The following is a 72,089-nucleotide window of genomic DNA, read 5'->3' as shown; positions in this document are numbered from 1 at the left end:
ACAAACCCAGAAGAAGCTAAGAAGAGCAGACATAACAGCACAAAGATCTTGGTCATTGTATTTTCCTATATATGAAGCAATTAAGGAAATTGATGGTGCTTATTATTAATGGGGTTAATGGAGGAGGGATAGCAAGAGAGAACTTTTAAGCTAAGAGAGAAAAACAGTTTGCAATGTCAATGCAAAAGTTTAAGGTGTTTTGTTGCTTGTGGCTTGCAGTTTATATTAAGAGGGTGGCTCTGACACATTGTATTAGGACCTTCTTATTCTTAGTTGTCATATCCTGCGGTGCTCCAAAGTCAATGAATTTATTATAACGCGGGTCATGAGTTACATAAAATATTAATACTTGCATATTCTTATTTTAATTAAATAGTATATATCTTTGAATGATTGACTAAAGGATAAGAGGCACACACCGTCAATGATGTTCAACTTGAAAATAATTGTTTTTAATAAAAAAAATACATGTGATTTATGTCAAAAAATATATTCATTATTTAGAATTTAATAAACATTCGTAGTCAATGAAAAAAAAATTTACACCATCAATCAATCAATTAGAAATAATAATTGACATGATTTTAAGATAAATAATATAAAAATTAACAAATTTAATATATATAATTGTTTGAATTTTTTTATTAACGATTATATGTATTTTCTATAGACTGTAATTATATTCGAGTTAAATAAGATTATTATAAATAATAAATTTTTCTTTTGAAATATTTAACACAATTTGATATTTAAATCTTTCCATCTAAGACTACATATCAATACAATTTTATATAAGTTGATTTATGTAATATAATACATATAATAATTTGTGATAATATAAGAGAATAAAAAAACTTTAGACTGTATTATTTATTTATTTTCTATTGACTTATCGGTGACATTATAGAGATGCTAAAACACTTGGGTAATTAATTAAGATTTTCTGCTATTTAAAAAAAAAATAAGAAACAGAGAAGCAAATTCATTACGAAAGCTTGTGGTCCGGATAAACATTTATTTATTTATTTATCGGTGACTTATCGGTGACTTATCGGTGACTGTATTATTTATTTATTTATTTATTTTATGAATTAACATTTATTTATTATACATCAGTAAAAAAAATTATTATATGATGTTCAATGAAAATTATTATTATTATTATAAATATTATGAATTTACATTAATAGTGTATTATATTAATAATATGATTATGAATATACAACTACATTGACTAAATTATATGTTTGATCTTTTATATTTTAGTTTTTGTTTAATTTGTACTTTTATATTTTAAAAGTTTTAATTTATGTTTATAAAGTGAGTAAAAATGATTATTTTAAAATAATGATGGTTTTTAATTTTGGGATGTGATTTCTAATCTTTTTTTTGACTAATTTGAGATGTAAAAATTATTCTATTAAAATTATTTATATGAAAACTATAAAATCCAACTAAAGTATTGATTAAAAAAAGAGTGAAACATGGTGAAAATCGCGTGAAAATAAGTGTTATGAGCAACTAAAAAATAATTTAATATAAGATTTTTTTTATTTTTCAGTTTTTGAAGGGCTGGAACTGGATTCCATAGTTGATAATATTGGTGATGCAACAGGAAACACAGCTAAGAATATTTGTGAGGCATTTCCTCAGTTAAAATACATAGTTTTGAACCTTCCACAAGTTATTGCAGGGTTAACTGGAGCAACAATTTGAGTTTTGTTAGGTGGAACATGTTTAAATCTGTCCTTCAAGCTGATGCAGTTTTACTCAAGGTATGCACAAAAATTTGAATTGTGATAACTTGCTTTCTCTAGCTTCTAATACATGTTTAAATCTCATTTATTAAGGCAAATAAATCATTACTGAAGTTATTATTGACCCTTTATACTCTATTTATTGTCGGATTTTTTTAGTGGGTATATTACACAATTGGGGCGATGAAGATTGCATAAAGATACTAAAAAATTGTAAAGAAGCTATTTCAGGGAAAGTGACCATCATAGATTATAGATTAGTGATAAATAAAAAACAAGATGAGCATGAAATAACTGAACTGAAGCTTTTATTTGATATAGTTATGATGACCTATCTCAATGGAAAAGATAGGAGTGAAAAAGATTGGAAGCGGCTTTTTATGGAAGCAAGGCTTCCAGCGTTACAAGATATTCCCTGCATTTGGTTTTAGGTCTTTGATTGAGTTTTATCCCTTTTTTTTTACACATTTCATATTCCTAAATTACCCTTCAATATATATAATTATTTTCATTTCCTTCTCAAACCTTCACAATGTCACTGTGGTTGTTATTACTTTCTTCAACTGCTTTTTTTATTTAAAAAATAAAAAACAAACAACATTATATAAAAATACAGAGGTACTAATTCAACTAGTTTCTACTAATAAACTTGTTGAGAGACATACTATATGCACGACACAATGAGCATAATATGTTTGAAGAAGTGAAATTCCTCAGCAATAACATGGTACATGGTTACTTCCAGAATTTCGGTTCCTCAAGAGGAAATGATGGGTGCTTCCACACTGTTTGACCAGTTTTAAGGCCATGAGGTAATATATCCAGATAAATGAGAAATTTTAGTTTTTTTTTTTTAAAGGGAGAAAGTTTAGTTGTGCATTGTTCAACACACTCTTTTAACATATTATTTGTAGTAGACATTAATGTTTTAAACTAGAATAAATTACACCGACACTTTCTGAAATTTCGTCAGTTTTTTTTTCCATACTCCTTTTATATTCTTAGATTGACTTCCCTTAATTGTTTAAAAAAATATTAGACTGGCACCCCTTGATTGTTTGAAAAACATCACAATGTGCACCCTACAAGAGAGGTTGCTATAAACATTAAAAACAAGTTGTGTGCAATCTCAAAAAACTTCAAGGGTTAGAGTGTAATTTATCCTATAATCAGCAATTTAATGTATCTGCTCTTTGCAAAACTCAGCTGAGAGCTAACTGTCATGCATAGCTTCATTGATCTTTTGAGCAAACCAAAATGAACATTACACGGCTTTCACCTTCCTTCAACTTAGCTGTGTTGGAGTGTTACAACTTACAAAAACGAAGCGAAATGACAAGATTGTGGTGGCCATGTCAAGAGTGACATGATTGATTTTTAGGTATCACATTTTGTCCTAACTTGCATTTTATGTTTTATGAGAAAAAAGGTATACTCCAATAGTGTAAAAACTTATACATAGTTATCCAATTATAACCTACCATATATGATAAGTTTGTTGACTTTTAAAATAATTATCTTAATATAATTCAAGCAGTGATTTGTGATTGGATGACAGTATAAAACTGTTTTACACTTTCAGTGTATATGCTTTATATCCTATTTTGACATCCTATGAAATTGTCGAACCTTTGACAAGGTAGTTTTTGAGTGTACAGCTGGCCTATTTCAGTTGAGCTGAATTGCTCCTAAACATTGTCCTAATTGAAAAACAACAAGAGACACTAATGATGAGAATTGATTTCTGAAATCCAATGGTTGATGTAATCAACATTGGAAGGAGGTGTGCTAGTCTTGCGAATAGAAAATGGCCATTGAGGTTGGAGAAGCATTGAGTTTCCACCCTGAGAACTTGAAGATGAAGATGATGATCTGTTGAAGTAGCCTGTTAAGCATTCTTTCTCATTCTTGTTCAAGGAATTGGAAGAAGCAAGTTGAGGATGCTCCCCAAGTTTCAAGCTCAATCCTGAACCTAAAACCTCTCCATCACCCTTGTTCTCACTGCTTGATCCTTGTCCCCTTATAGATGAAACTGCAGCAGCTATCGCTGACCGAAAACTCGTGTCTGTGCTGATTGCTTTGGTTAGTGTTTCTGCCAAAGCCTCCCTGAATGGAGTTTGGTTCTTGAAGTAATGTTGGTAGAAATGTTCTTGAAATTGGTTTCCTATATTGAATGGCTTGATGTGAGTTTTGTCAATAGGAATAGTGCCATTGTTAGGAATTCCCTTGCCCCAAAAGGATAGTGGAATGTTGGACTCTGGGGACCAAAAGTTTAGACTTAATGGAGGGAATCTTGGGGTTGAAGCAAAGTTTGATGGTAAACAATTCCCTTGATTTAATGAATAGGATGGAGTAGAAGTAAGGTCTAGAGTGATTGTTGGGAGTAAATGTGAGGAAGGGGTTGGTAACAAGACTTGGTTTGCTCTTGGTTGGTCTAAAAGACTGAAATTGACACCACTGAACAGTGTAGGAGAATTTGCATGATAGGCAAAACTGTGATCTGTAGGCTGAGATGTTGAAGAGCCTGACAACAACATGGAAACAGCAGCAGAAGTGGTGGAAGCCATGGCTGTGGCTGAAGCTGGAATTGGGTGGTTGTGAGTTCCTTCATATGTGGTGATTAAGATGGACATGTCATCAGCACATCTTTGCACCTGTGTGGTCATGCATTGAGTTTGAGTATTCTAACCCTGCTGTATATCTTAATCAATTTTTTAAATATTGTATACAATTAACTTAAAGCTCTATTTGGATAAACTTTACCCTTTAATACTTACAAGAGAAGAAAATACGAAGTAAGAATAAATTCAGCTTCTCTCTTATCATAAAAACTCTGTTGTGATAATATTCTTCATAAGTACTTATAAAACAAGAAAATAAGAAGCGAATTTCTCACATAATCTAAATTAACTTACGTACTTAATTTTTGTAGAAGCTCTCTTTATTTAACTTCTCCAAAAGCTAATGTGCATAAGTTGATTTTAACTTATAGAGAAGCTTAGTATATTTTACCTTTTTTATTTGTAAGTACTTAAACCAGACCAGTCAACTTATACTTGCTTTTGGAAAAGTTAGATGAGACAACTTCTATAAAAGTTAAATACACAAGTTGATTGTAGCTTATAGGAAAAACTCAGTTCACTTATCTTCTTGTTTTATTGTCCTATAAGTACTTAGGGAGAAGTTTATCCAAACAGGGACCTAAAGGTGTAACGTCGATGCTTACCTGTTTCCTAACCGGGCATGCTGGAGCAAGTGTGCAACGATAGTATGCTCTTGGACATGGATTTCCTTTTGCTATCTTCTGTCCATATTTCCTCCACTGGCATCCATCATGCATCTGTTTGAAGGGCATAACATTTGTTATTCCACAATTAAAAAAGACTACAGGAACTAAAGAGATTTGAGACTACTAATTTTGAGAAAAACCTCCTTGAAAAGACTAGAATGGAGGTGGCATGATATATAAGTAGTGGCAATAGAATTTTTCATAAACACTTACAACGGGACTATCACATCTTGCTCTGACACAAACTCTAGCCCTCTTGGCTGGGGGTGTTATCTCTGAAATTTCATCACCTCCATCTTTGGTCCTTACTAATTTATTTGTTGAATCTTCTTCCTTTTCTTCTGAGGTGTTCATATCAGATACCTGTTCCTTTGAAGACACACCTTTGCAGTCTAAACCAAGGGTAAGGCTGGCTTCCAAATCTTCATTTTCTTTATGTTTGCTAGAGTTACAGATTATTCCATCCTTTTTATGCTCCCATGGACTTGTTCCAAGACAAAGTGACACAAGCTTAGGTTCCTCCACTTCATCAAGGGAAACAGCTGAATCTTCCACACCTTTGTTTGAAGTTTCTCTATGAAGGATGTCAAAGAAACGAAGTTGAAGAGAATGGTAATTCTTTCCTACTCTTTCTATCATCATCTTCAATCTTTCATTCTCCTCCTTCACCTTACTCATCTCAGCTTTAGCAGATTCAAGTTTATCTTCCTATATTTAAAAAAAAATAGCATAAAATTATTGGTCACCTACAAATTTTCAAAGACAACAATAGGCTTGAAATTAGAAGAAAAACTTTCTTCTTAATTCTTATTTGTGTGTCAGATTGTAATAATTTTATGCCAAAGCCAAACTACAGAGTAGTTCCCATAAGTATTAACACAACAGTAGTAAAGTATTTAACATATTCAAAATATTATTATGTGATTTCTAATCAAATTCACTAATATGCTAGAGATATAAGGTGGGTTGAATGGATAAGGAAGAAGGAAAGGGGGAAAAAGGTTACAGGTTTAATTCTCTTTCCTAACAAAATTAACAAACTAACAACTAACATTTACACATAAAAAAATAAATCACTAATCTGCTACTTTTCCTATTGTTTGCATTAACTCGACAGCATTCTTTGTATATTTATCAGCAAATTATATAAATAAAGGTTTAAATGGACCTAATTATACCAATACTTATAAACATGGTAATAAAGGGAAGAAAGATGCTAAGGCAACTTGAGAAGTAGCAAACTGAAAGAACGATTAATTTGAAGTGGAAAAGTCAGTTAATTACTCCTGTGGTTTAAGTTGGTACAGAAGTAAAAAGATGTTCATGAGAAACCAAGGTCAAAATCAATGATGAGAAGCAAAATAAAGTTTCAAAAGAAGAAAGAATTTGAGCTACAAAGAATTCGCATATACCTTACTACCCTTTTCAATACACAAGTCCTCTTCTGAGCAAATGGAAGTATCTCTCTTATCATCTATCTCTTGACCACAAAGACTAGACAATTTTAACATGGCCTCCATCACTATTCTCCACTAGACCTACTTCAATCTCAAACAATTCCATAGTCCATATATATATATATATGGTACTATGTAGTAAGTACTAATAACATAACATATACCCTTTTATACAAACCAAACAACTCTCTGCTAGACTTGCAATAAACAATTTCAAATACCAGTGCTAATTCACCTCTTATTACGCAGCCCCTCCTAAAATGTCAACACTCAACACCAATGCTAATCTCATTGTTGGGATTTTTTTATTGCAATGATTAAATTAATTTTATAATATGGTCTTAGAAATCCATGTCATGAATAGGAAGCTGAATTTGGACACACAATTTGGGTAATATATCGTACATGGTACTACTGTCAAAGTTGTCATATGTAACCGATTGGCCCTGGCAACCAGTGAGCTCTCCTCTTGAGTCTTTGTCAATAGTGTAAGCCTTGTTTCATTTTCAACCACGCGGTCCATACTTTGGTTGTACATGATATCACTGCTGAGTGTTGTCCACTCCCATTGAATTGCTTTCCATGAATGCATTGCCATGTATTACTTTTGAAAAAAAAATTGTCATTACAACAATACAAAATATTTATGGGCTTTGTAAATGACTAATCTCTTCCCTAAAATTTAGGTTTCTCAACCATGTTTTTTCCATTCACAAAACTCGAACTCTCAAGACTTTGTTTAAACAATTCAAACCCAGATATAATTGGACCAACATGTTACTTTTGAATTAGCTAGAATGCAATAAGAGTGTAAAAGTTTTTTATACTATCATTGTTATATAAATTGTTATTTATAGTAAGATTATTAACTTTTCTATAAAAAAATTCAAGTATATCCATACAATATAAAGATTTTTTTTACAAGTATACAACCATTTTGATCTTTAGGGTGTAATTTCCTGTCACTTAATTAAGTCCCTAAATGTATCAAAATGGTTTCTCACTGTGTAATTTGTCTGTCACTGAAAGACTTTCATTAAAGCTAAGCTCGTTTTTATGTGGCACCTTATCTATCTCCTTGGCAGTTGACAATGCACATGTGGATAACATAAGACAATCCAATGAATATGTGATAGCTAATGATGTATATTTATTGTCATTTTGGTCTCTAAATGAAGTATATTTCCTTGGCAATTGACAATGCACATGTGGATAACATAAGACAATCCAATGAATATGTGATAACTAATGATGTATATTTATTGTCATTTTAGTCTCTAAATGAAGTGTTTCATGTATATCATCTGTCATAGACACACCATCCATGTGTGCACCATCAAGTGCCACGTAGGCACAATCGCACATGCATTAACTTTAACAAAAGATGAATGACAAGGTTTTTAGTTTAATTTCAATATTATTGATTTAAAGAAAATTTACATAATTAAACAATTAAGTAGCAATCTATATATAAAATTTTAAAAGAGTTATCACAAGGTTTAATTTGAATTACATACTAATACTAATAGTTTAAAAAAAAGTACACCACCAACTTAGAAGATCCTATAAGTCGGCATTTCGACGACTCATCCTACAACACTTTACACATACGATAACTCTTCACTTAACATTTTTATTAGTCAAAATCCTCTGTAGATGGTCATTTCTGAAACATTGACAACTAATTTGGCTTCTTTGGGGATTATTGTCTCTTCCCACAAATCAACACAAAACTTTATAGCATGTTTTGTCTTCACTCACAAGTTTCCTTGTAAATTTCGTAGAAGGTCACTCATCATATAATTGTTAAAAGCTAAACATATTTAACTGTAAAGTTCTTAAGTGATAAACTACCAAAAATTAGAAATGTTAAAATGGGTGGTACCAATTAATTTCTTTGAGTCATTTTCAATTTATAATCTTATACCTACACAATCTTTAGACTCATTCATGTGTATGTTCATCTTGGATGTTACATGTCCATCAGTCTATACTTCATTCATCCTTGAATAACATTGAAAACATCTTAAATATGATTTTTAAGTAACTATTACTCAATTTTCAATTAGAGTTTAATTATATGTTACCAATGTAAATGTTGATCAATTTGAAATTATGTATATTTTTAAAGTAATTATTATAAAAAATAATAATATTATTATATATGATAAATAAAAAATATATGACAATTTATAATTAGATAATAATATAAAAAAATTACTAAATTAGTATATTTTAATTAAACTCCATTACATGGCCAAGTTTTTCAATAATGCCGAGAGCGTAAAAAATATTTATATTGTTAGTATATATTAATTATAGTCTGGTTTTTTGAACAAATTTTTTTAACGTCACAATATTTTATACTTTACTAAACTTATTTGTATTTTCTTTTTTTCTCTCACATCTCACTATAAATAAAAACCCTATGGCGTCACTAGAAAGCTGTCAAAAACAACCCTTTTCCTAGTTTTTACTACAAAAGCATGTTTTCAATACCTGTCTCCTCATAAACCAAAATGCGTTATCATATTACGTCAAGAATTAAGTTAATTTTCTTAGAGTACTACATTTCAAAATCCGTTCAATTTATTCCCACGGTTATCAAATTATTTGTTCAACTGTGACGTTATCAAATTGGAATTTTTTGTCATCTAGGTGTACTTTATCATTAATAGACGTGTCACAGATTTAAAATCATTTAACAAATTAACATAGAAGATCCCCATAAAGATAACACTGGATGTTGTTATTATTGAATTGGAAGACTAAATTCAATGTATAAATTTGTGGGGTGGGGTGGGGGAGTTATAGCCTATAATGAACATGAAGTTAAATCATATAATTCCTTAAATTGTAAATATCTACCACGTAAATTTTGATCATTAATTCATTTTTGTCTTTCACTTTGCAAAATATCATTCACGTTAATTTTTATAGGCTTAATTACTTAATTGGTTTCTATATTTATATTATTTTTATCTTTTAGTCTTTATACTTATAAAACCTATTCATTTTAGTTCCTGCACATATACACTTTTGATATCCGTTTTTCGTTTTTTACGGAGAGTAAACAAGTTACAATATTTTTATTTTTATCTCTTCAATCAATCTTATACAAATTATTCCCATTGTTATTTTTTTATTAGAATTGTTATTTGTTTTAACTATAAATGAATCTTTGTAGAAGGAAACATAGAATTTGTTGTCACAAAACTAGTTTTTACAAAGTAGATTATCATTTTTTTAGGACAGTCCTTTAACATATAGAGCATTATCAATGGTAGATAGAGGACACTAATTACTAACTTTATCTATTCCACCGATTATGTCTTACTGTGGTAGTTTCTAAAGACAATTAATATTCCTCTCTCAAGAAGTTAATTATAAGGTCTAGGAACATAGCCATGCCCTCTCAAAAAAAAGGAACATAGCCATGTGTCTTGAGAAGGAACTGTCCAAATACCATTTGGAATTTATTACATTCTCTTTACTTTGTAATCAAAGTACATATTTTATTTTCATATGATAAAAAAATTATTAATATTATTATTTTTTACTACAGATTTAATATTATAATTTAAAAGACTTTGTATATATTACTAAATAGAAATAAAAAAAATTTCAATTTAAAATATGTTAAACAAAGTTTATTAAAAGATAATTTCTTTAATTAATATAGTATAATAATTATATAATTAAGTTTAGTTAACATGTTTATATGATGATAATAGATTAAAAAACGTCAAATAAAATTAAATTGATCAGTAAAAGATTAATTTGATTTTGATATTATATTTAATCTGAATGAAAACCACACAGCAAAGACTTTTAGTTAAGAGAATTAGTACAATAAAGAATTATTAGTTTTTTTTATCATGAACATACAGTGTTATATTTTTCTTATTTATCATCATTAAAACTTAAGCTCCAAATTGTTTTAACTCTAACATAAAACAATTATAAATAGGGGGTCTATTTCAATTCTTACGCATAGAAAAAAAAAAAAAAAAACAATTGTAAGTTTTCAACCGTTATGATTAATTGCAAAGCGAGTTAATTAGTGAATTCCCACTTTAACGTTGGCCTTCTAAGTGTCACAACTCACATACGTTTGCAAACCGTAGATTCCGATTAAACGAGCTAGGTCTTCTAGTCTTTGGTCAATATATGTAACAGATAAGATATTTAAAATATGTATATGTTAGGTTAACTCAATATTTTTAAATTTTATGTGCCTTTAACCTGCCCCAAAATGTTTGTCTTGGGATCTCACTTCTGAGTACACTGTATATTACCCTTTAGATCCAGGCATATTAATAATACAAAAATGATTGCGTATATATAATTTTTATTAACATTACGTTTACATCACTTTTGAACTAGTATACATCTTATTTTTCGATTCAACTTTATATAAGCCATGTGTAAAAATAGCATAAATTTTTTTGTTAAAAGTATCATCACAACCTCATCCCTTTGAAAACTTTCCTATTTAAAACCTCTTTCCGAAATCACTGTTGAATTATAATACACAATTACACTCACCTGTTGGTGTCACTACGTACGGTGATTAATTAATTAATCAATGGTGCGTATGAGAACATGCATATATAATTATCGACTCCAAAGACCTATCTTCGTATCACTAGCCATAAAGTAATTCAAGGGCTTTTTGGCTTGAAGAGATTAAAATATTAGATACCATTCTTAACTTTCTAATTCGTTACCTACCTTAATAATTTACCATAGGCTGACCCTTTGGCTTTGGATGAATTTTATCTGGCAAATTTTGGACAATGGTAAAAGTCATATATATATATATATGAAGCCCTAAATACACCTTAAACATATAAATTAATAAAGCTAGGCGTTTGTTGGGGCCCTGAGAATTTTTTAGATTGGAGGTCAAATATTCACTTACTCAGTCATCAACTATTTTACTCTTTCCCTTATGCAAAACTATCAAGTTTTATAAAAACAGTCTTACTCAAAACTTCAAGCAAATATTACTGGTCAAATGGTCAATTAATTATTAGGGAATATCTTACACCTTTCCCTTGGTCAAAAAATAATTATTATCTCTATAGATTTATATAACCATATATATATATATATATATATATATATATATATATATGTCCTAAGATTTTTCGTATACTTTAATAAATATATTGTTGTATGCCTTACCTAATCAATTAGCTCAAATATGATTATCATAAAACAACAATCTATTTGAGAAAATCTTTTTATGGCGGTCCAATTGCGTCAGTCTATAGAGACCTCAAGATTTAACTTGCATTCTTAATTGGCTAACCAGCGACTTCTATTTCAAGATGAGTTTATTTTAGCGAAATAGGTCAATGGTTTGGATTAGCTTTTGAATTGAATGAGTAGTTGAAAACGTGATTTGAGTTTTATGCATGACCTCATTAAACATTTATTATCTACAGTGATGTGTGTCCTGTTGGAAAGTCACAAACTTTTATGTTTTTTTTTCTTTTCTTTTTGGGTAAACAAACTTACATCTTTGTTCAATAACGAAGACAACGCCCATTATATATAGCGTGATATAAGAGCGTTGATTTGCATGAGTTTCAAGGTTTAAAATTTATTTATTAGTATTGTTTCACTGTAAAATTCAATCCATTGTGGCAGGAGTTTCAGTTCAATTCACGTGAATTTTGCTTTAGTCATTTGGGATTAAGGTGCAAATAAACTACAAATCTTTAGCAAGAACTTTTGCCTAGCAATCTTAAGGCTCAGTTTGGAAAAGAAAAAAAAAAGCTTAAATATTTATTGGAGAAAAAAATAATGTTTTTTGAAGTTTTTACTGTAGGTTTTTGGAAAAGTTATAATGAGAGAGTCTTGACATATTAACTTATGATTGAAATAATTTAACTAATTGATAAATTTTATTCCAATTTATCTTTTTATTTTCTTTCAATTTCCGATGAATATATACTTCTTATGAAGTTTGTTCAAATGAGAGTATGTTTGATTGATGTATAGCTATACCAAATATTATGTGTTAAGTATTTCTTGTACTCAAGCAATCAGTATATGTTACGAACAAAAACTAGAAATAGTCACACAGGCACTAGCATTCGAGGCCTAGGGCTACCTCCATAAGCAAGAAGGAAAAAAGAGAATATTTCATTAATCTTATCTGCTTTATTACAATGACTATTAATTATTTATAGACAACAATTGAGGTGTTATAACACTCAATTCTCTCAATAACAGAATTCTAGCACGATTCTACCCAAATAACAAAATGCAGTGATAAATGGAACAAAGGGAATAATTGAAAGTGATGACAGACAACATTTCTGGTACGACCACTACCCTCATGCCAGCTCAGCATTCTTGCCTCTTCTTCCTGTAAGTCCTTCTTCCTAACATTCTCTGTCCCACCAAAAACACATTGTCCTCAAGGTGTTGGGACTTCAAACCATGGCTTCAAAATCCGAACCAGACCCAAATTAAAATGGGTGAAGGAATGAGTGAATGAAGGTTAGTGTTGCAGAAGTAGAGCCATTTTACAGTGTCGATAGTACCGTAAAAGGTGAGGAGGAAGGAGTGGTCGAGCTCCTTGTCCCTGACCTTGGCGGCGAACGTGACTAAGGGAAATGAGCGGAGGTCCGAGGGGAGGATGCGATGGATGGGATACTCCTTGCGGATTTGGGAAATGCCCAGCGGCGGCCGGAGGACGCGTGGGGCTTGTTGTTAGCAAGGAGGGGCAGGACAACAAAGGTAAGCGAAGCCGGCAAGGGTGTGGGATGTTGTTGCATGATTGTGGGGCATAGAGGTGGAATCGGCATGGGAGGCGAAGTTGATATGATGGCGGCTGGTATCGGTGCCTGCGTAGGGACGGAAGATGGAAAATATGGAGTGTGATTGCGAAGGCTTGGTCGCTGAAGAAGGTCGTCGATTATGGTGGCCATGGTGTTGACGGCAACAGCGAGTTTGAGTTTATTGGGGGTGAGTTCCATAATGACTGCTTCGATGCAATCCATAGCGGAGTCCACAACATCTACGTGGAAATTGCTTTCCATTTTCGGGGGTAAGATGGGAGATGGTAGTGAAAGAGTTCCCTCGATACCAAACAAGCCTAGCAAACGTTTAAGGGTGCTCACAAAATCAATCCCATGGAAGGCAATCATTGGAGCTCAATGAAAGCACCAAATTGTTACAAACAAAAACCAAAAACAGTCACAAAGGCACTCGCATTCGAGGCCTAGTGCTATCTCCATAAGCAAGAAGGAAAGAAGAGAGTATTTCATTAATCTTGTCTGCCTTATTACAATGACTATTAACTATTTATAGGCAACAATTGAGGTGTTATGACACTCAATTCTCCCAATAACAAAATTCTAGCAGGATTCTACCCAAATAACAAAATGCAGGGGTAAAGGGAACAAAGGGAATAATTGAAAGTGATGGCAGACAGCATTTCTAGTACAACCACTACTCTCATGTCAGCTCAGTACTCTTGCCTCTTTTTCCTGTAAGTCCTTCTTCCTAATCGTATATATTCGTTTACTTATAAGATAAACACGACATACACGACACACCTAACATTAATGTAATGTGTATGTGAATTATAAAAAGTATGGGATGATTTTTTTAGACGGATTTTAAGTTAGATCATTGTTACAAGTGATTTATCATGTATTATATTTTATAGTCTTTGTATTAATCTTTAGTGCGCAATCTCACCAAATTATTTATTTTTCCTTCCACCCCTCCTCTATGTTGTTCACCATATTCTTTTAAGATTCAAAAATAAAACCAAAAAATAATTATAAAAACAATGTTTTCAAATACAACTTACCTTCACTTCTCATGTAATCAGTTTTTATTAATTATTTTGTATTTTGGTTTTTCTTATATTATTTTCAATGCAAAAAATTACTTAATTAAAATTAATAAGGAATAATGCATGAAATTTTAAAAGTTGAATACTAAATTGTGGAAATTTTAAAAGTAGAGTATAGAATTAGTGTACAATTTAATTTCCTTGAAACACAAACAGCCATGTGCACCACCATATATATCACTATCCATAAGCTTCATCATTATTCTATGTCAACACTACCTACCATGACAACAATTAACATGCCACATCAACAATTAGCTAATGGTGGAAACCAAGTCTTCACATTCAGGCATGCATATTCACAAGCCACTGAAAAGAAAGAATCATCTCCTAACTATTTGTTTCCACGAACACAAAATTCGAAATCATTATAGTTACAATCACATGTGTCACAATGCAAGGATAAACTTACCAAAAACAACATAAACTTAACAATTAAAAAATAATCAAATACATTATATATAGAGCATAACATTCAAAAATTACATATAAAGCATAAATCTTAAAATTCACATAACAGAGCATCTTATACTAATCAGCAGATATCAAAGACAAACTCGACTCCACGAAGACTTTTACAATGTGGCTGATTAACTCAAGTGCATCCCTTAGCATAGCATCACACAAACATTGGGGGAGACCCAAGCTAACACTACGTTTGAAGTGTGATTTTATCGAAAATAGATGAGTATGGGTAATGGCTTACCTAGAAAAAGTATGCATTAACCTTAACCTATAGGAATTCACCCACACATCTATTTTATAGGTTCATTCAATGTTAGCTATCACGATTCACCCAGTACTAGGTTGAGAATCCACTTAGCATCCTTAATTTACCTATTCACTGACAACAACAACTTAACACTTCACTTGGATGCCTAGTTTAAGGTTTGAGATACAACACATTTGTACTCATCATCTCACCTATGGTTTGTCTCATGGATTCAAGTTTCACCAACACAACCAAATTCTAAATATTTAAGTGAGTCAATATTTAACGTTCATAGAACATTTTCATCGCTTCAAAAGGTCGTCGAACTATAAAATGAAGAAGGTGAAAACTTGGAAAGATATCCACAAGTGAGACCCCCGGGTTTCTTAGTGGATCAAAGCTCCAATGCCCAATCGAAGTTTGACCTCACCAAGCAATCATTTCTTTCCAAAATATTTTAAAACTCAATTTGACTCACTTAAATGCTTTAAGAAGGTTTATCATCATCAAGGTTCATACACAACAATCATGTCATCTTTCATCATCAACACATTCACCTCATCAAACAGTATTCATATCATTATCAAGAAATCAACACAACTCAAGACATTCATCAATTATCATAATTATCTCAATCAATGTAATCATTTTTTCACTATAACAATATTTCTTCAAATCGTCATACACCAAAAATCATTATGTGAATGTGAATTACATCATAATTACATAAACTTCATTCTATTCATTCCATTATAGCTTTTACAAAAGGGACAATTCAAATTGAAGTTCATTAGGAAACCATATTATTTAAGTTACAATAGGTTATGGCGCTTAGCATTGTTATTTCTATCTTAAGCACATATTCCAGAGTTTAATTCCTTTTTCTCTAGTTTTGACGCTTAAGCCTAATTTTACTCACGCTTAAGCCTCAACTCGGTTCTACATTTTTTTATTTTAATCAAAACAAATCATTCTAATGCAACTTTTGGTTCCCACACTATCCCTAAGGATCCTGAAACATCAATTTTGATAAAAATAAAAAATAAAAAAAAGGCTTCCATACAATCCACAAGTCATATTCAAGCATTTACACAATCATAGGATTCAAAGAAAGGTTAAGTTTCCCTTACCTCAATAAACAAGAAGCAAACTTTAAGAGGAAAAAAGGAAAAAGGAGAGAGCTTTGGGTCCAAAATGAGAGTTTTTCCACTATCACTTACCACCACACAACTAGGTCACCACCCAAAACTCATCAATAAACATAAACAACATTAAAACCCCAATAATTAGCTAGCACTTTCATGAATCCCATGGGTGCTCAATGAAGGAAAACAAAAATTGAACTTCAAATGGAAAGGGAAGAGAATATGATTCTTCCCAATGTTCACAACCACAAACAACAAAAAGGGGTAAAAAAATAATGTGCACTCTTGAACAAGGTAAATCAAGGATTCAAGCTTCCAAAGAGAGAACTTTCTTGGAGAAGAAGAAAGAAGCAAGAAAGTGTGTTTTTGAGTTTAGATTATGCAAAGATTTTGGAAAGATTTATGACTCTTCTTATTCTCTCTCTTTACACCTCCACAGTTCACTAAACTGACTCACTCTCATTCTCATCACTCAAGGCCCAAACACTCTAAAAACTAACTAATCACACATAAAATATGGTTTAAGCATGAACATTAATATAAACACAAATCATCACCTGGTAATTAACTATTTATAGACACTTAAATTTAAACTTAATTACATGTACTAATTAATTAAAATCACTTAATCAAACATTATGAAAAGTACAATGTTGCAACACCGTGTTGGCTAAATCTCGCTCTTTCCTCTAAGATAAAGGTGACAAAGCATGTTGAATTCATTGAGTTCACTCACCAAGAAAAGAGACGCGGATCAGGTGACTCAACTAATCAACCAACTCACATAGTCTATCAATCCAACAAATTAAAGAGAGGTTGAGTAGGTTGACTCATCAACTTGAATCAACATATAAGAGAATAATTATTTTTGTAGTTGGTCCCACAAAAATTCAATTCCAACCTCTCTTAATTTTCCTTCATCCAAATCATAGAAAATTATTCTACCATCTCTATTTTATTGTTTCCTAAATACACCTGTCCAAACAAAGGGTATATGATATCTTTGATATTACAGAAAATGTTAAATAATTATTGGCCCATCACAAACTTTGCAGGATGATTGATTCAGTTGTTAAGTTTGCTCTTTGAACCGTTCAGTTGGGCCGAAGATGTACGTTTTGTTGTAAATCCGGGCTACAAACTTGATCAGATCTAGGAAACAAAAATAATTATTTAATACAATACTATATATATGGTTCATACCACCTGTACCTACTTTACACCTTTAGACTTCTTGTAAATTGTTAAATTATTTTTTTATAAAACATGATAAGTACAAAATATAACATCTATATCAACTCGTACGAATCTTAAGAATAGAAAATGATTTTTTATTTTATCTCTTAATAACTTTATGGTTATGCAATAATTTGAGTGATCACTTTTAAATTCTGACCCTGTTCTTGCTCCAAGAGTCACCTTTACGTTTGACATTATAGCTATTCCCTTCCAAAGCTTCTTCTCCATATCTCTATCACGTGCTTGAAATCATATATATACATGCCTCTTCCTTCTTCTCTCTCACCTTTCCCTTGTTCCTTAAGGTCAAGAATCTTGTTAATTATAAAAGCAAAACATACATATATAAATATATTATTTTAGCAACACTTTCCAACAGGTACCCTATGATATATATACAATGGGGCTACGTGGTGCAATATATAGCTATATATGATGGTAGCTAATTTCACATGTATATATCTCACATGAATTATGCATGCATGCAATAGTTGTTCTCACAGATAACACGCATAAGGAAACTCATTTGAACTATATAACATGCAAATAGCTTAAGCTTAATCTTAATGATCCTCCACTTTGCAAATTATCTTCATTATTCTTGATATAATTCAGTCACCACCCAAATCAATTAACCAAACATGTTAACAAAGAGATTAGTGCATATAATAAAGGCTAATAAGCAATTCGACAACAAATTAAAAGGTTACCAATTGTAAAAATCTTTCCTTTTCTGATTCTGCGATAGCTAGGCACGACAATATATTTTATAAATTACTTATATTTTATTAGTTTATTTTTCTTAAGATAGCTTATATGTGTATATATTAACTTGCTCTCACCATTATCTTATGGTTATCTTTAGTCTTTTGAATATTTAATTATATTAACATACTCATAATCAAATTTAAATAGAAAAAAGTTGTATTCAAGACTTCAAGTTATGATAAATTAAGATCGATCTCTAAGGAAAAAAAATATAGTTTAAAATGTTAAAGATAAGAAAACCAAACTTTGATACGAAAGTAATCATATAATATACTCATTAGTGAAATATTCGGGTATTGCATATACCAGGTGATCATGAAGATAACCACAACACACCTAGACTTTGCATCGTGCATTAGTCAGCATTATTTATCATCTAATAAACATATTATACATGCTTAATCTTGATTTAAGGAACATATTTTATCTTTCACTGACACTTCAACTCGGTTTATGCGCCAAACCCACGAAAAAGAGATACTGACGCAATTCAAAACTATGCATATACGCCTACAAACATATCATTAATTCTTCACATAAATAACTTCTTAAGGTTTGCCTCAACATAAACTACCACCAAAATAACGACGATTCCAAAAGCTATAACATATGGATAACAAGAACCTGAAAGTGGTATTTATCTTAAAGAAAATACTATTCATTCGTTCACTTTGTCTTTCATCACTTATTTCTTCTTCTTATCTCCCCTATTTTCACCATAAAAGTTTCATTTTTTATATTTTAAAATTATTAAAAGTTTTTCTTGATAATACTTTTATTTATGAAATATTCTAAAAAAATGTAAACATGCATTAAGTACTACATACTAAATAATGTAGTAAATAGTATATATATTTTCAATTCTAGGTTATTTATTTATTTGTCCATATCAAGTACAGGAACACAAGTCCTACACTGTGAAGATGCTGCATCAACATCTTTTCAAAAAAGACCGACAAATTGAGAACAAAATTCAAATCGGATAACACATATTTCCCCCTTTTATTTTCCACATAACCCATTATTTATAGATAGGACTAACAACAGCTGAAAACTTAGAATTATTAGCACTTGACAGACGCAATTTCATTTTGTCATCATCATAGAAGCTATGTCATACCAATTTATTAAATACATCAAATTGTGTATAAAGAACCTTTAAATCATCCGAAAGTGAAATAAATGAATTAACCAACTAGCCTACAAAACAAGGCTCGATTAAGCTGATTGCATTGCACCTCCTTAACTTGTCCTTTTTCTGTTTCTTGGTATGTACATAAAAAGAACTATAGACTGAAAAACAGCACCAAGTGCATGGCAAGTGCCTCTCATGTTCCATTAAGAAAACAAAAACACTAAAGATAAAGAAAAAAGGTACAAGAACACAAGCGTTGCTTCTCTACTTAAAAGAAAGAAATTGATAGAAAAAATTTCTGTAAGAGTATGTGGTGGCAGCAGCAGCAGCAACTGATCACAGAAACTGAAAGATGGTGTACGTGATGTGAGAGGATAAATAAGATTATTAGCTCTCAACAATCTTTGGACCGTTGTACATTTTTCCATTTACTTCTAGGTCTTCAAGTTCATCCCTCTCTTGTAGCCATTCATAAGCATTCTTTTCCTCTTCTGGTATGGATAATCCATCCACTGAAATTCCAAAAAAATATGCACCCCATTAGCTAACAGAAATCATTATTAAACTATAACAAAAAAGGTCCAAAAAGTAACAATTGGTTTTAGTGCATGTTTAGTTCAGCTTGTTTTGAAAAAATGAGATCATTTATTACAAGCCTGCATGGATTAGTGGCAAGATACCTGAAAAGTTGGAAAAGGGGAAATCGTGGTAGTATGTGCAGTGTCTGCCTTCAGCATCAGAATATGGAGGACCAAGCACATCTAGAACTGCGCATGCTGTCACTGCTGTGAAACAGTGCAAGTTGCCCCCATCTTCTGGATAAAGGATGGAAGGGTTGCAAGGAGCAGTGAAATCAGCATCAACCTTAACTTTGGCTAACCTCATCTCAGGACCTTGGTCTGCATAATTAGAATATAAAGATTATTTTCTTTTTTTCTTAGTGGACAAGGTGTGCTTACAAAAAAAGTTAAAAATAAATAAATAAAGAAGAGAAATGCTAATAATGACCAACTGGTGCTAGTTCACCAATCTCCAATTTTAATGCTAATGGAAAAATGTCCTCTCTCACATTTTCCATATAGAGAGTAGGGAATGCATTTGTTAACAAACTCTTCTATTATTATTAAGTGAAAATCATGCGGGGCCCTCTGAATCATGTGGATCCTACTCTATTTTAGTGAGACACATGAAATTCAACAATAATAAAGAATTTGTTGAAAAGAGTATGTCAAAAAGTATGCCATTGGAATTTCCCTTTCAGCATGTAACAAAAGAAATTTGGAGATATTGCCCATATACAACAATCGAGTGTGAAGATATTTCACCAAGCCTCTTGAACTCAGCTACAATAAAAGTAAACAAAGACATGATCATCAATTATATCCATGATCCATCCTCACAAAAACCTGATGAGTGGCCCTAGCAATCAATCTTTATCAGCAAAACCATTCACATCCCTATGACTTGAAAAGTACATGAGGGTTTTGTGGTATTTGAGAGTTCTATTGGGGTCACTAGAGGAAGTCCCTAATACACACACACATCACAGGTTTGTCCAAAGATAATGCTAGTTGGTAACAAAACCCCTTCTAGGTACATTTCTCCATAACAAAAGCAATTCCTTTAACCAAACAGCTTCTTCAACGCACAAGGGTATGTATCAAATGTCAAACAGCACCTTCTTCTATATAGTTATGACTATTCTTATAAATTTAATTTATCTTGCTAGTCCACAGAAGATCACCTTGAAGCATGAATATATATATATATATATATATATCTTCCTTTTCCAAAATGAATAAAGGACCACTAATAAGTGCATGTTTGGAGATAACCATTTTAAACTGTTTTAAACGTACTTTTCAATACTGAAACATATTTCTAGAGAAAAATACTCTTCAGTACTTTTATTCTGAAAAATTACTTTTGGAAACAGTGCAACGTTATCCAAACATGCTCTAAGTAGTAGTGAATAGTACATGGATAGGGTACAAAAATAGGGAAGTATACTCACTTTCTGATGGTTTGAGAGTTGTAGGAGATTCAGGAGGCGAGTCAACGACCCAATCATATGACTTGATGTGCATAGTGCCAAAAAGTAGCTTACTGAAAACCGTCATTCCAGGGTGATTGTGAAGAGGGATGACCCCAGAAGGTGGCAAACAAAATATCCCCATCTGTGCAACACAACAACAAAGGTTACAATCACCACAAAAACAGCACTCACTCTCATGCATGCATGCATGCACCCACCCAAAGCCGGTCAAGAGTGAAAGCTTATACTTTAGGCCCACCAGTAAAAAAATATTTGCTATTAGTATTTATAAACTAAAATAGGCTTCATATGTTGATAAAAAAGTCAGATGTGTTAGTAAAAAGGTCCAACATATTGAAAGTAAAAAATTTCTTTTAAAATTTGTTGTAGGTCTCACTAATTGTTGAACCTATTCTGATGCACCATGAAAATTTCTTTTAAAATTTCTTTTATATTCAAATACCGAGAACTTTTCACACTCATAAATGTGCAGGTACGTGATTCTTGGCACTCTCTGTGTGGCACTTGTCCTGAAATACGGCATATCTGGTCTCAAACCAACATCTTCTGGCTTTATTCCATCTGCACAAAGAAAAACCAAAGTTGCATTGCATGCTTTGCATGACACATATATAATAAAACTCATGGGGGGAAAAAAGTACTGTTAACAACAATCGGTTGATAATTCTTGGCATCACTGTACAGGTACGTGTGGTCCAGGCAACTGATTAAGTAGTAACTTGATAGGTTCCAAAGGAAGATATATACAACAAAAGTTCACAAGAAGCATTAATTAAGGTTTAATTCAGACAGATAAAACCAGCTAAGAGTAACATTCCTAGGTTTAACAACTCCCACTAAACAATTATGAGAATTTTGTGCTAGGCCTTCAGCCACAGAATAATTTTTATTTTCCCTCTTTGGCAATCATCATCATAAGAAAAAATTGCGAAAAACATTGAACTTGGTATCAAATCCATTGATTGGTTGTCTTGTCTCCCACCTAATAATTAGGATTGCAAGCCTTCACTAAACTAATCTAGCTCGTTATCACCTAAAGAGCCCAAAATTATGATATAGAGAATCCAAATTATCCACATGGACACATGAAACATGAGAATATGGGGGAGAAGAGAGAGAGAGAGAAGCAAGGAGCTTCACTATGCTTGATGTCTCATTCGCATTAAAATTAAACACGTAGTTGACATCACACTGGGAACTGAAGTTGCAATGATATATATATATATCGTGGGGAACATCAAGCACATGATAACATTTAACAAGCATTTTTTTATTTGATGGCCAGTGCAGAAACCTCGGAACATATTTGTAAGACACATGCATGCATGTTAAGACACAAAAATTAGTATATAAAAGAGGGAGAAACCTACTCCAATTGGTGCAATTTGTGAAATTGAAGCAATACCCAAAATAATACACATTAAAATTCACATTATTATTTAATAAAAATGGCACAAAAAGAAACGTACTAAATATATAAAATACCCCCCAAACCCGTGATCCCTCTATAAATACTACACCAAACCAAACCAAATGATTATAATTCCAATAAAAAAGGAAAAACCCAACCCATTTCACACTTAACACATTAGAATTGAATTCACAACAAGATGAAAAACACACATAAAAAAAAATTGAAACATGTTCAATCCAGATCAAAATTTTGAAACCCCAAATAGGGGGAAACCAACCAATAACAACCGACAACACAGATCAAAAACCAAAACAAGAAAAAAGTACCTAGAACAGATTGCAACTCGTCAATGTCCTCATGGGGAGGGACAAAGCCTGTCCCCGCAGAGGCAAACACAACCTTGCAAGTCTCGAAGAGCTTCTGAACCGGCGGCTTCTTCCTCTGTCGCCGCCGGTTCCTCCTTGAGTTGCTGCTGGCAATGGTTTCTCTCGGCAATTCACAAAAGTCTCTTCCTTTTCTATCAGCCAAGGTCCTCTCAATCCCCATTCAAACCCACCCCACCAAAAAAGTCTTCAACTTTCCTCAACAACACAATAATGCAATGCCCAAACAACCCCTCAGACTCAAATTCACCAAATGGGCACCCCAAAAAACCTCTCAAAAATGCAAAACAAAGGTACCCAATAGCCAGAGGAACAAGAACAGAGAAAACAGGGGAAGAGGGTATAGTGATTAGTGATAAGGTTAAAAAAAAAATACTAATAATAACGATGTGGTACAGGGGTCGTGTGTGTGTTTTCTTTGTACTTTTTTTGTTGGTGCTGTGTTGGTATTGATGGGTAAAAGGTGTGAAAATTTTACAAAAAAAATGATGAGAAATTGTGAGGGTGAAGCAGAGGTGGGTAAAGATTGTGGATTGATATTTGATATAAAAGAGGCAGGAAGAGGCGCTGGCATGGTGGGTTAGTTGAGAGAGAAAAAAACAGTTGGTTTTTGCAAGCCAAATCAGAAAACCAGGGGCCATGTTTGCCATTCCGGTGGGCTGTTTCAACAGCGGGTTTTTTTTTAGTTTATAGTTTTATTATACCATCATATAAATATATTTAATGTTCTTATTATCATATCAATATCTCCTGTGATTTGGTGCTTTAGTCTACTATTCTTCTTCTTATGCCCTATAAAAAAAAAAAAAGTGTATGCTTTATTTTATTTTTTAGAGAATGGTGTATGCTTTATCAAAAAATAAATAAATAGTGTTCAGCAAATATTAGTAAATATTTTTATCAATAATATGATAAGAAAAAATAAATAGTATATGTATCCAACAAATTATTAGAAGATAGTATAAGACTATTACATGTTTATAATAGCCGACAATTGTTGTGTAATATGTATTTAGGTTTTTTAATTTACCGAAAAAGCATTAATGGTAATTGACTACATCTTATATAAATTGAAATGTCTTTGTTATATGTATTTTCACGTGTCCCTCAATATAAATTGGTCAAGCCAAATATATGGGTTTCTATTTGATATTGAAATTTTCTCTTCAACACAAGTGGGACACCTCAAGGATTAGTTATTTATTTAATTCCTTGGTACCTTTTCGTTCTTATTATATTAATTAATCAGCAAACATATATGTTAGGCTCCGTAGATCGTACCATGAGTTCAGATATGCTCGCCCAGGCTCAGAAACAGGGGTTTTAGATAATTTATACCAAAGGCCAATAAATAAATATATGTGAGTGCTCTTATAGATATAGATTATGCCAAGCTGAGTCTCTATTCTTTTGAGCACGAGATGCCTGAGATTAAAAACATGGTTAAATAATCACTTTAAGAGGAATATGATAATGATTCAGATTTGAATATAAACCATATTTTTATTTTTAATTGTTTGATATAATAATTAGAATGTTATGAAATGCTTTGAGTTGTAAAAAGTAATTATATTTATTCAAATTGTGCACTGTGGAATCGTTCAAATTTTTATTATTTTATTAACTGTTTTCTCACTCGTTGAAATTAAAAATAGCACTAAAAATTAATACGTTGTTAACTTAATAAAACAAATGGAAAGGAAAAGAAATTCAAAATCACTAAAATTGTATTTCATTAATTTATACTTAGTCTATGTTGTTATATTTTTATTTTTATTTTAGTTACCTGTTAGGCTAATATTTAGGAAAAATGGAAAAATATGTCCTTTTCATGCATATCTCCTTGAACTTATCAAACCATGCATATCAAATGTTTAAACGATTTTGTATACATCCTTGAAGGAGTTAATATACATTGTTTAATTATGATATATATATATATATATATATATATATATATATATATATATATATATATATATATATATATATATCATAATTAAATGGAGTTTCTAGTAATTTATTTCCAAAGTTTTTTTCCAATGCAAAATAAGTAAATAACGACATTAAAACTAGAATTTAATTATAATATAATGATAATGTAATATTTTTTACATTAATAATCAATGTTAAATTGTTATAATATTAAAGATTGTTAATTTCTATAATAACTAATTACTATAAAATTCGTCCTTGTTATAATACTTTCCAATTAATTGGCAGTGTAAACTTTACGATAGCATCTGATTATATTTTTACAGAGAATATTAACATCTGATTTGAAATTTACATTAATACAAACTTTGGTAGAAAGATCTGTCAAAAAAAAAAAAAAAACACTCTGATAGAAAGCAAAACTTGCACTATGATATTTCATTGATTGAAAGTGAGACAGCAGGAACAAAATATCGTTCTCCTTTTTATTTTGTAAAGATGAATTAAGTAGCATTTATTTCAAAAATAAAATTTTGCATGATAAAAATGTTTCAAATTAGGGTTATAATTTTTTAAGTCCATCAAATTAAATTTGTACTTTTATTCCTTCGAACTTGAGAAATGTTTATTCTAATCTCTCTCTTCATATGTCAATAGTGACTCTCAAACACAAAATAATAAATTCACAATTTATGATGAATTTGATCATCAAAATTTGATTTTGTAATTTAAAAACCAAATTCTAGATTTACGAATTTAATACTCCTGATGTGGCACGTATATGGAGAGGGATTAAAAAAATATTTTATAAATGTGAAGGACTAAAAAAATAAATTTAAATTTGAAAAACTAAATAAGAATATTTCTATATTTAAAAGACTAAAAATATATTTAAGTCTTAAAATAAATAAAATAGGATATGTATAAAAGAATGGTATACTTCATGTAAAAAAATGAGAAAATCACGATTAAAATGAGAAGAATATATCTTATATGAAATTAAAATGATTAAATATAAATCGTATAATCAAATATGAACGATCAAAATTTAATATTATGTGACCACTTAAAAAGTCATATGATATTTTGACATTAAATTTTAACCCTCAATATATGGTTATACACTACAACGGATCCAAAAATATTTTATAGTGGGGGCAAAAAATACTAATTTATAATATTTTCAAAGAAAAATATTAATTTTGAATTTTTACAAAATACATAATCTCATGGTAAAAAAAATTAAATTATTTAAGCTTTTAGAAATTACAATTTTATTGATGTGCGTGTTTGTGTCACTTGATGTTTAAAAGATAAAATAATAAAATTAATATCAATTTATGTCTCTTTCACTCTTACATTTTTTATATTTATTTAAAAAAACAGTTTCATATTATAGGGGCAATATCTAATTTTATATGGGAGTAATTAGTTTTATCAAATATATTTAAGTAAAAAACTTTAGTGGGGCAATTGTCCCCATAATGTTTAAGGTGGATTCATCCCTAGTTATACAATTCAGGTTTAATCCTATTAGATAAATTTGTATAGTTCTCATCAAATATACATACAAAAAAATATGAAATGATATATACTGAAAAAAGATTGTCCTTAATATTAATTCTTGTATTATTATTTATTATGGGTCAAAGACTAGGGATGTCCCCTAACTTATTGGTTTAGATACTATTTTTTCTTTCGGTGCATAATTTTTTTTGGCCCAATAAAATTTTGCACATGGAGATAATCAAGTGCAGATTCTTTCACAAAATAGATCATTTTTCTACATATGAAATCAACAAGATCTTACATCTCTTATTTCTCTTATTTATATATTTTCTCCTATATTGAATATAAGTAACAAAAATCTTATTTTTTATTTCAAATATAAGCAAATCTCAATTATATATCTCTTATTTAATGAGACTATCTTTAAAATACCTTTCATTTATCAAGGCCAAAGACTTTTTTATGTTTGATATCAAGTTCCAATAAAGGATAGTTTAGGGAAATTATTTTTTTTTCAATTGAAAATGACATAATTTAATGAAGTTAACTAATTTCCTTAATAAGTGTGAATTATGTCTTTTTTTGTTTATAATTGAAACTAGAAGGAATAACTTTTAACTTATTTCTAATTCATTTATGTTAATATTGTTTTGTAATACTCTTTCATTGTTGCTTGGGATAGATTGTGTTGCCCCCTGCATAATAGGGGTCTCAACCTTCACTTCATTAAGGCCATCAGACATGGCAAATTTGTCACTGACTACGTCAAATCTTATATCTGGCTTGGCATTCGTCGGTTCTTCAATTATGTCAAGGAAGGTAGTTGTTGGCTCATTGGGGATGATAACAAAGTAAATTTTTGGAAGAATACTTGGCTTTCAAGACTCTGGGTGGATTTGCTAAATGTCTCAAATCATTTTCATCCTTTGTTGACAGCCACAGCTGGTGACTTTATTCAGAATGCCCTTGGGCCATTCCCTCATTTTCTTCTTTATAGGGACCCAATTGTTGTTGATGAGATCCTCAACATGGTTATTCCCTTTTGATGATAAGCTAGTGTGGAGGATGGGATCCTCCGAGGGTAGCTAATCCAACAAGCTTGCCTTTAAGTCTCTCTCTCTCTCTAGCCCAACCTATTGTTGCTTGGGAAAAAAGATTTGGAGTCTAGTCATCCCCCCTTCAAAGTCCTTCTTTTTACGGAGACTATTACACAACAAGCTTTCTATCGATGATAATTTGCAACGAGGGGGATGCATTTCAGTTTTGATTTGTAGCCCCTGTGGTAAGAATAGTGAACCCTCCAAGCACCTCTTTTTTTATTGTTTTTCTACTCAACATCTCTAGTCTTGGATTACTAGCCCTCTCCAATATCAGTATGATTTTTCTAGCCCCACTTATATATGTTCTCCATATTTGTTTTGGTAATTGAATTTTGGTAATTGAAGTGGCCAAGTTGTGGACACCCTCCTTTTAGCTATAGCCATGTGCTTTGGGGCATTTGGCACACCAAAAACCATGCTCAGTTCAAGAACAAACTGATCCCTCTCAATTTTATTGTTACTCAAACCCATGTTGGTGTTTTCATGCCCAATCAGGCCCGACCAAATGATAAACAAGGCCTAAGATGAATTTTAAAAGAAATTTTTTACTTTAAATATGTTGGTTATTTTTTGCTAAAATATTTGGCTTTTTTAATCAATTTACGAGGCCTTTTTTGCTAAAATATATTTTTTTCTGGTAGGCCTAGAGCATAAGTTTTAGTTGTTTTACCCTTAGGTCAACCCGGTGCCTGGTAATCTCTCCAAGGGTTGCATGGCCTCTTTGATTACAGACTTTAACATCATCAAACACTTTGTTGTGGTCACTCTCCTAAGCCTCCTTCGATCACCCAAGTCACTTCGTGCTTGCCTCTTAAGGGTTGGATTAAAGGAAACTCAGATGGGGTTGCTAGAGGTAATACGAGTTTCTCGACCTTTAGAGGTGTTTTTACATATCATGATGGTTTCTTCTTAAGAGCTTTTGCGGAGCCCTTAGGTATTTCTAGTTCCCTCCATGCATAATTGATTGCCATTATGAAAGCCATTGAGATTACTCATGGCAAATGTTGGCTCAATTTTTGGTTAAAATGTGATTCAATGCTAGTGGTTTTAGCTTTTAACAACTCTCACTTAGTTCCATGGCAGCTAACTAATAGATGGATAAATTTCTTATACCTTACTTCTTTGATGGATTTTTGTATTTCTCACATTTTTAAAGAAGACAATACTTATGCAAACAAATTAGTTGCCTTCGGTGTGCATAGTTCAGCTTTTTGTTGGTGGGATATACTCCCACCATTTATTGTAGAGGACCTTAGACTTAATAGATCCAACATTCCCTCTGTACTTACCAAACTATAGGTACCCTTAACTAAGAGAACATGAAGGGAGACCTGCAAAACAAAGGTCTTTGACGCTCAAATAAGTACGTGAATAAGTTGAGAATGAATCAAAAGGGGGAGTAGAATTTGGTATTTATAGCGTTGGATGGGAGATTTGGGTCCTTGATTATAGGGATTGTTACAGGAGCATGCCAACTCTTGTAGATAATTCATTGCTTATAGATAATTCATTGTTAGTAGATAATTCATTGCCAGTAGATAAATAGGTACCTGCAACTTGATAAGGGAATAATAGCATTATCATTAAAATTCAAATATATATAGATATATATTAACAACTTATCGACCCAATAACTCAGTTGTTAAGGGCGCTGCGTCCGTGCTCCTATCCTAGGGCTAACAACGAGGGTTGGCGTGTATATTTTAATGCCACGTCACTTGCCACGTCAATTTGTGGACCCCTGGTAGTACATAAGCCCCCAATCTCTGAGGGTGGTAATCTCGACAAATTTAGGGGTTGCAGGCTTGTCAAGCCCCTCAACTTGGACAAGCAGTGTCCTGGTTAAAATTGATAGATTGTCTAAGGTAAGCGTGTTTTTCATCCCTTTAGGTAGAGTCTGGTGTTCTTATGTGAGAAACCCTTATTTTTGACAATTCTGACCTTTCTGACCGTTAGAAAGTGCATTGAAGAGAAAAGTTTTGTCGAATCATGTGTATACTTCTGAGGATGGGAATTCACTTTGGATTATGGGTTTCAGACCTGAGCAGAGGATGGCTACTAACTTTGTTTCCCCCTTTGATCAAAATCTTCTTCGATTAGTTGGGGGTGCAAAACTCAACCGATGTTGTGAAGGTCTTTCTTCAAAGGAGCCTGACTATATTGGACGAAAAGGGGAAAATGCATAAGGAAGCTCTTAGTAGGATTTCTTCCTTGGAGGTTGAGGTTGCCAAATAGAGAGCCACTGCTCGGACTGTGTGGTGAGTGGAACATCCCAAAGTGGCCAATGCTATTGCCGTCCTAGCTGAAGCCGTTACGTCTAACTACCAGTTGTCGTCCAAGGTTGATGATGTCTTTGCTAAGCTAATAAGCATAAGAATGGATTGTGACAAGGTGTTCAAACGCCATAAAGACTTATTGAAAGAAAAGAATGACTTGGCGAGCAAGGTGGAGTCCTCCGCTGAGTAAAGGGAGGAACTTCACGCGACAGTGGCTAAATTTGTCAAGGTGATTGTTGATCTTTAAGCCCAGCTGAGAGAGTTGGAGCTCACTGTGTCCAGCCTCCAAACTAAGCTGAAGGATTCCAAGCTTATGGCGACAAAGGAGAAAGAGTCAAATAAGGAGCTAGAGAAGGAATTTCTTATGTTTAAAAAGGAGATTGTGGGGTAGCATGAGAAGGAATTATTCAAGGTCGTCAGGCAAGCCATGTTCTTCACTGAGGGTCTTGACCTAGGTCTTTTTGACCCATTTAAAGATGTGAAGGTCGGTCAATTTCTTGACAAGGAAGAGATTATTGACGGTGAGGAAGATGATGGGGCCAATGTTTAGGTCGTGTTTCCCTTAATGTTTAGCCTTTAATACTCATCATAGAATAATGAGAATGTTCCTTTGCGCTAGGTGCGATTTTTCCTTACTTGACGAATTTGTATGAAATAAAGAACAAGATGGCATCCGATCATCTCGAGTTTAATTTCAACCTGGTTGAAGGTCTTGCCCAGTCATCTTGGGTTAGGTTCAACCTGATGACGCTTCCTTTTTGCTTTGCGGAGCTTCTTACAACTTACTTAAGTTACACTAACAAGTGTTTAATTTGGACCTTGACTATGCCCATTATGGTTTCAAGGGAATGAGTTTACCAAGAGTGTGTCTTGGGTATATGTGAAAGATAAAACTTAGTAGCAAAGAGGCTCACCAAGGACAGACCTTGAGTTTGTTGAGCCTTTGGAGATTAGACCAAGGACGCATTTGTCCTAGGTGTGGCAAGACTCACCAAGAGTAGACCTTGGATTTGACGAGCCTTTGGAGATTTGACCAAGGACACGTTTGTCCAGGGTTTTGAGAGACTCACCAAGGGTGGAACTTGGGTTTGACAAGCCTTTGGAGATTCGACCAGGGATGCGTCCGTCCTGAGTTTGGCGAGACTCACCAAGGGCAGACCTTAGGTTTGACGAGTCTTTGGAGGTTCGACCAAGGACGCGTCGATCTTGAGTTTGGCAAGACTCACCAAGGGCAGACCTTGGGTTTGACAGGGATGCGATTCACCATGGGTGCACTCGTTGACCATGTTGGCGAAATGTTCTTCCTCTTGGGGGCATCTCACATGAGCCTCCAACTCATCATGGCCGGCCTTCAATTTTCTGAGTTCCTCCTCATGGCAACGTTCCATCTCTGCAGTGTGGGTTTGAAGTTGATGGAAAGCATCATTGTTTGTCGTGGTCATTGGAGGAGGATTTGAATTTTCTGGGAGTGGCTCTCGCCGAAGACCAGAGCATGTGCTAACGATGAGTGCAGGTAATCGCAGGGGAAGTTTTACCATGGACCCATGGTGGCGCCAAATGTACTTATCAAAATTTGGAGCGGACTGACGTCAAGGTCGACATAACCAAGATGGGCTCCACGATCTCGCACATCGAACCATAAGTACCCTTTACTAGGAGAACATGAAGGGAACCTACAAAACAAAAGACTTTGACGCTTAAGTAAGTACGTGAGTGAGTTGAGAACGAATCAAAAGGGGAAGATAAAACCTAGTATTTATAACATTGCATGGGAGCTTTATGTCCTTAATCGTAGGGGTTGTTACAGTGGTGTAACAACTTTTGTAGATAATTCATTGCTAGTAGATAAGTAGGTACCTACAACTTGATAAGGGAATAATAGCATTATCATTAAAATTCAAATATATATTAACAACCTATCGACCCAATAAGTTGATTGTTATCCATACTCATGTACTAGAACTGACGTATATATTTTAACGTCATGTCACTTGCCATGCAATTTATGGACCTCGGATAATACACCCATGTTTAGACTTTGATGAGGGATCTTTTTTTTGTCTACATTTGTTTTGTCTGACATGAGTTTTGGCCTACTCCCCCATGTGTTTTGTATCTACTCCTTTTTTCATTTTGATATATATATATTGGAGGGTGCTATGGTTGGGCTGGGTCTTAGGTGCCAGCCTAGTTGGAACAGACCCACCCTTCTTCGCCCATGCACTTCTCAGCTTTTATAAAAGAAAAACTTTATTTTTAGGTCACTGCATTGTCCAACCATCATTCGTCTTTTTAGTTGTAGTTAGCTTCAATAATTCACTCTACTAACTGAAAAGTCACACGTCATTGTTCTTGCCCTCATAATTATTACCAACAATACTTTTTTTAATATTCTAAAATTTATATTTTATTTTCACATATATTTCTAAACATGTGCAAATAATACAATGCAGAGAATATTTATTAATTATTTAGTAAATTTCACTCAAATTTTAGTAATAATAAATAATTGTTAAAAATAGATTTAAAAAGGTATAGTTCTTTTTTTTTTCAAAAGAGAAAGATAAGCCCAAGATCTAGTTTTAGTACCTCAAATTGAAAGCAAAATGTTGTATGATCTTCACCTATGCATGAAGTGTAACTTAAATCATTCTTTAATATTTTTTACAATGCAACCTATTCTTACCAAATCCAGAGCTAAGGCACGTCAGGATGGACGTGACCAAAATGGGCTCTAGGACTTCACACATCAGCTTTGAGATTGGCCTTTGTTGAGAGGATAGAAGAGGGGACCTGCGAAACAAAGGACTCCGATGCTCAAGTAAGAATATGAGTTAGGAGATAAAGCAAGTATATGCTTAAATAAGGCTTGAGTAAGTGAGGGAGAGAGAGGCACATGCTTGTTGCTCGTGCGTTGAATTGTGTGAATGATCGTGTAGAGGGTTCGATGGAACCTGGTATTTATAAGAGTGAAGCATAGTTGTGGGTCCTTGTTTGTAGGGATTATTGTAGCCTTTGTAGATAATTTTCGGCTTGTAGATAATATTAGAGATAAACTGTAGCTTATAGATAAAAGTTGGAATATAATCATACCTTGTAGATAATGTGTGGCTTTGTAGATAATTAATTACCTGCCAATATATAAATAAATTCAAATATATTCAAATATTAATAGGTTAAAGATAACCTGTTAGTTGGGGAGCCTGACTCGTGCTCTTGTTGCAGGGCTGAAGTGGAGGGTTGACACGTGTCTTTGAGTGCCATGTAGGATGCCACATATATTTTGTCGGCCCTGGACAGTACATAAGCCCCCGAAGCTCTAAGTCAGCTTGTGGGAGAAAGAGATTGTCCAATGTCGAAGGAGATTGTCCCATGTCGAAAGAATTTGTCTGATGTCCGGGGTAGTAGTCTTGAGAAGTAGAGGGTGACGAGTTTGTCGAGCCCCCAAATGTGGACAACTGTAGTCCATTGTCGAGTGTGGTAGCCTCGACAAGTTGTGAGAGAATTGCAAGTCGATGTGGCTTGTGAAGTCCTCGAGTTTGGACAAGTGTTGTCTGGGCTGCTTTTGTCACGTTGCCTGTGATGGACACGTCTTTGGCGTGTCAGGTAAAGGAGGTCATTGAATTTGACAACTTTCCCCTTTTTTGACTGTTGGAGAGTGCATTGAAGACAAATGTTACATTCTGTCTGCTATTGCAGGTGTGTGCAATGCACGCACAATACTCTTGTATACGTGTCACTCACGAATTGGGCACTTACTAGAGTCGTGGTTCGTGCATGGGTGGGGGTGTGACGTGGTGCGAAATCTTAGGGTACCACTTCTGCTCTCGCTAGTTACTGAAGAGTCTTCCTACCTTTTAAATGAAGTGAACATTTGACTTCGGGTCACTATTTCTTCTCGAAATTTCCTTGCTTCTTTGCTTTCTTGCTTACGGTTTCCCTTTCTTCGATTTTTCAAGGTACTTCCATCTTCCACTATGTCTTCATTCTTGTCTGATTCCGCCATCGGCATGGGTGGTAGTGATTCTCAGGGCTAGATTGAGCAACCCACGATGGATCGAGAGGTCATCTTGATTGGCAATTCCTCATCGTAGGATACTCGTCGAGGTGCCTCCGACAGGAAGTCATCCTCTTCGGAGAAGGTGAGGGCTTCGCGTCGTACTGGTGGTGAGCTTGTCCCGGTTATTGTGATCCTCCCCCCTTCTGCTTTTGGGGTTGTGAGAAGAGGTAGTGGTGGAGATGTCAGGGAGTCTCCCCGCGTGCGACTTAGCAATAGCGTTGGGTCGCCATCATCCATACCTATCATTGCTGGCTATGAGTGGGTGAGGGACAATGTTTTGAAATACAAGTCCTCTCTTACCTCTGCGTCGAGTGTCGCTGCACTTCACTACCAGGTGAAGCTGGCGAGTCCTGAGGACTCTTGCAAGTTGGTTGTTCAGGCTTGCAGGAGTGATGACTTCCCTTTCATGAGGGCAACGCCTAGTAGTCTGCTCTTTTTTTATGCAGAGAATTATGTTTGAGGTCTTGGGTCTCATTCTTCCCTTGACCGTTTTCCAGTGTGCTCTACTTGAGCACTTAAATGTGGCGTCTTCTCAACTCCACCTAAAAAGTTGGCCAATGGTGAGGGCCTTTGAAATTCTCTGTCATTTCTTTAGTATTCGGCCTAGTGTGTCGGTCTTCTTGTTTTTCTTTCAAATGAAGCTGACTGGCGAGATTGGATGGGTCTCCTTGAACAACGTGTCCAAGAAGCTATTTAAGTTTGACTCAAACATTTTTCACCATTTTAAGGACTATTTCTTTAACGTTCTAGCTACCGGTGTCGTGACTGACGATACACCACTAATGTTTAATAGGGATGGAGAGCCTTACTTTCCATTCTACTGGCAGTTTGACCCTACCAGGTTCAAGTGGTATGATGAGGATCTGTTGAACCTTGTGGAAAAGACCGACAAGGCTATCTTGGAAAAGCTGTCGACCTCGCTGGATGCACAAGTCATTTTATCTCTTCCTTCGGTAAGCGATCCCCTTGTTGTCGTGGATGGTAAAGTGCCTAACCTTGCCCTCGATTGTGTTTGAGGTCGGTGTCGGCCAATGACTAACACTTTCTTATGTTGTTCTCCACCAGCCATCGAGGCTCTTGTGGCTGCTCCTACTCATTCGCCTCCCCTTGTTGTTGTTATTCAAAAGGCCACTCCTGTTGCTACTAGAGTTCTTGTGCTAGCTACTTTGGATGGTTCTTATGTGACATCGTCATCCACCATTGTTTCACATTTGCTGAGTGCTGATGTGGTGACCACTAATGCTCCTGTAGTACTTCCTTCTTCCTCTTCAGCTCTAATGGTTCCCCCCTCTACTATTTTGGTGACGGCGTTGCCTTCTTTGTCTTCTCGCCCTCGCGTCTCCTTAGATCATGTGTACACCTCTAGTGATGTTGATTCGTTGTGGGGTGCAACTTTTAAGCCGGAGCATAAGACCCTGATTGGATTTGTGTTAGCCTTTGATAAGAACCTTATTAGGTCAACTGGGTGCAGAATGCTATTGATTCTTCCAAAGTCTTTATCTAGAGAAATTTGACGATTCTGGAGGAGAATGGATAGCGGCACCAAGAGACTTTGCACAAGGTGACGACCCCGGAGGCGGAGGTTGCCAAATAGAGGGCTACTGCTCGCACTATTTGGAGAGTGGAGCGCTCTAAGGTGGCTAATGCCACCATTGCTTTTGCTGAGGCCTTAAGGTCGAACCTCCAACTGTCTTCCAAAGTTGGTGGTGTGTTGGCAAAGTTGTTGCGCACCAAGCTGGATGGTGATGACTTGTTCAAACGCTGCAAGGATTTGCAGGTGGAGAAAAAGGACCTAGGCGGCAAGGTGGAGAGCATTACGACTGAAAAGGATGAGCTTGTGAAGGTAGTTGCTGAGTTAGAGGCTCGACTTAAGGAGTCAGAGTCTAGGCTAGAGGAGTTTAAGCTACAAGCAGCTAAGGAGGGGGAGGCTAGCAAGGAGCTTGAGGAGGAACTGCTCATTTACAAGAAGGATGCCATGGAGCAACATGAAAAAGGATTCAACAAGGTCGTCAAGCAAGTCGGATTCTTCGCTAAAGACCTTGACTTGGGTCTCTTTGACCCTTTTAAGGATGTGAAGGATGGTGTCCTGCTTGATGAGGAGGACATTCCTGCGAAGGAGGCTATTGATGAGGAGCAGAGTGTTGTGGAGCAAGGCGGTGATGCCTGTGTCTAGGCTTCCTTTGCCTTTATTTTTGCCCGTACAGGTCTTGTAAATATGACAATTATTTCTATTTTCCTTGAATGCATAAGCTTTCCTTTGATGACAAATTTTGCCCTGTTTATGCATGTCTTGTGTAGTCGAGTATGTTGCCTTTGTCTATGCAGCTCTTCATACTTGTAGTAGTATGAATAGGCCATCGTGATGATGAGTCTAGAATCTTTGACGGCGCAAGAAACAAGACCTTGTCGATGTAGAAGTAGAACCATGGGGGTCTTGTAGGTAAGTGCACCAAATTGTCTCAAGTAGTAAAGTACTCGGAAGTCCGAGTGTCGAATCCACAAGAACTTTGTTTGTACTTAGATTGATACAAACCTAATTTACAAGTAAGAGATAAGAAATTTAAATGTAAAATTTAAAGAAAGTAAGAGATAAGAAGGATAAGAAATTTAAAATAGAAGATTAGGAGATAAGATAAAAATTTAAAGAGATAAGAGATTAAAGTAAAAGATAAGAAATGTAGAAGATAAAGATAATGATGCTTAAAGATAAATTTAGAAATTAAATATGTTGGGGCCTAGCATGCCTAACTACCCTTGATGTAATATTGATGTGTTTCTCTATTTAATGTTATCCCAACTTCCACTCATATCTACTAAGACACTTAACCCCGATCCCTCATGATGAAGAGCCTAATTTATCTATTCTCTCTCTCAAATCCCTTTGTAAAGATAGAATAGTAAATTGCATGAAGTATGGAGATGTATGAAGAGGCAAAACAAAGTCACTCTATCCCTAGCAATGAGTTGTTTAGATGCCATTTCCTAGTTCTTTAGAAATTACCATTTTCCAATGTATAACCCCTAAAACAAATGCATGGATGATTAGGCCACACAATAACAATGAAGCACATGAAAGAAATAATAAAAATTGGCATTGCATTAAATAGATAGTAAGGAAAGACTACATTACAAGGGCATTTGGTTGCTAAGCTCCCAACACTGGGGGTTTAGTTTCTTATTGCCATAAGAGACTTTACATTTTAGGGGCTGATGTGGATAAAAGAAGGGAAGGGTGGATAAAGGAATAGAAGGGGATAATGGACATAGAAAGAAGATTTACCCTATTTGAGATAAACAGACTTAGGATGTATTCGTTAGAGAGCTCTGAGTCTCGGTGTCTCGATGTATTCATTAGGTAGCTTAATTTCCACACGACCTTGCGCTTAACGCGGGATTTCATGCTAAGTGCCCCTTTGGGCATCTTCGTGGGCCTTCTTCTTCCTAAGCATGAGTTGGTCGCTAAGCGAGAAGGCACGCTAGGCCTGTCTTGTGCGCTAAACGAGCTGTCTCAATCTTCAACTTTTCTTTAAGGCTTTTTCTTCCAGTTTTTGCATCAATTTTCCTCCAAAGCCCTTGAAATCTTCTTCTTTTAACTCCTGCTAATAAAAATTGTGAAGATATTAATTTCTTCATTATTTCATTAAAAACAACAGTAAAGTGAAGAAATTGTAGTCATTCTTAGCCAAAATTGACTATTAAATTAACTCAATTTTCACAGTTATCAACTCCCCCAAATTAAAATCTTTGTTTGTTCTCAAGCAAAGGACAAGTTCTTAATGTACCGACACATAAGATAATTGTGAACCCTTTTCAAATCTTTTCAATGACTGACCCTGAGCTTGCATTTCTCTTGATCTTGTGATGAAAGCATGAAGGAATGCACATAGAGATGAAAAAGGTTAGCAAATAAAAACTTCATTAAGGCAAAATTACAACACTTCATTCCTCACAAGGCTAGTGTTTCCCTAAGCGCACAGGTGTCTCGGCTAAGAATGATTTTAATTTTAACAACTGAACTAATGTTCCCAACTTTGCACTTCTTGTCAGTTAAGGCAATCATACATACATACCGAGGATCACTAAGGGCTTTTTAGGCTTGTCACGTGGCTGGGCTGACAAAGAACTTATGGTTTTTCTTTGGAATCAAAGTTAGGTTCTAAGAGAGCACCTACCTCATGCTTTCTGATAACCCATGGCTTTATATATCACAACCCCAACTTTCATATCTTCCATTCTTAACAGCACACAAAATCTCTTTGGCACATAGTTGCTATCAACTCTTATTTGAAACATACCTTTTTTTTAGCAATAGAAGCTATAAAAATTGAATTACATTAGCACTGTAGCAACTGATCACATAATGTAGTTTCCTCTCGATGTGTGTTGTTATTAGTGTTCCTGAAACAAAAAATTTCACCTAAGAATCACCAAATTAGGGGTAAATTTGTCTCAACCCGTGCTCTCCTACAACTTAAGATAAGGTAGTTGTTAATTTCATTCAGCTTGGGTTTCAAAGACAATTTATTCACATTAGGCTCAACAGGGTACAAGGGATTTATTATAGTAATAGGTTGGCTATTTGGCTTAGTGGCTAAGAAAATCAACAAAAAGGCCTTGATCATTTCCATCTTATGTATGTACTCAAATGGTCTAAAAATCATGCAAAATCAGGAAATTGAGGACAATCGTTATCTCGCAGTTATAAGTTTGCACATCTCATCGGACATTTATCAAGTGCTCGACTTACCACACCATGATTTCCGTTCAGACGTGCTAACCTCTTCACTCTTGTGCTTTTGATTCATACTTCATCACTCACAATAACTCCTGCTCACACAAGAATCAAATTTTCATAATAATCTCATCAGTATATCTCATTCATCAATCTATCATGCAATTTTTTTATTCAACGATTGAAATTAAACTGCCTGAAATCAAAATAAAGAAAAGAAATAACCCAACTATCCTAAAAAACTCACAATGAAATTAACTAAAAGAGAGATAGAGTAAGAAATCATGGGTTGCCTCCCAGTAAGTGCTTCTTTAACATCATTAGATTGACAGGTCAGATGCCTTCAAGGTGGCATGAAGGTCACATAGAACACCTCTTCCTTGCATTTTCGCGTCTTAGCTAGAGACTCCATGAAACTTTTGTATCCCGGAAACATCTTCCATATCATTGCAAGAGAAGTGCTAGTGATCAAGGAGAGAATGACACTTAAAGATTTGTCACGTTCTCTATGCCTTTCTTCCTTGCTAATCAGTTGATGAGGAAGGGTATTGACTTAGAGAATACTTTCTTGTTGAATTTCTACTTGTGAGCACTTCTCCCATTATTGTTGTGTTCTCTCCTCATTTTTTTCATCTTTTTCTCTTGAATCATGCTCTTCTACAAGACTTTTCTCCTGAGCTTCAACCTCTACAAGACTTTCCTTGGTCTGCTATGTGTTGGGAACCTATCCTTGGATAAGTTGTGAGTCTGTGTAGCATCGTAGCTTCTTAGCTCTAACTTCTCTTGCTAGCTTCAAACCTACAATGAGCGCCTCGTACTCTGCCTAGTTGTTTGAGGCTCTGAAGTTGAGCTTGAGGGCTTGTTCTAAAGTAATATTGTCAGGGCCTTCAAGGATGATCCCGGCCTTGCTTCCTCTCATGTTGGACACACCGTCAACATAAAGGGTCCACCAGTCAGCCATGAATTGTGTCTTCATGGGGTCACGTGGTTTGTACTGGATGTCAAACTCTGAAATTTCTACAGACCAGGACATCATCCTTCCTACGAGTTCAGGCTTTCTCAAAACCTACTTGATGGGGTAGTTCGTCATGACTACCACTTGATGACTATGGAAGTAGGGTCTGAGTCATCGGACCAGGGTAATGAGTGCTAGCACCACCTTTTCTATCATTTGGTAGAGCTTCTCAGCATCATAGAGCATGCAACTAGTGAAATAGATAAGGAGTTGATACTTCCCTTCCTTTTGTATGAAGGTTGAGCTAATGGCTTCGCCAGCTACTAAGAGATACAGGAGTGGGGGTACCCCTGGCATGGGTCAACTTAAAACTGTCAGTGTGGTTGTGGTCTTCTTGAAAGTTAGGAAAGCTTGTTTGTAAGTCTCATCCCATAGGAAGGGCTCAGTTTTCTTGACCAGTTTGTAAAACGGCTTTGCCTTTTCGACGAGCTTTGGGAGGAACTTGGACAGGGATGCTAGCCTTCCATTCAGCTTCTGGATTTCTTGGATGTTGGTTGGGATGCACATCTTGAGTATGGCAGTGCATTAGTTGGGGTTGGCTTCAATACCCCAATGAGTAGTCATGAAGTCGAGGAACTTGCCTCCACCTACCCTGGAAGTACATTTTTCATGGTTTAGGTGCATGTCATATTTGTGGAGTTCCTCGAAGACTTCTTCTAGGTCTGTCACTTGTTGGGTTATGCTTTGAGACTTGACAACCATGTCGTCCACATATACCTCGACGTTTCTCCTCGTTTGGAGGATGCATCATAATCTGGTTGTATCTGGAGTAAGCGTCTAGGAAGCTTAGTATTTGGAACCCGAACTTTCCATCGACTAGCATGTCGATGTTGGGTAGAGGGTATGCGTCTTTGGAGCATGCCCTATTCAAATTAGTGTAGTCGATGCATATTCGCCATTTGCTATTGGCTTTTTTGACCATGACGACGTTGGCGAGCCAGGTAGATTACCTAACTTCTCTGATGAATTTTGCATTGAGGAGTTTATCAACTTATTCTTTGAAAGCTTTACATTGTTCTTTTCCCATCTTCCTTTTGTTTTGTGATATTGGTTTGGCCTGGGAACATATAGCAAGTTTGTGGCAGGTTATGCTAGGATGGATTCCTGGCATGTTAGACGACTACCAAGCAAATAAATCCATATTTCTGTGTAGCGCGTTGGCAATGCGCCGATGCTCATGACTGGTGAGTCCCTACTGAGTCGCGTGCACTGCCCGGGTTTAGGTCCAAGTTACAGCTTAACAAGCTCTTCGATAGGTTTTGGGCCTCTATCAGAGGTGTCGTCTCGCGGATCTATGTCGAATTCATTGCCCAGGCTCGCTTAGTAGATGGTCAGGACTCGGATTTGAGACCCTTCATCCACACTCATGACTTGAGTGCCTTCAACCGCTATAGGCTAAGGCTTGGCAAGCTCCTTGGTGAAAGGATATGGTGCTACCTTTAGGCTCTCTGCATAACATTGTCATGCTTGCTTTTGGTCAGCCTTGACGGTTACAATCTCCTCTATCAGGGTAGGGAATTTCATTTTCAAATGGGGCGTGGAGACTGGCTCCAAGCTCGTTAAGTGTCTTTCTATCGATTAAAGCAAAGTATGATGTGTCTGCGTCAACCAGTAGATATCTTATGGTAGAGCTCCTAGAGAGCTTGCCTTGATTAAAGGTGGTCATCAAGTCCATGTAGCCTTTGGTTTCTACTCTCTTTTCCGCAAAGCCGAGGAATGGATCGACGTGAGGATGGACAGTGTCAAGGGAGATCCCAAGTCTTTGGAAAGTCTTCCAGTGCAGGATATAAGTGGAACTGCCCTGATCAATAAGGACCCTGGACACCATGAAGTTTGTAGTGATGATCGAGACAACCACGGGGTCGTCTTGGTTGATGGGGTTGATACCCTTGAAGTCCATATCCGTAAAGGTGATAGGAGAAAGACTTTGTTGTAGTGGTCTTTCGATGTCCCAAATGGCATGAATATGGCATTTTCGGGACTCGTAGGACTGTCATTCATAGGAAAATCTGCCCACCTTAGTGTTGATTACACATCTGATATGTTCGGCGGGTTCCTATTCGTGTAGAGATTATTGCTCACGCCGCTATTGTTGTTGTCTTTGTCTACCTTGGTCTTTCGCTCTTCTTCTGTCTGCTTCGTGGTTCCTATGTTGCTACTCTTGGTGTCCTCCAGGTCTTGTTCCTACTTAGTGGTTGTTCAGCCTCTCAACAAACTCGACTAAGTACCTGACCTGTATAAGTTCTTCTATCTTGTCTTTTAAGGCCCAACAATATTATGTGTTATGACCAATACCGCGATGATAGTTTGATGGGTACCTTCAAGTTGAAAGCTTCCTCTAGAATCGTAGTGCGATTAGTCATTAGGGGTGTATAACGCTCGTACCTGGGCCCTTTGGAGAGAGGTTAACGCTTGTCTAGCTTGTGCCTCTTATCTGACTTGCGTAAGTCGGTCTTGGTGTTTGTTTCTCACTTGTAATGCTTCTGTCCATCTTGTTGGACTTCATTCCTGAATCTGAACATTTCTTCCATTTAAATGTAGTCATTGGCTTGTTCGCACAACTCGTCAATGCTACCGTGAGGTTTTTTCCACAGACTGTCGGCGAACTTATCTGGGCGTAAGGCGAGGAGCATGGAATGCAACGCTACCTCAGGGTTAAGTATTTGGATCTGGATGCTTGTGTGCCTAAATTTGTCCATGAATTTTCTGAGGGACTTGTTGTCTACTTGTCACAAACTGGCCAAGGCGGTCGAGGTCATGCAATGAGACCTGCTAGTGGCATATTGCACACTTAATCACTCAACGAGGGTGTCGAAGATGTCTATGGACCTAGGTGGGAGTCCACTAAGCGAGGTCAATGTCACCCCCTTGAGGGATGTTGGAGAGACATGACATGGAATCGCATCGTTATTAGTGTAGAGGTTCGCTTGAGTCAGGAAGGCATTCAGATGTTCATCTGAATCTATTGTCCCATCGTACCGCTCGAGGTTGAGTGGTTTCCACCCAAAGGGTATGTATGTCTCTATAATGTGGTCGACAAAATGATGTCGATGGGTGGTTCGCCCTACTACATGGTGCATGCGGGAGAGACTTAAGTCATTTGCAGTGTTGATTATGCGTCGGGGGTGTGATTCCCCTTGGGTGCACTTAGACAAAGTGTAAGCAGAGTGCTCGTTACCTTGGGGACGTCTGACACGAGCCTCTAGCTGATCATAGTCAGCCTTTAGCTTTCTTAGCTCCTCCTTGTGATGTCGCTCCATCTCTGCGATGTAGTTTTGGAGTTGTTGTCGAGTGTCTGTGTCTGTCATAGTTGTAAAACGAGGATGAGAGTCTTCAAGAGGGATCTCGCGTCTGAGGCCAGACTGAGTGCTAACCATGGATGAATAAGAGATAGTTAACGAAAGACTATGGGATATGTTTTATTGTGGCCCCACGGTGGGTGCCAAATGTTCTTACCAAAATTTGGAGATAAGATACATCAGGATGGACATGGCCAAAGTGGGCTCCAAGACTTTACACGTTGACTGACATGGAGGGTTGACATGTGTCTTCAAATGCCATGTAGGATGCCACTTATATTTTGTGAACCCTGGGCAGTACATAACCCATTTGGTATACATTTATCTTTCATTAAGCTTAATGATTCTTTTCTTAATCTTTGTTTAAAGTCAATAACTGGGTCCCCATGGCTCACCATCACATATAGCGAAAAATATGAAAAAGTATTGAAAATATGCAAGATGTCATGTCTCTCTCTCTCTCTCTCTCTCTCTCTCTCTCTCTCTCTATATATATATATATATATATATATATATATATATATATATATATATATATTGAACATGCGTATGCACATGAATTATACTAGTAGATAGATTTTTTTTAACGTATAAATGCATCATTGTTTTGACTTAATATAATAGCAAATAAGTTTGATTTATTATCCAAATGGATAACAACTATTAACAATGAATTTGAGAATATGCATAATATAATAATGGTTGATTCAATACCAAGATAGAACATTTATATTCGAGCAATGAAAAAACAAAATAAAATAGAAAGAAAAATTAAAGCATACAGACAGGAGTGAACTACCTTATGAGCTAGAAATCAATGCCTAAGCTAAGAATAAGGGAAAACTAAAGAAAAATTCGACAATTTATATTTAAAAATGTGTACATTATACACTATTTGAAGGATGAAATAAAATATAAACTTACATTTTAAAAATAAAATTAAACATGAACTTAATGTTAGAGATTTGAGGAAATTACACTCGCACCTCACTCCTTTTTTTATCATACATAAGACTTCCTTGTTTGTTTACCATCCATTACGTTGTGATCCTATAACTCACTAACATTGTCAACGTTAACAAGAACTAGGCATGTGATTTGCAGAGGGTGCCAAGCTAGGTGACTGACGTGACACGCAATGAGAGCACCGGTCATTGGAAGAGATCATAGACGGTGTCAAAGGAGGCGGGAACAGTGAAGTTGTTGTGGTTGGTGAAAGTGACGAAGTTGACGGGGGAGGTAAGGAGTGAGTTGACAATTTTTTCTTAGGTGAAACTCGACGTTAACTTTGGCTGGGAGCAGACTTGCACAAGAGTGATAGGAGTTCTTAGGACATTTTACAAAAAATCAACATCATTAGTAATGATGATTGTTCACGGGAGACAAAAGAAATGTAATTTTAGAAAAGAGGTACAAGTGTAATAAACACTAACTTCAGAAGAGATAGGTATTATTTGGTATGAAGATTTTGTATTCACCACTAGTATGATAAGTTGTGTAACTGTAACATCTTGAGCAAGTGGCTATCTTGGTGATAATTATTGGGCTAGTGGTTCATTCTTATCAGGTTGTTATCAGCCCATTTACTTTATATTTGATCAAATTGTTTTTAGAGACCAAATTATAAGTCTCTAAATTAACCAAATTAGTCACAAAATCAATTAGAGACAGAATTAGAATCCAATTTCAGTAAGTAGCTAAACCTTTGGTAGATAATTTTTTTAACTGATTTAGAAACGTTAGAAACCAATTCAGTGACCTCTTATATAGATACTGATTCAGTGACCGTTTATGTAAAAACCAATTCAGTGACCTATTATGTAGAAATAACTCATTTTATAGAGAAAGGAAAAATGATCCCTAAATCAGTCTCTAAATAATGACTATCTGGTTTCCTGATTTCAAGTACCTACCTATTTTTTCATATTTAAAATTAATAGATATAACAATAATGTATATGTGAATATCCAGTATCAAAGTATCCTTGATTTCTTTAAGTACCTACCTAATTTTTCAAATTTAAAAATCAATGATAAAACGTAAATTAATTTATATGCCAAAATCAATTAAGAGGGTCCCATTTCTAAATTTAGCATGTCACGCAGTTTTCATAATATTCGCAGTATTTTGCAGAAGAAATGATGCGAATAATGCATTGTGTAATGTGTTACTCTTCATTTAGATCCTTTGCAGCATTTCATGTTTGCTTTTTTTTTTTTTTACAACAAGAAACTCAGATCTTTTCCATTTCAATAATATCATAAATACATTGAGGAACATCAATAAAAGTATGAATGTGAGGGAAGCTAGGTGTTTGCATTTCTAGCTATGGTATGGGATACTCTATTAGTTTGTCTTCTTGCAAATTTGACACAAAACAATGGATACATTTTAAGAGCATTCTTTATTTCATCTATATAATCAGCCCACACTTAGAAATCTTCGACCTCATTATTGATCTGATCAACTACTATCTTGGTATATGATTCAATAATGGTTTGAGTAAGGTTCAAACCAAAGCCATAGCAATGCTTGGAGAATAGCATTTGTTTCAGCCTTTGAACATCAAGATAAACCAGCTGGTATCTTGTTGAAGTCACAATGAATTTGCCTGTATTTCGCGTTTGATATGAAATAATAAATAACTAATTTTTGATATATTTAATTTCTAGAGAGAAACATAATCACACGTTCAACAAATATTTAATCTCGAAGGAGAGGTAAAAAAAATTTATTCTCATATGTTAGGAATTCCTCTTTATGAGAAAAAATCAGATATACTTCTATTTTTTTTCCTTCTTACTACCTACTACTTCATCACCCTTCCAATCCCTCTTTAACAATTAATAAGGATGTTTTAATAATTATAATATATATATGTGCTTATTTTAGTACATATACGTATACATAGTTATTTTTTAGAAGAAGTACTTCGCTAAATTATAGTCACACAAGAGTCATATAACCATCATTTAAAAAATCATATACATTTGTTTTTAATCTTTATAATTTAAATAAGATTTAATACTCTATATTTATAATTCTCATTTTTTAATAAGAAATGTTCTCATTTGATATATTTTGTATATATATTCAAATTCTCATTTGTATTTTTTTTTTCTTTAAATATGGAGTCAATTTTATATTTTAAAAATTATACATTACCTAGAAATCAATCTAATTGCCATCCTTAATTAATTACATGTCCTTAATTTGTACCACCACTCACTAATGAAGACAAAAAATATTACGAAAACTGTAAACATCCTTTGTAGAACACGGTTATGCTTGAAATCTATGGTCTTAATTTGCATGTCCCCATGTGTTATATGATAATATATCATTGTATTAATTTAAAGATGCTACTTGCCTCAACTTTCTCGTGGGCGAACAATTCTATTTTTTTATATATATTTTGTATGGTAAATATTAAATCTTTTTTTTTTTATTTTAAGGTATTAAATTTTAATTTTTTAATACTTGTGCTTCTCTTATAATATTTCTTTTGTGATTATGCTATTAATGTAAAATATTCATTTACTTTATAGAAGACGAACTTTTATTCAAAAATTTAACTAATTATCTTTAATAAAAAATCTTTTTTTTTTCACTCATAAAATTTAAACTCAAGACATTAATTAAAAAATTCAAACTTAAGACCAATGACAACAACATAATAATTCTTTTAAGGGATGTTTGTTTTACCTCACCCTCTTTGACTCTCGGAAATATGAGAGGGAAATATTCTCATATCTGTTCAATGATTATTTATATGGTTATAAAAAGAATATTTTTTTATTATGTTTTATTTTTAGGATTGTTACATGTTTTCATTTCGACCAAGAGTGGGTGAGTATCTCATATTCTCGTGGGAATGAAAGTTAATTATTGTCTATAATATAACTACCTACTCCCAATACATTCTTTGTTTACCTTTTTCACTTTTATTTTTTTATTTCTAAAATGATTAAATACTAACCAAATATGTATATGAGAATAGCATTCCCAGGTAAAAATATTTATAGGAATGCAAAATTTATCATGATTCAAACGTCCGCAAGTAAAAATGATATTAAAAAATTTCATCTTCAATTGTCAATATAATTTAGATAAGTGTCTATTCTACTATTAATTAATTCATTGACTACCACATTTAGTATATCAACCTTTAATTTTTCTCATCTTATTTATGTGTAAAACTAAAATTTTATACTATATATTGCATTAAAAAAACTTTATATCATTATATATATAACATTTTTTTTAAGAAAAGGGATCAAGTTATATCAAGAGTAATTTTTTAGAGTGTAACATGATCTCTTTCCGTATTATAAAATTTTAATTTTACACATAAATATGATAATCAATGTGTTAATGGTAGAATTTAAAATAAGATAATTATCTAAATTTTTCTTAGTTATGTGATTATCGAAACCATAGTTGTTTAACTCTATTTTTTATTTGGAACCGATTAAACAAACCCATAAAGAAATCACATAACACTAAAAATCATTACTTTCTTTGTTCCTAAGGATAATTTTTTTTAATTTTATTTCTTATTTTTTATAACTCTTATCAAGTTCTTTTTTGCATTAATTGTTTTTTTTACTCAAATATTCTTAATAACTTTCAATAAATGTTATGTACTAAAGAGATAAATACATTATTTCTATTATAAGAATTGGATAAAAAGACTATCATATGTTAATTAGGTGAAAAAGTAATTAAATAAAAAAAAGAAATTATGAGTCACAATAATTTTAACGATAATTTTGGTTAATGATAGAATTTAAAATAAGATAATTATATAAATTTTACGTAGTTATCGGATTATCAAAGTCATAGTTGTTTAACTCTATTTTCTATTTGGAACCGATTAAACAAACCCATAAAAAAATCACATAACACTAAAAACCATTACTTTCTTCGTTCCTAAGGATAATTTTTTTTAATTTTATTTCTTATTTTTTATAAGACTCTTATTATTTTTTGCATTAATTATTTTTTTACTCAAATGCTCTTAATAACTTTTCAATAAATGTTATGTACTAAAGAGATAAATACATTATTTCTATTATAAGAATTGGATAAAAAGACTATCATACTTTAATTAGGTGAAAAAGTAATTAAATGAAAAAAAGAGATTATGAGTCACAATAATTTTAACGATAATTTTGATAAAATAATACAAATTGTTAATAAATTTAATATTTTTTAAAAGGAACAAACAAATTTAATGTTACTAATTATATTAATCAACTTACTTAAAGAGTGTGAATTAACTCTAAGAGTTTTATATTTAAAAATGAAGGGAATAATTCATATGATAATTTCAGTGTTGATCCTTTTTTTATTTAAAGTACATCTATCTTCTTTAAGTGAAAGTAATTTTGTTTGAGTTAGATAAAATTAATATGAATGAAAAAAAAATTCTATAAATATTTAACATAATTTTTTACTTTTCTATCCAAAACTAAGTATTTAATATAACTTTCTACTTTTCTTTTTAAAATTCCAACTCAAGATTCAATAGTTTCACGTCAATTAATTACTCCTTTAGTGATAATTTCAATACTGATATGATGGAAATAAATCAAGATTAATAAATTATTTTAAAATAACCTCTTTTATTGTTGATCAATCAGCCATCAAAGTTCTAAACGAATTGATAAATACATTATTTAGTTCTCGGTTCATTGTGCTTACATAACGACTCTCGTGTATTAAAGGAAGGGATATACCTATATTTTCCCATTGTTCTCATTCACCTCCTTCAATAATGTGAATAGACTTGGAAAAGTTTGAATTTTTCTATGCTTATCCTTTCTCAAATCACCTTAAATCATGTGAATAGACTTGTAAAAGTGACTCTGATTTTTTTTTCTTAAATAGAAGAGGTATCGATATTTCATCATATATATATATATATATATATATATATATATATATATATATATATATATATATATATATATATATAATAAGAGAGAATATTAATATTTTTCAATTTATTGGGTCAAAGACTAATTTTAGTCATGATGCTTAATTGTTATTGATAAGAAAATTTTACAAATAATAAAAATTGAACATGAATTCTCATTAAATAAATTTTTCTTATGTAAATACAACAAGACTTTAGCCTTTATTGAGGTTACTATTTTTTATAAATAAAACAAGTTATTTCACATGTGTATTGCATGATTTTTTAGTTTTATATATCAATTGAGGTTACTATTTTGATAAAAAAAAAAAATTAAGTCGTAAAACATGGTCACATGGGAAAAACAAAGATAGATTAATTTTTGTCAAATATAGAAAAACGTATCTTTCTCTTCTAACATTGTCATATCCTATTCTCAATAATAAGAGATAATCTTTTGGTATATAGAATTGTTTTTAGTAGCATAATTCTTCGTTCGAACACACCTTTAGAATTGTGAGTTCTTGTGGGAACACAGTCTCTAAGCCACCTTCAAGTAAATGCTCATGCCAACAAAAATTAGCAACTAACTAAAATTTAAGGATAAAAAATTATGTATAAAAATGTCCTCAAATGGAAAATTTATTTGTTTATATCATATATAATTGTGTCCAACATTTGAATTATAATATATATATATATATATATATATATATATATATATATAATTATCTATAAAATCAACTGTATGGAGAAATCAAACAAATAAAGATTATAAGATGACATGTTTGCCATGTCACCAAACCTTAAAAAGAAAATATTGAGATCTGTGCTTATTATTATTATTATTATTATTATCCAAAATGGCAATAAAGCATATTTGTATTATTGTATGTTAATTCAAAATACAAAAATCATTTAATAAAATTAAAAACAGAATATATTCAAAATAAAATACTTAACAACCTAAAAATATTGTTAATTAAATTTTTGAATGATTAAAAAATTAAGTAAAATGCATTATTTTTTATAGTTAATATATCGTTAATCTGATTTATTCTTATTTGTTTCGTGTCACTTCTTCCAAACTCAGCAAGTTGCTTGGTGAAAACTGAAAAGCCAGTGAATAGTTTTCTGTTTCATGACGTGAGCAAAGATAGAACTCAAATTATGGGGTGCTATATCTTTTTTTTCATCAATGAGTAATTAATAATAAGAGTACATTCTATTAGGGGTGTTCATGTAAGATTAATTAAATGTTAGTTAATTTGTAATTAAATTCTGTGGTCTTAATTCAATATTAGTTGTAATTGTTTGTTCTCATTTTTCATTTTGAGAAGTGTTCTCATTTGAAACACTCCGTGTGTGAAAATAATTTAATTAATACCTTATTTGTTTTGAAGCTAGATAGGTTTAAACCTTATAAAATTAAATTTAATCAGTAAAACTTATGCTAAGTTGAAAAAAATCAATTAATTCTATATAATCGACAAATGGACGGTACAACTTTATCTCATTTTCTTCCTTTATGGTTTATTCTTATCAATCTTGGGTCTTTTTATTATTATTTTAGTTACGTGTGAGAGGTGGGAGGAAAATATAGAAAAGTACCGAAAGATAATTAAACCTCACACACTAACATATTATAATTATACTTCTATTATCTATGACCTATTAAAAGCCTAAGTGGTGCATGTTGACTTACAAGTGTTTTTTCTCTTTCTTAATTAACACAAACATGAAATCAAATCCTGGATCGATCATGAAAATTTCTTATTGGGCATGCATGCATATATGGACACGAAACTGATGGTAACTTTGACAGCTAAAGAAGATGCGTTCTTTAAGCACTTTAAAAAATAAACTCTTCTTTCGAAGCCCTTGAAGGATCGTGAATCATGCTCATATATATTGTTGTTTTCTTATTATACTTCGACTCAAGTTCAACCAAATGAGACAGAAAACCCTTTGCAAAGAGAAAACCTAGCTTTAGCACTAACATGTGGAAGAATGTGGTTGGCTTTTATTAATATATGATATCCCTAAGCCCTCGGATACATGTTTATGCCTGTTTTAAGGAGACATCGACGATGTTTCCTTGCAAATATTTATTATATATTCTAGTTCAAAGATTCGATTCTGTCCACGATTTTGTTATTGGACTATATATGTTGTATTATAGTTCTCAAACATTTTTAATTGGCATATATAAACATAAGAACGCGTTTTTTTTATATGCTTTTTAAATGCTTTTGAGCATTTTAAAATAAATATTAAATATTTTATATTTATTAACATAAGAAACATGAAATTTTATTCAGTCGCAAAAAAAATATTAATTACTAATAGAATGTGAAGATTTTGCCCTTACATGATAAATTAGAATTTTTATCCTTTAAAATCAGATGATTTTTTTTCATTAAACGAAAATATACTTTAAAAAAACTAATAAACTAACGATTAACATTTATCGATAAAAAATAGATATTCCAAAAAAATGTATTTATATTTCTTTGAAGGTAATTGTATATTTTTTCATTTTGCAATACACCATTTTATAAACTTTTGTACCAAATGTTTTTTTCCTCTTTATATAATTATTCAATTAAATGAATTTTTCAAATTTTAATTTCTTTAATCAACTTTAGGTATAATGGGATATAAGCAAGTATCCTATATATTGCACAAATACTTGTAAATGTTGACGAAATATTATATAAGGATGAAATATAAAAAATATAAACTATAAAATATTTTATAAAATTAATTTAATAAAAATATTTTTTTGATAATAAAAATATATATTAAATATAAATATACAAGTACTTAAAATTTATATTTAAAAAAATACTTAACTGATAGGAAATTATTGTATTTAGTATTAATTGAAAAATAATAACAAATATTTATTTTATTTAATGATAATATATTCGTCATAACATGAAAACGACATGCATTACGTATGAAAGTTCTATCAAAATAAAAAATAATCATTTGAAATTATCATTTATAAATATGAATTTGTATATCATTATCAATTTTTTTTAAAGATTTTTTTTAAAAGGGATCTATTCAGTGACACACAGATGTAAAACTAATTTAATGGGATTTACTTGTTGTAAAGAAGCTACTTTAGCATAAACTAAAATGTATAGAGTTCTGTCCACACAAAAAATCTATAATGTATAAAGTATAAATTAAACTACATCCAGTCCCTAATCTAGGATATTGCTAGAGAATGAAATTGGTGTTACTCTACTATTCTTAGGGAAAATAGAGATAAATTAAAATATAATTTTTATCTCTCTATTTTCTTAAATTTATGATTTTAGTCTTTTTATTTTTTATTTGAGATATTCCATTTTTTATTTATAAAATGTTTATGATTTTAATTTTTTAGTTTTTAATTAAGCCTTGAGTCACCAAGTGGTGATTCACCCCACACTAAAAATTATAAATGGCTCAAATTTGATAATCAAACTTTTTTTTCTTTATTATTACTTTCTTGAAATGTCATTTTTCTTCTTTATTATTACACTTCTTACTTTGAATTATTAGAGAGGTGTACTGCTTGCATATCAAAGATAAGTAATATCACTATTTGATAAAGTTAGTGAAAGAGTTAGGGGTACCACATGAGTCATGGTCTTTCCCAAACTTCTAAAATGTATTTATATTATTAAATAATTTTTCCCCCTTTAACTATAATCCTATAAACAAAAATACTTTACATGTTTTGATGTCCATCATATTTCTTCTAGGGTCGATCCAAGGATATTAAGACTACTATAAAGTTTAAGTTTTAATCTTATTAACAAAATATATTATTTATCATCAGTTTTTACTTTTTATATAAAAAAAGTTTTATATATATATATATATATAAGGAAGGACTATTTACTTTCTTAAAAATCTAATAATTAAAATTAATTATTTATTATAATTATTAGATCTTAAGAAAATGAGTGATAAAAATGATAAATAATTATAAAAAAAAGTTACTTTTTGAGTAAGTGAATTTTCTTCTTTTATATATGTCAACAAAAAAAATCATAGATATATTTTCTCATTTAAAATTAAAAATCTCTCAATATTTATTTTTGGTTTCACTAAACAATTAGGTCACTCTTGGTTCCTTCTCAAACATGTTACCCTTCCTTTGCTTTGTTTTCTTTTTAGATAGTCAATTCTTTCTTAGTTTCTCTCATTCTTCCTCCCTCTCAAAATCTTGTTTTTTTATATTTATAAATAACCACTTTTGTCCCTCAATATATAATTCGTTGACAAATGTATCGCTAAAAAATAAAAATACAAAATTTAGTCTCTGAAAATGTATAAAGTGCGACAAATATATCCGACCGTTAACTTTCGTCCGTTATCGTTAATAAAATAGCATACATGACACGGAGAAACAAATTTATCACTGAAATGATTGTCAACGTGATCATCTCTAATTAGCAGCATAGGGACATATTTGTCATAATATTTTTTTGACTTTTTGTCTTCTCACTCCGCTGACAAATGCATCCTTGAAAGATGAAAATATAAAATTTAGTCCCTGAAAGTATAAAAAGTGCAAAAAATATATCTAGATGTTAATAATAGATTGTGACTAAATATTATTATTATTATTATTATTATTATTATTATTATTATTATTGCTCCTATTCGTTTAGTACTTATGTAATATATTTTTTAAATTACCTTTTAATATATATATATATATATATATATATATATATATATATATATATATTTTATTATTTTGATTTCCTTGTCAAACCTTAATATAATCTTTGTTGTTAAAAAAAACTTTATCTTATATCTTATAATATTGTCAAATTTCTACTAAACTTCTCACTTTTAATCTTTAAAATTATTACATATTCCAATTCCAACTTAAGTATCCTTATATTTAGATTGAAAATAATATGTCGAGCGTTTTGAGTAGAAAAAACACAACTAGTTGCGGGACCAAATTTATTTATTTATTTATTTTAAAAAAAGAATTTAATCAATTTTTTTTTTGAAAAAAAAAGTCTCACTAAATTTAAACTAGATAAAGCTAAAGTAGAATTATAAATCTTTTGTCTTAATCAATAAAATATATATATATACCTCAAATATGAAAGAATTCATCGAATCTTATGTGCTTTCACTCCAGACAACACTTATTATGCATAATATGAATGAAATGAAAATAGCTGTTAACAAATAAAGAACTCAAATAAATTTAAATAAAAAATACAATAATGTTCAAACTAATATAGAGGTTAACTTAAAAATAAAACAAAAAAAAACTAATACAAAAGTTTATTCTTTGCCTTTGAGACGTAGAATTGTATCTCTAGCTGATTTATGGACTGTATCGGTCTTGCATTCCATTTGACATACTATGACAGAGTATATAATAAAGATTAATAATTAATTGAAGAAACAAAAAAATTCAAGAAATAAAATACTTTCATTTTTTTTAAATGGTAGCTCAACTTTTTTATATAACATAAAACTAAAGAAATTTATTTTATTTTGGAAAATAAATAATTATATTGATTAATTGAAAAACTAATTAACAATTTGATAAATGGATAAATAGATAGATAATTAAAGTATAAGAGTTCAAATTTTAAGCTGTATTTTACTATTTTTTAAATTCCTTTTTTCCTAGCTTCTCTCGAATACAATTCATTATTAGGTCCAGATATATTTGTCGCACTTTTTATATTTTTAAGGACTAAACTTTTTATATTTTTAAGGACTAAATTTTATATTTTCATCTTTCAGAGATAAATTTGTTAGCAGAGTGGAAAGACGAAAAAATAAAAAAAAAATATTATGACAAATATATCTCTATACTGGTAATTAGAGATAGCCACGTTGATCGTCATTTCAGTGACAAATTTATCTTTTTATATCAAGTAGATTATGTTATTAACGATGACAAACGAAAGTTAATAATCAGATATATTTATCACACTTTTTAAATTTTTAAGAATTAAATTTTATATTTTTATATTTTAAGATATATTTATTAACAAATTATAAGAGATAAAAATGATTATATTTTTTTAATATAAAGTAACATGCCCATCTCCGAAGCAGTCAGTGGCACGCCTTTCAAGCTTGCAACAACACTTAGCGCATTTCCCAAGAGCCTGCAGCACGGCATACTAAGCATAGTCAATACGTCTCCCAAGCTACCAGCAGAACCGGTCCAAGTCGAAAACTTACGGGTCAGCGGCCCATCCGGATGCCGGTTTAAGAGGATCGAACCGGGTCTTTTTGGGTTAATTACATGACGATCCAATTGATCACCGGACCAGTCATTCAGCTCACAATCAAACCGACCGACATGGGGCTGGGTTTTAACCCATTGTATGGAATAATAGTTCAATAGATTCTAAGGAAATAATACTATAAACAAGTAAAAGCCAAAATGAACAAAATCAAGAAATAAATAGCAAACTCTTAAACAATTGTATTGATTACTTATTAAAAAAATATATGCATGAGTTGTATATATTAAATTTCTTGTGTGTGAAAAATTATATTTTATCTTGATTCCCTTAAATTAAACTTCTGGTTCCACTCCCAGAAGAAGTCACACTTAAGTTTGGAGTCTAGATAAATCAAAACCTATAATAATTATGTATTTTTAATTTTAAAAAAATCCTCAAACATCAATTTTTTTCATCATATAAGTATGCATCTTTGTCTCCTTAGTCTAGTCCTCACACAAATTCCCTTTGCTAATTAAATAACAGAGGAAAGAAAAATTAAAGGTGTAACTAATGGTGGAGGACCAACATTATTACTTTAGAGTTGTTTCGAATTATGTATGTTGTTGGATATATTTAATGGAAATCAATCAGCACATAGAAGAATACAATTAATAATATAATTAAATCGTGCAAAGCACTAAATTGAATGTTGACTCATGATATAGGTTGTTTGAATAAATATTAACTCATTAATTTTGATGTCCAACGAGTAGTGACTAGTGAACAACTCAATCTAATTTCATAGGTACTTAAAATAATTAGTAGAGTAACTTTCTTCAGAGATGCACACTTCGCTCGTAATAAGATGGCCTGAGAGATTATAGTAATACAAATTGCATGTTACATAAATAAGAATAAAGAAAAAGCAAATCACAAGTATATATAATTACTATTAATTTGCTTTTGTATTACTATATATATATACTCCAATTTCAAATTTAAGGGAAAAAAACTGCACGTGTCTGTTTGTGTGTAAACTTTTAGTGGTAATATAATTTGAGATCTCAAATATACTTATATGACTGTATATAAATGGAAAAAAATAACTCTCACTTTAAAGTCGGGTTGGTAGAGTTGAACTTCCAAATAATTTTCTTCTAAATCATAAGTCAAGAAGACAAGTATTCATCAAAGTAGGTTGTCCAGGTACACATGACTACTTAAAAAAAGTCATATGTATTTATTATTTTAATCTTAACTATTTCGGATTAGTTTGTTTAAATTTATTTTTTAAATAATTTTTTAATAAAATAAATAATTATTTATTTTTTTACTTGTTTATTTAAATTGTTTTTTTAATATGATTTTTTTTCTTTTTATTTAAGAAGCAAATCCTATATATTTATTAAAAAAAATATTTTTTTAAGTTTAAACAAATTGATCCAAGATCTAATTATCATTATTTATAATTTTCATTTCCTACAAAAGAGTGTTTTTAGTGAAAGAAAAAAGAGTCAAAAGAATTTAACTCAATTGATTGAATATAATGTATGAATTATTATAAATTATTTAACATTATCTTTAATTTCTATCAATCAAAAAATAAAAGAAGAAAAAAATTAATCTTGATCATCAAATTATACGAATCATAAAGATTGTTTTCAATTAATTTTAACCATCTATTACATTGTTAAAATTTTATCCTCATGTTCTTATCTATCACAAATTATATTATATTTATTGTTTGTATCAAGTTTTTGTCAAATATAATCAAAGAGTTATTGCTTGGATACTTACAAGATAAATGCGGATGGACCTTTTGGAGGAAAAAGGGTGTTCAAACATGCCTTCAAAACACAAATTTCTAATAAATTGATGAATTCTTTTTTCATTATAGCACTTAAGAAACTGTATGTGATAATTGTATGTCTTAACATATATATTATAGCACTTAATAAATTCATTTATTTTTTCTAGTCAAATATAATTTTATTTATAGAACTCATACACATTAACAAGAATTGATGAATTATTTTTTGATTAATCATTAATTCTACATGTATTTAATCATATCCAAGATTTACTTAACAAATGTTCTTAATCATTAGATATCCGGAATTAAAACATAACAAATAATCTGTGAATTACTATGACAATCTCAAATTGAAGAAACTTATTAAGCCCTTTTTTAAGAATTTTCTATGGACAATTTATGATAAATTTAATCATTAGAAAATTTCAATTGAATTAGTTTAATGATTACCTTCACATATGATTCATCTATATATGTAAATTAATAAATGAGATTTATTAATATTTATTTAATAAATATTATTTCTATTTATAATAATATTATGATAAAAAAACGATTTAGATTAAAATTAAAAAAACTATTTTTTATTATAATAATTTCTATTATGATAATAAATTTTTTTTAATTTTAATCCAAAACATTATCAAAGTTATATAATCAAATAATGAAATACTATAATGAAAATAAAATATTACTTTATTATTAAAACTAGATTGAACTGTAAACATTTTATTCCTCCGACTCGAGATTGTATCATATATATGTGTTGTGTTGGAGTGTATTCCTCCTGTGCTTAATCTGTTACTTCTGGCCGACATAGTGGTGCTTCCTTTCTGCTCACCATAGTACGGTAGTTTTTCTGTTATCTTTTCATATTATAAAAAAAAAACTTTTAAAGTATATACAATATTACTTTTGATTTATGTAAATATAATATTATATTGATGTAAATAATTTGTAGATATAAGTTATATGATAAAAAAAATTCAGTCTAATGAAATATTTTGAGGGATAACTTTCTAATAAAAAATATTAAACACTCAATGATTACTTAAATTCTTCTAAATAATAAACTAAAACTTCCTGCATCCATATAAATTCTTTCCTGCACTTCACTACATTTCAAAAAGCATTTACATTTTAGATTAGGCATTTCGGGATATGATGTGAAAGAATAATCCAAGTAACCTTCGTATAAGGTGGTGATAGAGTTAGGAAATTGTTATTCTCACCCCCACACACTTTAAATTGTTTTTCCTAAAATACAATTTCAATCAAAATGTATTTCTATTGTACAAGATAACAAAATGTATTTGAATGAAACTGTATTTCTATTATACAAGATAACAAAATGTAGTTTTGTTGTAGTATAGGAGGTACATATAAAATTTAAAATAAAAATACAATCGATGACTTCGTGTGTCTCTAATATAACGAAATTATGATTGCTTTGGGGTAATTTTATCTTTTTTATTTATTAAGAATATGGGGGTGAGGGTAACAACCCTAGAGTTATATAATGTTTAAACTTATCAGGAACACAAATCTAGGTCTAGGTCCATAAAACATTTATGAGTCTATTGATTTTTCTAGATTGATCTTAAAGAGGCCGAAAAAAAAGATTGATCTTGAGCAATGTAGGCAATTGCTTCATGCATCATTTTTTGCTTCTTGCACCCCAAAAAAGACATGAATGGACACAAATAACCCTTACCAAGCTCCCCTCACCCCCACCGGCCCCCTCCCGTTCAACGTTGGCATCGTCTGCCATAGTTTGCACCAAATCCATTCTCGTTCCTCAAGTTCAAACAACGTCAAAGAAGATCACAATAATGACAATTCTGGTGCGATTAAAGAGCTTTAAGTTCAAACAACGCTATGAGAGAATCCGCTTCAGTGACATACCGGAAAAGTTTCACCGACGATTGAGCCACCGTCGCCCAGGGTCTCCAAATAGTAATCTTATTCTGAAAATAATTATTCCGAAATATATAAATTATATCTAAAGATAAGTATTTTAAAAACATTATAATTTTTATTGATACATACACAAATTTGTGGTTGAAATAAACATACACAGCTAAGTAGAGACCCAAAATTTGAGTTTGGTTATTGATTACCTTAAACAATAAAACTCTGTATTTTCTTAAAGAAGAAGAAAAAAACCAACAACTTTCGCGTGAATGTATTCTACTACTCCACTTTCGCTTCCTCCTATCCTAATCTCCCAAAATTCATCTTCTAGGGTTTAATGGCCGAGCAATCCCGGTCTCCGGTGCCGCCGGCAACGACGATAACCGACCTGAACGAAGACTGCATAGCTCACTGCGCCGGCCACCTGAGTCTCGGCGACGTTTGCAATTTGGCGATGGCTTCCTCCGCTCTCAAACGCCTCGCCTATTCCGATTCCATTTGGCAACGCTTCTTCAGGTCACTCTCTCTTTCCCTTCTCTGTTATTCAATTCATTCAATTCTCTTTCTGTTACTGAATTGAATTGAAACAAAACGTGGCAAGGAGCACTGGCATCTAGAGTTACCTTGGCGTTCGAGCGGAAACGGAGCAGCAGCGAGGGGAGTGTATATGGCCAGACACGCGGCGTTGCGACAGTTCATGTTTCTCGACCCTTCGTTCTCGACTTTGACGTACCCGCCAAGCCTTTCGACCAGTTGCTCCTCCACAAAAATCACCTTTTCTACTGACAGTTTCTATTATCTATTGTTATCTATAAATATAACTATATACTCCTGGGTCCCTAATTATAATATCCTTTCAACTAATTTTGGTCCTTTCGAATATTAATATTAGTTTAGTTAATCACATTAAATCTTTTAAAGTAAGTTGGAGAAAGAATAATTAAGTAAGAATATGTTGGAAAAAAATAATTAATATATTTAGAAATTATAAAAGGTCTTATAAGACTCTTATAACTAGAGACAGATGAAACATAAAGGAAAATATGTTAGTATGGTGTACACATTTTTATACTCATCTTATCCATATAACTACATTAATACGTTACTGTTTTATTCCTATAACTACCTTCACAAACCATCCACTAACTTTTATTATCTTTCTTTTTATTTAAAAAAACATGGAAAAGCAATTAGGCACGAAGTGCCTGTTTTCCCCTCGTTATTATAAATTGATTTCTGAATGAATGAGACTTGTGTAGTTGTAGTTCAGGAATTGAGCAATTTGCTGATGTTTGCTTCTTCACAATTTTGCACTCTGCTGATTTGGTGTTGTGCGGTGATCAGGGTTCATGTGTGGAAATGATAGATTTGGATGGCTGTCCAAAGAGAACATCAGCACATTTTTTCCACTCGTTATGTTATCATAAAGCAAGAATCTCTTCTGAGGTAAATTAGGTATCCCCTTGTTGCTTTTTTTTTTTTTACTTTTCACTTTTTTATTTAGGATTGTGACAAGTTCAAATTTTCATTTTTATTATGGCAGATGTCTATTTCCTTGTAATTTACCTTCATACTTTCATTCTTTTAAATTCGATGCCACAGACACTGCCATATGCATGCTAGTGGTTTAATTGTTTTTCTTTTCTTTTTAACTTTTAGTGAATTAGCTGTATTTTTGGAGCATAGATTAAGAGACTAGGTTTTTTGAGAATCAATTTGGTTTTGTGTTAGGAAGGCCTACAATTAAAATTGTTTATCTTTTATGAGGGTTGATGGAATGGTATCGAAGCAAAGAAAAAGACTTACGTATGGTTTTTTTTAAAAAGGCATATGATTGAGTATTTGAGTTTTAAGAGAAATATTGTGGAAGGAAAGAAAGATGTTTGCATGACTTATATTCGAATATATTAGAAATGTTTGTATGATAGGGTGACTACTAGTGTGAGAACCTTAGGAGGCAACACTAAGGACTTTCCTATAAGGATAGGATTACATTGAAGTCTAGTCTTAATTCCTTATTTGTTTTTACATATGCTTGCCAAGGGCATATGAAAGACTACCCTAGCTATATGCTTTTGGCTAATGATATAGTTTGTGATTGAGGAATCAAGGAAAGTGGTTAACTTTAAACTCAAGCTTGGAGATTGACTTTGGAATCAAAGGCTTTTCGCTTGAGTAGAAGTGAAGAGAGAATATATGCATTGCAATTTTAGCTAGAAATAAAGAAAATGAATTGCTAGTAAAAATTGGAGATGATATCATGTACAAGTTTCTAAGATTGAATATCTTAGATCAATATTACAAAATGGTGGAGAAATCAATGAAGATGACATGCATAGGATACAAGTTGGATGGTTATAATGGAGAAACACATCAAGGGTTATTTGTGATGATAAAGTATCTACCAAGTTCAAAGAAAAGTTTTATCACATATAATTATATGTCCAGTTATGCTTTATGATAGTGAATTTGGACAACGACAAGGATAAGATATGAAATGATTGTATACGAGGAGATACTTGTGTGATATAAATTGAGGATGACAGAAAATCAGTTAAGGTGATTTGGACATGTGCAAAGAATGGCACTAGAAGAACTAGTGATGAGAGTAAATTACATGGTTTTTAACCTTGTAGAAGGGGGAGAGAGAAACCAAGAAGGACATCGGAGAAAATTGTCAAGAGGGATCTCATAGTGAATAGCTTGTCTTAGAATTTGGTCTTCAACTGATCTCAATGGTGTTGTGAGATTCATGTAGCCAACCTCACCTAGTGGGATATACCATTTGTTGTTAGTGGTGAATTAGCTGTATTTGTTTCATAGAATCATCTGATTGTTTGTTGGCTAGTAAAAACATTCCTAGAACTATTATCTGTTATTTTTAGTTTCCAAGCTGAATATCTTTTCCACCTAGAAACTAAAACTACATGGAATTCAGGGTGAATTGGCTTAATCTGAACTAAAATAATCAACTGCAGGTTGTTTCCCCTTAATGAAATGACTTCAGTATTTCGAGGCGATACGCAAGGGGAGAAAAATGTTTTAGTTACCTCCAGCTGTGATCACTCCATTCGTCTTTGGTGGAAGGTATCATGTAGTTAAGCAACATTGTATGAGTCTCCCATGTCCATGTACACATTCTTAATGCTGTTATTGCACATGTCTAGGGTGTTCTTAGTAGGAAAGGTGGAAAGGGGAAAGGAGAGTGAAAACTAAAAGCGATGGAAATATTATAATTTCCCCTTTTTAATGCTTGATGGAGAAGTTGGATGGTGATATGTGTGGGAAGTATGGTTATCCCTCTTTATTTTGGGATCAAAAGTGAAATAAATAAATAAATACTTGAAGTTGTTTATGTTACTATTCAATTTTCTATTTCTTGTGTTGTATCTCTAGTATGTTCAGTACCCTTCCAAAAAAACAAAGTACAGCAATGTTTTCTTGTGCTAGCTCCTTGGAAACAGTATTTTCTTTTGACAAATTTCTCTTGGATGCACTTTAGCAAGATGGGCCGTGACACTATCAAGGCAAGTTATTCTTTATGTTTAGGTTGACTGTGTTTTTATCTTTGCCTCTATGTAGGGTTCAAGCCTGCGGTGCTTTAGAGGTCACAATGGTCCTGTGTTGTCCCTATCAAATAAATTATTGGGAGAGGATGGCAGAAAAGTATTGGCAAGTGGGGGAGAAGATGGTACTGTTCGACTATGGTCCCTTGGCTCAAGTGGCAAACGAGGACAGCTTGCTTTGAAGGCTACACTCTATGGGCATGAAAAACCTGTAAATTTGATGTCAGTTGCTGGGTATGAGTTAATCTATTTTAGTATTTACTGTTGGTATACTTTCCTTTCCTAGTGTTGTGTAGGATAATGAAATATGGTGTAGCATGTGGGTAATTTAATCACAATATTCTTTTCTCACGACTCTGATCTTGGCTGATACAATTTTGAGTGGGTAGTTGTGCACTTATGCTATGTCTGTTCATTTTAAACTTGTGATAGAAATTTTATTTTAATAATTGTATTGAAGGGATGGTATTGTATAAAAATTCATTTGCATTTACTTTTTGTTTATTCATGTCTTGCCTTATGGATCTACTATAATTTAGGGATGCATGAGCATGATTGGTTTAAATTGAATACTAAGGATTCTTATTATTTTCACTTGTATATTCTGCATGATTAGCTGGCAGTGATGCAACTGATTGAACTTTCCTGTTTGTTAAAACCAGCTTTAGAATTTAACAATAACTCATTTGTCATTGACCAACATAAAATTTTGTCGATCTTCATAACATGGACATACATTCTGTGTCCCACTTTGTGAGAAAGGGCTTTGTTGTTGTAAATAGCAACAATTTAACTGATTCAAGTGTCCTAGGATCTTAAATTACCAAGTTTAAGAAATAATTTGAGGATTTGACAAGCATGTAGTGTTGAATTTTCAGGTGGGATTTTTTTATTTATTTATATGATTTCATTTTTAGTGATTTGGGCTGATCATGTTGTTTTCATAGTGATATGTTTGACTGGGACTTTATGTGTGTAATACTTCAATTAAGTTGTGAACTTGTTATAAATTCATATTTTAATTAATTATTGCATTAATGGGTAGAATACAATGATTTGTAACTAATTGTATATTAGTATCATTCATCAGCGCAGGAGAGAAAATAGAAAATAATTTGGTAACACCAAACATGTTTATAGTGTTGAGTTATTTATAATTTGTCAACTAATACTGCTATGCTTTTTTTTTTAATCGGCAAATATTAGTTGTTAGTATTGTTAGGTTTTATTAGCGGGGGGATTTGAACCCGCGACCTCTCCCCCTTTCCTTTCTACCTTCATCACTAGACCAATCTTATATTTCCAATAATATTGCTATGCTTTAAATGGACAAAGAAATTCATGAGATATTTTTCATTTTTAGTTCAATTGAAGTGTTGAAATCTCATGTATGTGCTCTCACCATTACTACTCCTATTTCCTTTATATGAAGTAAAGGTGTCTGTACTCTGTAGTAGTCATCTCCTTCAACATTAATGATAGATCTTTCATGTCCTCATTTTTTCAGGCACAAAACTTCGCTTTTGGTATCCATCTCAAGAGATTCTAAGGTCACCCTTGTATTCCTGTCTTTTATGTTGTCATGTTAATTTACTTGTGTTTGTATTTGATTTTTTATTTATTCTTTGTTAATTACCTTGTTTTCCTAAAGGATGAACATAACATTCTTATTGTTTCATAAACTTGTCAAGAATGTGTGGTAATTGTCAACATGTTTGTGATTATTGATGCAATGGTGTATCTGCTGTAAAAACTGAAATGGAAAAAAGTTCTGTGAAATGTATATTAGTATATAACTTGAATAGTTTTCCTAATGAAAGCTAATCAAGATCTTGAGTGTTTTCTTCCTTAGGTGCTAAGTAGTACCTACGTTTTTTTGGGTATTTGCTAAGTAGTACCTACTTTATACACTAGTTGAACAGTTTTTGGTTCAGTGGTAGAGTTAAATTTTGATCGACGAATCGAAATTAAATCCTAATATTTTTCTTGAAACTGGGCTATTCTTTTACAATATTGGAGCTTTTAAATCTTAATAGGTAAGTGTTTGGGATACTGGCGCTGCTACATCATCTGCTGTTCGTACCTCCTGTTGTGTTGGGATGGCTTCAGTTCCCGGTACACCCGTAAACATGAAATGCCATGAATCACTATTGTATGTGGCTGCTGGTTCCTCTGCCACTGCATTTGATTTAAGGACAATGCAGAAAGTTATCACCGCAGCTGTACATCAACCAAAGCTGTGTTCATTTGATGCCATCCCTTCAAAATATTTAATACGCACAGGCGGTGATGGCAGGTATGAACCGTATGATCATGATTATGAGAGAAGAAACTTTGCTATTGTTTTCAATCATATAGATTAGCAAATCACACTTGTCACACAGTTGTTTTTACTGTGTAAAGATCATGGTCACATATCATGTTATCTTTAGTTGGTATGACACTGACCACAACTCCAATGCTGCAGGGCAATGCTCTGGGATGTTAGGAGAAATCAAGAATCACTAAAACCAGAACCGATAGCCGAGTTGGATGGACATTGTGGCCAAGTAACTTTACTGCACATGGATCCATACAAAATAGTTACTGGGGGCCCTGACAATGCTTATGTGAATGTATGGGAAGTTGACACTGGTGTACAAACAAATTCCTTGCTTTGCTCTTTAACTGATGGTGCTGGATCTGGCTGTGATGCCATGGCTGTAGATGGGTGTAGAATTACTACAACTAGCTATTCTGAAGATTCGGGTGTTTTGTGCTTTAGGGACTACAACCATGATGCCACAAATCCTGTTACGAAACTAGAAAACGAACCGTCATCAAAATTTTGGATTTCTATGTCCGATGATGACAGTGATGACTGATAATCTAGGTAGCTCCCAAAATTGTATTGATCAATATTTTTGTTTTCAGTTGGTTAGATTGTTACTTTTGTACGGGATCTTTCTCAAGTGAAATCTTCCTGTCTAAGATCAAAGGATGATCTCCAAATGCTAAGGATGTCAGTTCTATTTGGATCACAAATCCTTCAATATAATCAAATGTGTTTTTAAGTCAAATAAAGCCCTATTGATATCATTTCTCCTGTCAAAAAGCTATCGATCATGGCCTAAAACATTTTGTTTTTTTTTTCTCCAATATTAGAGGTGTGAGTACTCACTATCTTGGGTGTTGGTTCAAGAGAAATTCTAGCCCTTGATGGAAAGTCAAATTGGTTAAACTTGCCGATAACACCATAAAAAAGGTTCAGCATTTCAGTTTGCTGACTAGGTAATCAGCTCTTCTTCTTCTAAAAGGAAGTATTAATTTCTTAAATTAGATTAACATGATAAAAAATCAAGTGACTGCCACACAAAATGGTTAATTAGTTTATAGAATGCAACATTCATACTCCAAAGAAGGAAGGGGCTATTATTTTCATTCAACATGATAATCTAACAACTTTTGCTTTTTTTGGATAAATAGTTACTTATTTTTTGCAATATTTTTTTAGAGATTTTTTTTTAATAAAAAAGCAAGTGATTTCTTTTTTCCTATAATTCAAACTATCCCATACAAGAACTAAAGCAAATCCTCAACTACTATACTAATAAAATCCTATTAGGTTGGAAATTTAAAAAAAAAAAAAAAAGTGTATTTGAGCAGCTATATGTGATCACCGCTAACTAGAAGATATTATAAAAATGTGGTTTATGTCCGAAGGTTTATCTCTTATTTTAGAATTTGAAATGGTGTCTTTCAATAAGTTATTTCATACATTAATTTCATGAATTCAATTAATCAGAATCGTTGAAAAAAATTCAAATAGCTCATATTTTATCTCAATAAATCAAACTTAAAATAAAAAAAACCTGTTAAAAATGTTTTTTTATATAAAAAATATACATGTACATTATTGTATATAATCCAAATCCATGATATTGCCACCTTTTTTTTTGGATTTAGATTTCTTATTATCAGGATTTCATAAATTCATGCAATTAGTTAATTAGAATAGTGAAACGATTCATATTTTATCTCAATAAACCAAACTCAAAAATTTATATTCAAGGTTTGAACCTTTTGATTTTCGTTTAGTGGCCACTCAAAATATTTCTTAAATTTTAATTTCAGTTCCTATATTTCAACATAAATGAGTGCGTATTTTTAATCATTGACGAGGAATTAAAAATATATATCACTTTTAATAAATATAAAAATCAAGAACACGTTGAAATTTTGATAGAAACATGCCAATTGAATTTTTACTTATGTTTTTATTTTTTAAAAAAAACATTGTTTTATTTTCTTTAAACCAAAAACTAATATACTAAGAAAATCAATTAATTAGTTGAACACTACTAATTAAACACGAATTGTCTCCCTCTCTCTCTCCCTAGTACAGTCCCTCTTCTCTGTCAATTCTTCCCATCCTAAATGGAGCCGTGACACTCAACTCTCAATTGAACCCTACCATGTCCTCCTCCTCCTCCTCCGCCACCACCACCCTCCCGGTGTTGGCGTTCCTCCTTCTCAGCACCGCCATCAGCGCCGCACCGATCATCGGTCTAGACTCATTCCTTACCCACCAATCCCGAATCGATCCTCAGGCCTCGAACGACTCCTTCCTCTCCCTCCCTTCCTCCATCAAAACCCCCCTCTCCCACTCTCTCGACTTCTCCTCCAATTCCCTCCTCTCCCTCTCTCTCCCAATCTCCCTCTCCCTCCACCTCCTCGGCGACTTCCCCTCCGACACCCCCTCCCTCCTCTCCGCCTTCCTCTCCGCCGCCACCACCACCACCACCCACTTCCACGTCATCACCCCCTTCGACTCCCACCCTCTCTCCCACACCCTCTCTCTCTCCCACACTCTCCATCTTCTCGTCACCCCCTCCCAAACCCTAACCTCACTTACCAATTCTCTCTCCCAAACCCTAACCTCACACCTCCACTCCACACCCTCCTCCCTCCGCTCCCCTCTCCTCACCATCCCTCACTCCTCTATTGACCAAATCATCCAAAACCACTTCATCACACAAAACCCTAACCCTAACCCTAACCAAGTCCATCTCTACCTCCTCAACCTCCCTCCCGCTTCCTCTTCCAATTCCAAAGCCTATGCTTACTCATACTCCCCCGGCGATTCTTCCGCTGCTGTGACGAAATGCTCCGGCACTTTCTTCACCTCCTCCCACCGCTACTTCTGGATCGACCTCCGCGCCGGCCCCGTCGACTACGGCCCCGCGATCTCCGGCGACGGAGTCATCCCCCGCGGCGAGTTCCACCCTCTCGCCGCGCTCCACGGCCGTCCGAAGTCCAACAAGGCCTTCGCCGCCGACCTCGCCTCCCTCGTCTGGAGCGCCTACCACGTCTTCCTCGCCCCCTCCCTCCGGATCTCCGTGCCCTTCGAGAAATCGCTCGTGATTCAGTTCATTCATATCCATGGCGGGAATGATAACAAGGATTTGGCCGGTTTAGATTGGAAATCGATCGAGAAGAGCTTCAGGTTCGAGAGTAAGAGCAGTGGATTGCTTTTAGGGGATCAGAGTTTGAGCTTTAGGCAGCACGAGATTAGGTATTCCGAGTGTTCAATTTGCTCGTTCGCAATCTCGCGGTCGATTAATTCGTATACCTCTAGGTTTTTGTTTGATAATTATACTTTGATTGTGAGTGAGTATTTGGATTCGAAGCGATTGCACCAGATTTTGTCTGATTCTGGCGATGAGTTGAGGAAGCTGGCTGGTGTGCTGGAGGAGGACTTTGGCAGGGTTGTTCCTGTGTATGTTTTTGACTTGGATTACACTTCGTTGTTGTTGCTTGATCGGTATCATCAGTCGGTCGCCTTTAAGGACATGGTGATTGCTGTTAGGACGAGGAACACGCAGACCGTGAGTGATTATAGTTGTAATGGTAGGCATGTGTTCACACAGACGAGGGAGCTTGAGCGTCCTATTGTAGGGTCGATTCTTCAGAGTATGTGGGGGGTGTCGCCGACTCATTTGAATTGGAGCCCCCAGCACAATGAGACTTTGGTGGATTATACGTGGAGTATGGGGCAGACACCCTTTGGGCCGTTTTCTGAGATGTTGAGTTTGTCCTTTGTGCAGAAGGATGCTGCCAGGAGGAATGTTCTGTTGACATCGCTGAATTACAGCATAACGAGTGCTATAGATGTTCTTCAGAGTGTTGAGACGCATGGCGGGGCTAAGAATCTGCTCAAGCAGAAGCAGCATGTGGAGTTTGTGCAGAGATGGAACCTTTTTAAGTACAAGCTGAACAAAGCCATGTCTGCGTTGTCTCACTTGGATTTTGAGATGGCTCTGTTTTACTTGCGGTCTTCTGATCATGATCTGTATGCCATTCACTCCATTGTTTATCATGCCTCGCAGGAAATAGAGGCGTCCCTTGTGTGCTTTAGGGACCCTCCGTTTCCCTGGGGTTCGGTCTTGCTTTCTGCATCGGCTTTCCTTTCTGTCTCTTATATTTATGCAAGACGGGACAAACTTTTCAGAAACAAAAGGAAACAATTTTGATGCTTTCACTAGAGGACAGGACAGAAGTTTGTATGATTTTAAGAAAACGCAAAACAAAACATGTATCATTCTACAAGAGAGGTATGCTTATGGTGCCATGGTGAATTAAGTATTTAGATTGCTTGAACTATTTACTTGAGTTCAACTGTATACATTTTCCTACTTTTTTCATGCTCTGTGATTAGTTTTGTTTTCTTGAGTTTATCTTCCTTTTTCCTTTTCGGTATTATGACACTAGTTGATCATTATTATATAGCATATCCCTGATATCAGTATTAGCTATTAGCAGAACACAAGTAGATTATACCTCCTAGAATCGAATCTGTTGTATATAAGAGAAATATAGTAGCAAAAAAAGAGATACAAAGATATCTAAAACAAAGCCAAAGAGAGTCAGCCTTCTGGTTAGCAACCAGGTACAAAACCCTGTAATGGTTTCATTAATGAGTTCATGCTAGAGTAGTATTATTAAGAAAATCTGAACTATGCCCGTCCTGTAACAGCCACTAGATGCCCTTTATATCTGGAATAAGTGCATCAATTTGAAATCTCTTGTTCCTTATTGAGTTCATGCTAGAGTAGTGGTAGCAATCATCTGGCTACAGTAGTACCTTAAACAGTATTCACGCTGCAGTTGCTCAAATAAAATCCAGCATTTAGTTATAAATGATCACCCTGTGCTTGCAAAATTTATGCTTTCAAGTTCTCAAAGTGTTCTTTGATTTTGCATATACTAGAGATATTTATATTGTTACTGATGCTTTAGTGAGAAAAGTATTGGCTAGCAGTTGCGTGGAAAGTATCTTATATCAAGGGTCTAATGCACCTGAATTTCACATCCAAAATTGGTGCTCAATTTCTAGTTCTAAACTTCGAATTGAACAATTGAATTTTGTTCTGCAAATGCAGAATGCACGAGTGTTTCATTTCAATTGGTCAGAGTATTTTGTTGAACCAAACTGCTTGTCTTTTTAAGTAAAACACATCGTGCACAGGACTTATGAGTTCTGACTAGTAAACGTAAGAAATGTATCTAATGATTCAGTGAAGTGTCATGCTACATGTAACTAAATAACAGATTTACTGAAAAATCTATTTTTTGGCTTGAAAAATTAGGACATTCAATAAAAAAAAAAGAGCAAAGTTGTACAATATGATAACAAAATTTACCTAAAGGAATATTAAGCCTCTTCTAAATGCAAAATGGTGTTGAAGGAAAGTAGCTATGGAAGAGGTTATTCCCACAATTTTCAATTATTGAAATGGTTAGTCTACTATGATAGTAGCGATGCTACTAGCTATGACATATCTCATGCATAACTACTCGAATTAAACGAAGATTTGCAATGTCTGAAATGCATTTTTGTCAATTTGTCTGAGTTTTGCAAATTCAATAGGACAAAAAAGTTATCTCTTGTTGCTAATGCTTGATAGCTTACACCAATCATCCTTTTGCAACGACTTACACTATTACCTTAAAATAAATAAAAAATTGCCATGACCTAAAGAAATTGAACTATTTGGCACGCTCCAAGATTCATCACGATGCTGCAAGTTTTTTCTTTTTACATTGGTGTGAAGTATTGATTGATTTTGTGATAATTAATTTCTGTTGAAAAATCTGATGGGTTCTTTTTAAAGGGTCTTTTTTTTTCAATTATCTTTTTCCATTTAAGAGTTAGATCTAAGATTTTGTTTAATAAATCTAAGTTTAGTATTACTTGAACCAATGACGTTTTAGTGTTAAGTTGCAAGCTTTGTTGCAATCAGAATAGTTATTTTTATTTCTTTCTTAAATTTTGGAATGACCTTCTAATGAAAGGAAATGTGCACAAAAAGTTAAGACCTTGTATATTCATTGTTTACAAAAATTGTTTTTTTTTTTAAATTTGTTTGTCTTTAGGCACGTTAAAATGTTACAAGTGTTTGCCTCATGAGCATATTCAGGTTTTTCTTTTTAAATTTATATCGACCAAATGTTTCTGTTTTTTGGATTTTAAAACAAGTATTTTTGGAATAATTTAGATGAGAAATTGATTGTTGAGTATTGTATAATTTATTTTAAAAAGCATTTAAAATAATAAGGGAGAAGAGAATTAAACAAACGTGTTAAATCAAAAACAATTTATAGTAGTCTTTTCCAGAAGTGTGTATTTTGTATTGTCTGAAAAAGATGTACTAGAAAGAACTATTTTAGCTTATGGAATGATCATTCTAGAAGTGAAAATTACAATCTAGAATAGTCTTTCCAGAAGTGTATTTGTATCTTATGAAATGGTCATCCTGAAAACATTATTTTTACTTATAGAAAATGTATTTTGTAAGATTTTTCCTTTCAAAAGAATCATTCCATAAGAGTATTTATATGTTTACGGAACACCTATTTCTAAAACAAATTCAAAACTCAAAATGGGAATGTTAATTACGGGAAGAAGAGTGGTGTTGAGTCGAGAAGAAGGGGAAAGGGGAGGATCTGGACTTGCGCTGATTGTGGGGGAAAAAAGAGGAAGAAGGGAAGTAGAGGATCAGAAGAAGATAGAAGTGGTAGGTTGGTGGTTTTAAAAATATGGGAGGTGTTGAATTCAATTGCCCACATATAAGGGGTAGAAATATGTCGGACCATTTGATAGGAGCCTATGGTTTAGCTAGCCTACATTAAACCCATGTCAGGTTAGGCCTTTTTAAAAAATAGGTCAAATTAAAACTTTTGGTAAAATCTATTTAGTTAAATGGGTTAGATTCTAAATCATTCAAAAAGTATTTTAGGCCTAATAAGCTAGCCTATTTAAAAAATTATAAATAATTTCATTGTTAGCATTATTATTATATTAAATTTGTTATCATTTATTAAAATTTTACATTTATTTGTTTTTTTTAAATGTTAATCATGTTGATCTATATAGAGTTAAGTTAAAGTTTATAATTAAGTTTATTGAAAAATAAATTTATGTTAAATGTCTTCTTGTAACGTATATTTTAA

General features: G+C 33.0%; 6 protein-coding genes and 1 long non-coding RNA gene across 7 annotated transcripts in view; 3 read left to right on the top strand and 4 right to left on the bottom strand.

Annotated features, from left to right (window-relative positions):
- LOC114399167 (aldose 1-epimerase-like) overlaps positions 1-228 on the bottom strand; it is a 3,421-nt gene extending 3,193 nt beyond the window's left edge. Inside the window, exon 1 of the mRNA XM_028361294.1 lies at positions 1-228. This exon is cut by the window's left edge and continues 119 nt beyond it. Within this exon, the coding sequence (XP_028217095.1) occupies positions 1-56 (56 nt within the window). The 5' untranslated portion in view covers positions 57-228.
- Positions 229-1,582: 1,354 nt separating this feature from the next.
- On the top strand, positions 1,583-3,133 carry LOC114398979. The gene is made up of 3 exons (XR_003663627.1): positions 1,583-1,775; positions 2,503-2,569; positions 2,964-3,133. It is a non-coding gene; the product is annotated as an uncharacterized LOC114398979 (long non-coding RNA).
- Positions 3,134-3,282: 149 nt separating this feature from the next.
- LOC114398978 (probable WRKY transcription factor 72) lies at positions 3,283-6,679 on the bottom strand. The gene is made up of 4 exons (XM_028361074.1): positions 6,459-6,679; positions 5,260-5,754; positions 4,984-5,097; positions 3,283-4,411 (listed from the first exon to the last, which is right to left on the bottom strand). Exons 1-4 carry the CDS (start codon positions 6,564-6,566, stop codon positions 3,482-3,484), a joined length of 1,647 nt encoding a protein of 548 aa, XP_028216875.1. The 5' UTR covers positions 6,567-6,679; the 3' UTR covers positions 3,283-3,481.
- Positions 6,680-12,762: 6,083 nt separating this feature from the next.
- On the bottom strand, positions 12,763-17,454 carry LOC114398230. The gene is made up of 2 exons (XM_028360405.1): positions 16,979-17,454; positions 12,763-13,617 (listed from the first exon to the last, which is right to left on the bottom strand). Exon 2 carries the CDS (start codon positions 13,559-13,561, stop codon positions 13,127-13,129), a length of 435 nt encoding a protein of 144 aa, XP_028216206.1. The 5' UTR covers positions 13,562-13,617; positions 16,979-17,454; the 3' UTR covers positions 12,763-13,126.
- A 1,892-nt stretch (positions 17,455-19,346) lies between these two features.
- Positions 19,347-23,827, bottom strand: LOC114400610 (plant cysteine oxidase 2-like). The gene is made up of 5 exons (XM_028363138.1): positions 23,181-23,827; positions 21,883-22,001; positions 21,399-21,561; positions 20,065-20,283; positions 19,347-19,896 (listed from the first exon to the last, which is right to left on the bottom strand). Exons 1-5 carry the CDS (start codon positions 23,398-23,400, stop codon positions 19,772-19,774), a joined length of 846 nt encoding a protein of 281 aa, XP_028218939.1. The 5' UTR covers positions 23,401-23,827; the 3' UTR covers positions 19,347-19,771.
- Positions 23,828-59,617: 35,790 nt separating this feature from the next.
- On the top strand, positions 59,618-65,675 carry LOC114400634 (U4/U6 small nuclear ribonucleoprotein PRP4-like). The gene is made up of 6 exons (XM_028363177.1): positions 59,618-59,760; positions 60,376-60,477; positions 62,614-62,831; positions 64,105-64,147; positions 64,634-64,893; positions 65,065-65,675. Exons 2-6 carry the CDS (start codon positions 60,391-60,393, stop codon positions 65,459-65,461), a joined length of 1,005 nt encoding a protein of 334 aa, XP_028218978.1. The 5' UTR covers positions 59,618-59,760; positions 60,376-60,390; the 3' UTR covers positions 65,462-65,675.
- Positions 65,676-66,924: 1,249 nt separating this feature from the next.
- Positions 66,925-69,313, top strand: LOC114400032. Its single transcript, XM_028362274.1, has one exon. The coding sequence runs from the start codon at positions 67,052-67,054 to the stop codon at positions 69,107-69,109; it is 2,058 nt and encodes a 685-aa protein (XP_028218075.1). The 5' UTR covers positions 66,925-67,051; the 3' UTR covers positions 69,110-69,313.
- The last annotated feature ends 2,776 nt before the right edge of the window (positions 69,314-72,089 follow it).

The sequence above is a fragment of the Glycine soja genome, chromosome 19 (assembly GCF_004193775.1).
Source record: "Glycine soja cultivar W05 chromosome 19, ASM419377v2, whole genome shotgun sequence".
NCBI lineage: Eukaryota > Viridiplantae > Streptophyta > Magnoliopsida > Fabales > Fabaceae > Glycine > Glycine soja.
This window is presented reverse-complemented; position numbering and strand designations above follow the sequence as displayed.

What these genes read in the sequence shown, in the direction of transcription:
- LOC114400032 (XM_028362274.1), top strand. Translation starts at nt 67,052, where the DNA reads ATGTCCTCCTCCTCCTCCTCCGCCACCACCACCCTCCCGGTGTTGGCG.
- LOC114400634 (XM_028363177.1), top strand. Translation starts at nt 60,391, where the DNA reads ATGATAGATTTGGATGGCTGTCCAAAGAGAACATCAGCACATTTTTTC. An exon ending in AAGCAAGAATCTCTTCTGAG is followed by an intron (nt 60,478 to 62,613) that starts GTAAATTAGGTA and finishes GCCTCTATGTAG; the next exon opens with GGTTCAAGCCTGCGGTGCTT. An exon ending in CGCACAGGCGGTGATGGCAG is followed by an intron (nt 64,894 to 65,064) that starts GTATGAACCGTA and finishes CCAATGCTGCAG; the next exon opens with GGCAATGCTCTGGGATGTTA.
- LOC114398230 (XM_028360405.1), bottom strand. Translation starts at nt 13,561, where the DNA reads ATGGAAAGCAATTTCCACGTAGATGTTGTGGACTCCGCTATGGATTGC.
- LOC114398978 (XM_028361074.1), bottom strand. Translation starts at nt 6,566, where the DNA reads ATGGAGGCCATGTTAAAATTGTCTAGTCTTTGTGGTCAAGAGATAGAT. An exon ending in GTATTGAAAAGGGTAGTAAG is followed by an intron (nt 5,755 to 6,458) that starts GTATATGCGAAT and finishes TTTTAAATATAG; the next exon opens with GAAGATAAACTTGAATCTGC. An exon ending in CAAGATGTGATAGTCCCGTT is followed by an intron (nt 5,098 to 5,259) that starts GTAAGTGTTTAT and finishes CCCTTCAAACAG; the next exon opens with ATGCATGATGGATGCCAGTG.
- LOC114400610 (XM_028363138.1), bottom strand. Translation starts at nt 23,400, where the DNA reads ATGGGGATTGAGAGGACCTTGGCTGATAGAAAAGGAAGAGACTTTTGT. An exon ending in AACTCTCAAACCATCAGAAA is followed by an intron (nt 20,284 to 21,398) that starts GTGAGTATACTT and finishes CTAATTATGCAG; the next exon opens with ACCAAGGTCCTGAGATGAGG. An exon ending in CCCCTTTTCCAACTTTTCAG is followed by an intron (nt 19,897 to 20,064) that starts GTATCTTGCCAC and finishes TTGGAATTTCAG; the next exon opens with TGGATGGATTATCCATACCA.